Source organism: Mobula birostris, chromosome 3, assembly GCF_030028105.1.
Source record: "Mobula birostris isolate sMobBir1 chromosome 3, sMobBir1.hap1, whole genome shotgun sequence".
Lineage (NCBI taxonomy): Eukaryota > Metazoa > Chordata > Chondrichthyes > Myliobatiformes > Myliobatidae > Mobula > Mobula birostris.
Window position 1 is genome coordinate 94114364 of NC_092372.1, and position 65582 is coordinate 94179945.

At 44.5% G+C, this 65582-nt stretch overlaps 1 protein-coding gene across 2 annotated transcripts; it reads right to left on the reverse strand.

The window, feature by feature from the left end:
- Positions 1-35825: 35825 nt before the first annotated feature.
- On the reverse strand, positions 35826-45619 carry LOC140195170 (placenta-specific gene 8 protein-like). Of its 2 annotated transcripts, none has more exons than XM_072253054.1 (5): positions 45535-45619; positions 40515-40650; positions 39543-39667; positions 37808-37932; positions 35826-36614 (listed from the first exon to the last, which is right to left on the reverse strand). In XM_072253054.1, exons 2-4 carry the CDS (start codon positions 40627-40629, stop codon positions 37843-37845), a joined length of 330 nt encoding a protein of 109 aa, XP_072109155.1. In that variant the 5' UTR covers positions 40630-40650; positions 45535-45619; the 3' UTR covers positions 35826-36614; positions 37808-37842. The 2 variants fall into 2 exon arrangements, with proteins under 2 accessions (XP_072109155.1, XP_072109156.1); XM_072253055.1 differs by lacking the exon at positions 45535-45619 and adding an exon at positions 45406-45522.
- Positions 45620-65582: the final 19963 nt, after the last annotated feature.

Consider the following 65582-nt stretch of genomic DNA (forward strand, 5'->3'; position numbering starts at 1 on the left):
CCGGCCTATAATTTCCCGGATTACTTTTCGATCCTTTTTTAAACAACAGAACAACATGAGCCACTCTCCAATCCTCCGGCACTTCACCCGTAGACAGCGACATTTTAAATATTTCTGCCAGGGCCCCCGTAATTTCAACACTAGTCTCCTTCAAGGTCCGAGGGAACACTCTGTCAGGTCCCGGGGATTTATCCACTTTAATTTTCCTCAAGACAGCAAGCACCTCCTCCTTTTCAATCTGTACAGTTTCCATGGTCTCCCTACTTGATTCCCTCAATTCCATGGATTTCATGCCAGCTTCCTCAGTAAATACAGACGCAAAAAACCTATTTAAGATCTCCCCCATTTCCTTTGGTTCCGCACAAAGCCGACCACTCTGATCTTCAAGAGGACCAATTTTATCCCTTACAATCCTTTTGCTCTTAATATAACCAGATTTTTGGTTCTTTTTTCCCATTTTTCTAAAATTTCCGCGATCTTACCTTGACACACCGGGAATATTCTACTCAATATTTCTACTGCTGTTCCTTTCCCTGTCATGTTGTTCTTCCCCTTTTTAAGGTATTCTTGGCGTCTCACACCAAAGTAATGCTATTTTCTGTAACCTATTTTCTATCTAGCCTTATGGTTTCTTCTCACCCGCCTCTAAACTATCTACTTAAGCTATCCTTATCTTCTATTCTGTTCTGCCCGTGCAGACCCCTTTCTCGGGCGGTATCCACAGAACCTTCTTTTTTCACCTCACCTATTCAGACTCTTAACTTTTCTTAAGGCAGTATTCACGAGGATTTGCTCTTTTCTTTCTTTCCCTGTCCATTCAGACCTTCGTCTCATACAAAGCGGTATCCACAGGGACTTACCAACACCACGTGGAATTTTTCTCACTTAACTTCTTATTACTTTATTCGTACTTACCCCCCTCACTGCAGTGTTCTTGATTAATCCTCCGAGCCTCCTTTTTAACCCTCAATTCTGCCAGATTCTTTGAATCGGAGAGACCCTTCGGCAGTTGTTTCACACGTCTGAGTCCCCGGGATCTCCCCAAAAAGCAACAGAATTCTTAGTCCAAATTGTCACTAAAAAGTGCTTACTATTGTTCGGGTGGACCCTGAATTCTGTTAGCTCTGTGGAGGTCCCCCAGGGACCGGGAAGCACCCTCAATTTGCCGTTTCCTTCTTCCACGGGTCTCTTCCCAATCCTGCCGACTACGCCAGGTTTGTCATGGTTTCACAAATGACAAGGAAGCGCCGAAGATTCTTCAAGAGATGTTTAAACTTTAATTTGCAAAGTAAAGCTGAGACAGACAGTGGACCAGGCTGTGTAGTCTGTCACTGACTGCCCGTTTGTCGTTTTCACACAGCATTCTTTATAGCCCTTCTGGGTTAGCATACCTCTGTAAGTTTTTTACTCTCGCTAATAAATCAATTGCTCTTATCTCTCTTACTTGGCTACATTCGTTTTTCTCCAGGGGTTAAAAGTACACAGGTTTCATTCAATGGTTACATCCCAAATACCACAGTAATCCCACTCACTCAGTAACAGAGTAAAGGCATGGTCAACATCTGAATAAACATCTAATAAGCAATAAAAGCACACTTAAAATAAACACTTAGAAAACAGAGTTAAAATGTTTTCCAATATAATCCCTCCTTTGAGACTTACAAAGTCTCACATATACAGAGAGGAAACTCCGACTACACACACAAAAGCTCAAATAAACTCCAGAATTTACTCCCAAATCTGGGTCAAACTATAATTTCTTGTGCTTAGAACTCGAAGTGTTCTCTCCCTACCTTCCTAGGCCACTGACCCAAATACCTGTCCCTTCGTGTTTGAGACAGGAAAAAAGACTCAGGAGCCTTTACAGTCTACTGCCACATTATCATTTCCCTCCTGTACATCTTGCATGTTGTGTAAGCTGTAACAGTACATCATCGGTGTTTCTCTTTCCACTGGGCTTGATTCAGCAATTTCCAGGAGCATCGGAAAGCGTTTTGTTGCGACCTGCACTATAAGAGACTTGAGACAGGGAAGAAAACAGCACAAAACAATCGCACAGCTTACCAATACAATACCTACAGTTATCGCTATCTTGGTTAGCCATGCTCCCCATCCCCCTAGTTTACTATCTAACCAGTCAAATAACTGATGTCCGAACCCTGCATTCTGTCTAACTTCTCTTCTCAGACTTTTCAATTTGTTCATTGCTCTGGTAAATGATCCCTCCGGACTAGTGTTATTTGGTATAAAAGTACAGCACGGTTCTCCAAACATTACACAAACTCTTCCTTTTTCTGCCAACAGCCAGTCTGACACCTGTCTATTCTGCCACGCCACTCTACTAGTTGAATCCAGCTGTCGTCCTAGTGCCTCCAGCGCATCATTGGTGTAGTTAATGAATCTCTGTTGATAATAATATATATATAATTTATCCACTCAATGTTTTTGCTAACCCTTATTATAGGTATAATCGCTTCCCAGCCAGCAGCAATCTCGTTTCTTGCCTTAAACTGGTTAGGTATACCTCTCGGCTGTCCTATACTGTCGATTTGGATCAGGTTCATATTTTCGCCACTTCCGCCACAGTGTCTGCTGCTTCGGAGCGTCAAATTGTACTTCAGGGGATACTACAACTTCTTGCATCAGCATAACCCGTGTACATGTACCTGCCCAACTAAGGGGAATGTTCTGGACATCCAACACACCTTCGGGTGGAGGGGTACCTACTATGTATCTTCGGCCTGGGGTGACATCCCAAGTCTGCACGCAGTTACCCCTAAGATGGCCGACCGAAAAAGCACCTGTCCGTGTAAAGCATTCATAATTCAAATGATCCTGCATTATCAGTTTTCCCACTATGGGGGTCTGACTTCTTTTACTAATGGCCCAAGGTCTGCTGTAATTACATTTATGGGCGAGCACATTTCGATCGAATGCGAGGAGGCTTGGGATAGCATACACCAATAAGGGCAATATGGGGTGTTATCAATACATTTCTGATAACAAGGATCCGTCCCTCTACAAATTCCCATACTGCAAGTCTTGACCACACTTGGACACTGCCGCGCACACTGCCCCCTCCGCTCCTTTTGCCATTGCGTGTAGGTGGAGGAGTTATAAGGCATGGGGGCTACGTGTTGCACGGGCTTTGCCCTGGAGCACAGATAACAATTCTGTCTCTCCATCATTGCTGCTGTGTATTGTGCCCATTGGTACCACTGGCTAGTACATGTCCGTTGCCACGGTAAAGGGGTAACTGTTGCGCTCCGCTTACTCCTTTCTTTTAAGGTTTGCGGAGTCCTAACATTCCTATGCCATATCGGCCAAATTAATGGTTTCCAAGTCCGTACAGGGGTTTGTGGGTGTATCATACTAAGGGACAAAACTGGTCACTCCCAAGTCATCCTCACTGTCTGAAGGAGTACTACTATCCACAACCTCATCCTTTGGGTCATCAGACCAGTTCTCAAACCCAAAAACTTCCCTTACGGTCTGATCAAACTCCTGTGGTACAGTGACAACTTCTTGTTCCTCTTGTCGGTCCCCTGCTATCCGTTCCTCTTCACTACTTACCTCGGGCTCCACACCTGACTGTACCTGCGGGACTGCTCTGGTGCTGTGATTGAGATAGTACCAGGTGGAGCGTCCCTCTACTTGAACTGCGGTGGGTGACGCCTTGGTTACCGTAAAAGGCCCTTCCCTTCTTGGTCCGTTCCACTTTCTTCGAAAAGCTCACATATAGACCTGATCTCCTGGCGTGATTGGTCCTTCCCTTTGCACAATCTCTGGCTTTTTCCGTTTTTCCTGTGCATAGACAGACTAATGTATCATGGTTAGTTGCTGCATGTATTATTTTAGTTCTACTTCCAGTTGTTCCAATCTAGGTCCTCTATATGGTCCTCTCCACCGGGGCACTGGCATGGGCCTTCCGGTTAGCATTTCATGCAGTGTTAGACACGTCACTCGATTAGTTTGCATGCGGTAACTCATTAACGCTAACGGCAGCGCGTCAATCCAGTTGAGTTTAGTACCCGCGCAAATTTTATTCAGTTTGGTTTTTAGAGTCCCTTTTATTCTTTCCATCACGCCCTGTGACTGAGGATGATACACGCGTCCAAACCTCTGCTTTATTCTTAGTGCTTGCAATACTAATTTGACCACCTTTTGGATAAACGCTGAACCATTGTCTGAGCTGACTTCTGTAGGTATCCCGAATCTTGGGATCACTTCATTTGTCAGGAATTTTACCACTGTTCCTGCCCCTTGATCTTTCGAGGGTACCGCTTCTATCCATCTGCTGAATCTGTCAATTACCACTAACATGTATCTTTTCCCTCTTACCGTCCTTATCATATCTACATAGTCAATCACTAAATGTTTAAATGGCCCTTCGGGCATGGGTATATGACCTATTGGGGTTGTAATTCCTTTCCGAACGTTATTCTGTTCACATACCTCGCACTGCAACAGCACATGGTCTACTGAAGCCTGTAAATAAGGCGACCAAAACCTGTCCTGTTTTATTTTCCTTATCACTTGCCCCCTTGCACAATGATCCATCCCATGCGCTTCTGAGATCAAGATAGTCAACAACGGGGTGGGTGCTACCAACAGACCGTCCTCCGTGCTCCACAGGCCGTCTGGGCTCTGCTTGGCCCCCCTTCGTCTCCACATTGTCTGCTCTGCCAAAGTTGCCTTACCTTGTATTTCAATAAGGTCCTCTACCATAGGTTCCGGCTCCAAGCTTACCTGGGGCGCAGTGATAGCCGAGGTACACCCAGATGCTTTCCGGGCTGCTTCGTCTGCAGCTTGATTTCCCTTAGTTATTACATCGTTTCCTTTTTTATGTACCTGAAACTTCACTATAGCCAGCGCTTTGGGTTTCATCATCGCTGTTATTAAATCTAAAATTTGCTGACAGTGCTATATGGGATCTCCATTACTCTTCTTAAATTCTCTCTGTTTCCACACTGCCCCAAACAAATGACACACTCCATGCGCATATGCCGAATCAGTATAAATGTCTACTTTCTCACCTTCCATCATTTTGCATGCTGCTGTCAGGGCTTTGATTTCCGCTAATTGGGCAGAACACGATTGGGGGCAAGCTTCCATTCTAATAGTCTTAAAGCTTGTCCGATCCTGCTGCACTACTGAGAAACCTGCATGATTCCCATCATAATCCCTATAACAGGAGCCATCTACAAACAAAACTTCTTTATCTTCACCCTCTAGTGGTTCGGATCGTAAATGTGCTCCTAATTTGGCAAATGCCATTGTCTCCCTTACACAGTCATGGGGTTCTCCTTCATGACCCAAGGGGACATAATCAGCTATATTACTGGTAGCACATCTCTGTATAGTTATATCTGGAAATGTCAATAACATCTGATATGCTGTAATTCTGGCTGGTGTCAACACGAATTTACCTCTTTCCAGTAATTCTGGTACCTTGTGGCGTGTGTACAGGATCACAGGTTAGCCCATGGTCATGGATGATGCCTTTTCATAGGCATAGTATAATGCTGCTAATCCCTGATAACAGGGTGGGTACCCCTGAGGGACTTCATCCAGTTTCGCACTATAGTATGCTATTGGTTGTTTCGCTTTTCCTGTGCCTGTCTCTTGTGTTAGAACCGCTGCGAAATAGCCTTCCTGCTGGTTAGATACATACAAATGAAAGTCCTTTTCATAGTCAGGCAAAGCTAACGCTGGGGCTGACTGCAATTCCTGTTTAATAGTATTAAACGCTATTTCCGCCTCCTCGTTCCACTGTAAGCCACTCTTTAAAAATTGTATGTCCTGCCTCCTTCATTATTTTCCTTAATGGCATTACAATTTCAGCATATTCCCCAATCCAATCTGAACTGTATCCTGTTAATCCTAAAAACATCATCATCTGCTTTACTGTCTGGGGTTTAGGAGATTTAGCTATTGCCTCAATTTGACTTGGCGCTATCGCCTTCATTCCCTTGGAGATTACCTTACCTAGGTATTCTACCTGTTGCTTACAGAATTGCAACTTCTTTTTGGATACCTTATGTCCTCCATACGCCAATCTTTCTAAAAGGGTTACGGTATCCTGTTCACACTGCTCCTCACTTTCGGAGCAAATTAACAAATCATCCACATACTGTATTAATGTACTTTCCAATTGTATACCCTCTAAGTCTGCCTTTACTACTTGATTAAAAATGTGCGGTGAGTGCTTAAATCCTTGCGACATTCTTGTATAGGTATACTTGTTACCTCTGTATGTAAATGCAAATAAATACTGACACTGATCGGCCAGGGGAATGCTGAAGAAAGCTGAACACAAATCAATCACTGAAAAATAGCTTGAATCCGGCGGAACGTTAGTGAAAAGCGTGTGCGGGTTCGGGACTACGGCTGGCTGGTCCTCCACTACCTCATTTACTGCTCGTAAGTCGTGTACCAGTCTCCATTTGGATTTGTCCGCTTTTAAGGTGGGTAACAGCGGAGTATTACACGGACTATCTATCCTCTTAAGTACGCCTGCTTCGAGCAACCCCTGTATCGTGGGCGCTATTCCCTCCTCTGCTTCTGGTCTTAGAGGATATTGTGGTCTCCAAGGTGGAACTGCTCCCTTTTTCAGTTTTATTTCGACCGGACTTGCTGTTTTTATTCTCCCTACATCCGTGTCATGTTGCGATCACAGAATAGATGGTAACCTATCCAGCCTGTTATCTTTTCCCTGACCTTTCTCCTTTTCCAATAGTGACATGTGCAGCTGAGGAATTAGTTCGACCTCCTTTATAGTTCCTGTCATATCTATATCTACCATTATTTTAATGTAGTTGTTGTCTCCCGATGCCCATACCTCCGGCATGATTTTCCTCCAAACCATTACAGTTCCAGTGCGTTTTACTAAGGGTCCTAGGTCTTTAGACTGGTATCCTTCATTCACCAGCAACATTATGTGGGGCACAGCCTCCGGTATTCTATACCATTTCTCCAAGAAGGTATTCCACCTGACTTGTAGGGCTGCCCCTTGCTTTCCAATTATTATAGCCTCTCCTCTTAGGTGCTGCCGAGTACATGACCCCTCGTGCCATCTCTGCTCTAACTCCTTACTCTGAGTCTCGTCAAAAATTACTGTGCAACATAACTCAGACGTAGGTGCTTCCGCCTTGGGCAATATGGCCTGCACGCCCCTTTTCCATTTTTCCCAGGTTTCCCAGATCTGATCTTCTATGTCTCCTATCCAGAAAACATTAGCTTTCTTGATTTCCCACACTAGTAACTGAGTATTCGCTCCTTCCACACTCAACCCATTTCCAGTGCATTCTAATTTTAATTCTAGTTTTAATAGGGCATCTCTGCCTAGCAAATTAATCGGGGTTCCTTTGGACACTAATACTGGCAGAACTATTCTTTTACTGCCCATCCCCAACCGTACTGGAGCTGTATATTGTGTTAACTGTGTTTCTCTGAGAACCCTACAGTCTTAATAAATTTTCCTGACATGGGAAGGTGGAGGGCGTACTGTGGCTGTACACAGGTATACGTGGCTCCAGTGTCTATCATCATGGGTGTCAATTGCCCTTCTAACATAACCTGAGCAATGGGTTCGTCTTCCGCCTCCCTTGTTATCACTGGGTAATGTCCCTTCCCACCTGGGTTCTCTGGGCACCCCTAGCATCTTGCACAGGGGTTCTCGGGTCCGCTTGAGCCTGTGGGGGCTGGTCTTTGGCTAACCTGCGGTTCCCTTCTCATCGGCCCCTGTTGGTATGCGACGGGCCATAACCTGAGTGGACAGTCTCTTCTCATATGTCCTGGCTGGTTACACCCCCAGCACAGTCTCTCTATCTCTCTCTCCCCTTGTCTCCTCACTGGCCCTCTTTGTCCATAACCTCTCTGTCCCCCATCTTGGGGTTTCCAGTCCTGTCTGGGCTGCTGTTTAAATTTACTCTGTTCCTGATAGGGCATTCGTGGGAATGCTCCTCCAAAGACGTTTATTATTGGCATGGGGTTTTCTGGCCCCTGTCTGACAGCGCGACCGGTTCCTCCATACAGTGGTGTTTCATTCATTTCAGCGGTTGCACTCAAATCCGGTGCTACTACCAGCATCTTTTTTCCATTCTCTATTTCCTTCTTTTTGAGTTCTTCAAGCTGCATTTGCATGAGCTTTCTTTGCACCTCTTCCTGTTGCTCAATCAGCTTCTGTTTGTCTTTCCGATATTTCTCAACCGCATGAACTACGTGGTCTCTAAATTCTTGTGAGTTCTTTGACATCAGTCCAACCACTTCCTCCAATTTAGGTTTAACTTGCAGAGGCATTGCTTCCAAAATGGTGGTTCAGAACAGTATGGTCATAAACGAGTTGTCTTCCACTTCTTGCTCAGTCTCCAGCCTCCACCTTTTCAACTGATTTTCTACATGGGCTGCTGGATTCTCAGTGTCCCCCAGCGGATCCCCTTTCAAAGCTTTGGGGTCCACTTTGGGTGGGTAAAGCTTCCTGAGGGCTTGCCATACCCTCTGCCTCACTTGGTCAAAGCTGGTCCCGTCAGTCATGGGGCTGAACGCATTTAGTAGTCCAGCCGTTTCCATCAACTCTTAATTTGGAGGTTCCCATCAACCTTATCAGCAGTGTCTTCAAATCTCCCATAGCCAATAACCATCCCATAGTTTCTTCTTCAAAGGCTCTAATCCACTTCCCTGCTCCTTCATGTAAGCTAGGCAGGGTGTTTTTCAGCCCTTCCAGGTCCTGGGAGCCCCAAGGAACATACTGTACTTGTCCTGACCCTTTTACTAACAACGGCATCACTTTTTTTCCTTCTCTCCCCATATTCTGATTTTCCTCCTCGTCCCCTTCTGACCTCACTCTTACTGGCTGCCACACAAACCTCTCTGAGGTTTGCTCTCTCCCTTGTTTCCCTATTTTCTCTTGACTTCTCCTTAGAGTCCTCCCTTTCTGATTCAGGCTAGCATTGGCTCGGATCCTCGCGAATTCCTCGAACTGTTGTTGGAAACCCAATTTCTGCTGTAATCTCCTATACTCTTTCTCCGCTTCTCTTATCTCCCTTTCCACTCTCTCTTTTTCCCCTTCAAGGAACTCCTCTTCTATCCCGTCTACACTCTCTTATACCCTCATACTCATCTTTGACTCTTGCTCTTCTGATAAATCATCTTCTTTTTCAGCCTATTCAGTGTCCTGTTCCTGTAACAGGAATTCCTCCTGATTTTTCCTCAGCCTCAATTCCTGCAACTCTTTGATACGTTCTCTTATTATCTTACTTTCTTGTTCTACTTTTTTCTTATCTTCCTGCATCTCCTTCCACAGTGCCCCTCTCTCCTCCTCATATTTCCTTCTTTCCTCCTCGGTCTCCCAGACTTTAAATTTTCCCTCCAGTTCTAGTACTCCTGTTAATACAGGGCACTGTTTAAGAGTCTCCTTCTCATAATAAGGGAGAGGGGTTTCTACATTTCTCAGGTCTGGGTATAGAGTCGGCTCTTTATTCGGTTTCTCCTGTGATTTACCAAACTGCTTTTCTTGTTTCTCAGTGTCTTCTTTACTTGCTACTGATATTCGTCCTTTCTTTCTCAATCTTTCTCCCTCCATCCGAAAGAGTTTTAACACTTCTATCTCCTATTTTTTTTTCTCCCTTTTTTTAGATTTATCTCTTGGTTTATAATTTTTAATCAGCGCCCCCATTTCCTCACATAAGCTTACATCAAATGTTCCTTCTTTCAGCCACTTCGGGTCCAGATTTTTGGTTCTTTTTTCCCATTTTTCTGAAATTTCCGCGATCTTACCTTGACACACCGGGAATATTCTACTCAATATTTCTACTGCTGTTCCTTTCCCTGTCATGTTGTTCTTCCCCTTTTTAAGGTATTCTGGCATCTCACACCAAAGTAATACTATTTTCTGTAACCTATTTTCTATCTAGCCTTATGGTTTCTTCTCACCCGCGTCTAAACTATCTACTTAAGCTATCCTTATCTTCTATTCTGTTCTGCCCGTGCAGACCCCTTTCTCGGGCGGTATCCACAGAACCTTCTTTTTGCACCTCGCCTATTCAGACCCTTAACTTTTCTTAAGGCGGTATTCACGAGGATTTGCTCTTTTCTTTCTTTCCCTGTCCATTCAGACCTTCGTCTCGTAAAAAGCGGTATCCATAGGGACTTACCTTACCTTTCTTTCCCTGTCCGTTCAGCCCTTCGTTTCGTACGAAGCGGTATCCACAGGGACTTACCAACACCACGTGGAATTTTTCTCACTTAACTTCTTATTACTTTATTCATACTTACCCCCCTCACTGCAGTGTTCTTGATTAATCCTCCGAGCCTCCTTTTAACCCTCAATTCTGCCAGATTCTTTGAATCGGAGAGACCCTTCAGCAGTTGTTTCACACTTCTGAGTCCCTGGGATCTCCCCAAAAACCAACAGAATTCTTAGTCCAAATTGTCACTAAAAAGTGCTTACCTTTGTCTGGGTGGACCCTGAATTCTGTTAGCTCTGTGGAGGTCCCCCAGGGACCGGGAAGCACCCTCAATTTGCCGTTTCCTTCTTCCATGGGTCTCTTCCCGATCCTGCTGACTACGCCAGGTTTGTCATGGTTTCACAAATGACAAGGAAGCGCCGAAGATTCTTCAAGAGATGTTTAAACTTTAATTTGCAAAGTAAAACTGAGACAGACAGTGGACCAGGCTGTGTAGTCTGTCACTGACTGCCCATTTGTCATTTTCACACAGCATTCTTTATAGCCCTTCTGGGTTAGCATACCTCTGTAAGTTTTTTACTCTCACTAATAAATCAATTGCTCTTATCTCTCTTACTTGGCTACATTCGTTTTTCTCCAGGGGTTAAAAGTACACAGGTTTCATTCAATGGTTACATCCCAAATACCACAGTAATCCCACGCACTCAGTAACAGACACTTAATGCCTAGTAAAGGAATGGTCAACATCTGAATAAACACCTAATACGCAATAAAAGCACACTTAAAATAAACACTTAGAAAACAGAGTTAAAATGTTTTCCAATAACCTTTGCATCTGGAGTAAAGGGAATTATGGGCGAGACCTTTCCATTATAAAATTAGGAGGATCACGACAGGCTTGATAAAGGTAATTCCAAATAATTTTCAGCATGAGTTGTATACACAAGCATCTGGACATAAGCATGAGTAATATTTATAGTTACTGCATGGGAATTGTGGATAGAATTGCTTGCTCAGAGAGCACACAATGGGTGGATGTCATAGTTACAGTTAAACATTAATGCAGTCCATGTTACACAGTACAGAGGTCACATTAGCATTTATTTAGTATTCATTTGAAGAGGACTGGAATATAATAGCAAGGATATAATGTTGAGGCTTTATAAAGCACTGCTGAGGCCTGACTTGAAGTGTTGTGTGTGGGTTTGGGCCCCTTAGATGGGAGTGCTGGCACTGGAAAGGGTTAAAAGAAGGTTCACAAAAATGATTCCAGGATTGAATGGCTTTTCATATGAAGAATGTTTGATGGCTCTGGGCCTGTACACATTGGAATTCACAGGAATGAGGGGTGACCTCATTGAAACCTATTGAATGGTGAAAGGCCTCGATAGAGTGGATGTGGAGAGGATGTTTCTTATGGTGGGAGAGTCTAAAACCAGAGGACACAGCGTCAGAATAGAGGGGCTGTGGCGGTGTTCTACACACAGTGCTAAAATAACCACACGTAGTCGGTGAGTTAGAGTTGCGATGAAAGAGGTTTATTCAAACTTTGCAGCCTGCTTTAAAGCCTTCCCGTTCCCGCCCTCCCTGGGCGGGATTGCTGTGGGGAATGCATATTCCCAGACCCTTTTGCCCCCCTGCTGGTGAAGATGGCCTGACACCCTTTTTGGGGCCGGCCTCTCTGCCTGCGCGCGCTGTTTTGTGAGCCGGTTCGTGTGTGCTAGAAAGTGGGTTGCCCCATAACCTCCCCCCAGAACTGGCGATACCTCCCCCAATGTCCACAGTCTGGATCGGCCTCTGTTTGGGAGGTCTGCCCCGGCGCCGCGGTTCCTGAGCCTGGACTGGCTGCGCCAAGTCCACATGGGCCGGTTTGAGTCGGTCCACCATGAAAACCTCCTCTCTCCCCCCAATGTCCAGCACGAACGTGGACCCGTTGTTCCTGATCACCTTAAACGGCCCCTCGTAGGGCCGCTGTAGCGGTGCCCGGCGTCCGCCCCGTCGTACAAAAAGAAACTTACAGTTCTGCAGGTCTTTGGGTACGCAGGTCGGGCTCTGTCCGTGCTGTGAAGTGGGGATGGGGGCCAGGTTACCGAGCCTCTCACGTAGTCTGTCCAGGACTGCTGTGGGTTCTTCCTCTTGCCCCCTTGGGGCTGGTATGAACTCTCCTGGGACGACCAGGGGTGCGCCGTACACCAACTCGGCCGACGAGGTGTGCAGATCTTCCTTGGGCGCCGTGCGGATTCCGAGCAGGACCCAGGGAAGTTCGTCCACCCAGTTAGGCCCCTCCAGGCGGGCCATGAGAGCCGACTTCAGGTGATGGTGGAAATGCTCCACTAGTCTGTTTGACTGTGGGTGGTAGGCAGTTGTGTGGTGTAGCTGTGTTCCTAAAAGGTTGGCCATACCTGACCACAGGCTGGAGGTGAACTGGGCGCCCCTGTCGGAGGTAATGTGGGCCGGTACCCCGAAGTGGGCTACCCAGGTTGCGATCAGTGCTCGGGCGCAGGATTCGGAGGTGGTGTCGGTGAGCGGGACTGCCTCTGGCCATCTGGTGAACTGGACTATCATAGTTAGGAGGTACCGCGCTCCTCGTGACACTGGCAGGGGCCCCACGATATCCACATGGATGTGGTCGAACCTCCGGCGGGTGGGTTCGAACTGCTGCATTGGAGCCTTGGTGTGCCGCTGCACCTTGGCCGTTTGGCACTGCATGCACGTTTTGGCCCATTCACTGACCTGTTTACGCAGTCCATGCCACACGAACCTGTTGAAGACCAGCTGAACGGTTGTCCTGATGGAGGGGTGCGCTAAGTTGTGAATGGATTCGAAAACCCACCGGCGCCAGGCTGCTGGGACGACGGGGCGGGGTTGGCCGGTAGTTACGTCACATAGTAGGGTCCTCTCACCTGGGCCTACGGGGAGGTTTTGGAGCTGCAAACCGGAGACTGCAGTCCTGTAACTGGGGATCTCAGCGTCTGCCTGCTGTGCCTCTGCCAGTGCTGCATAGTCCACCCCCGGGACAGGGCCTGTATGGTCGGTCTGGATAGTGCGTCCGCCACGACGTTGTCCTTTCCCAAGACATGCCGGATGTCCGTCGTGTACTCGGAGATGTAGGACAGATGTCGCTGCTGGCGGAACGACCAGGGGTCGGACACCTTCGTGAACGCAAGGGTAAGCAGTTTGTGGTCTGTGAACGCGATGAAGGGCCTACCTTCTAAGAAGTACCTGAAATGCCGGATTGCCAGGTATAGTGCCAATAGCTCCTGGTCGAAAGCACTGTATTTGAGTTCGGGTGGTCGTAGGTGTTTGCTGAAGAACGCCAGGGGTCGCCAGCGACCCTCGATGAGTTGTTCCAGCACTCCACCGACCGCTGTGCTGGATGCATCCACCGTGAGGGCAGTAGGAACGTCCTTTCTGGGGTGCACTAGCATCGCGGCGTTTGCCAAGGCTTCTTTGGCTTTAACGAAAGCGGCTGCGGCCTCTTCGTCCCAGGTAATGTCCTTGCCCTTACCCGACTTCAGAGTGAACAGGGGGCGCATGGTTCGGGCTGCTGAGGGGAGGAAACGGTGGTAGAAATTCACCATACCCACGAATTCCTGCAGGCCTTTGATTGTGTTGGGTCGGGGGAAGTTGTGGACCGTGTCTACCTTGGCGGGCAGCGGGGTTGCCCTGTCTTTAGTAATTCTGTGGCCCAGGAAGTCGATGGTGTCGAGTCTGAACTGGCATTTGGCTGGATTGATTGTAAAGCCGAATTCACTCAGGCGGGTGTAGAGCTGGCGGAGGTGGGACAGATGCTCCTGCCGACTACTGCTGGCTATGAGGATGTCGTCCAAATAGATGAATGCAAAGTCCAGGTCGCGTCCCACCGCATCCATTAGCCGCTGGAACGTCTGTGCGGCATTCTTTAGACCAAACGGCATTCGGAGGAATTCAAAAAGTCCGAACGGGGTGATGAGTGCTGTTTTGAGGATGTCGTCCGGGTGTACCGGGATTTGATGGTATCCCCGGACGAGGTCTACCTTGGAAAAGATCCTTGCGCCGTGTAGGTTTGCTGCGAAGTCTTGAATGTGCGGCACAGGGTAGCGGTCTGGCGTTGTAGCCTCGTTCAGTCTGCGGTAGTCACCGCATGGTCTCCAGCCCCCCGTTGCCTTGGGCACCATTTGCAGGGGGGAGGCCCATGGGCTGCCAGACTGTCGTATGATCCCCAATTCCTCCATCTTCTTGAACTCCTCCTTCGCCAGTCGGAGCTTGTCCAGGGGAAGCCTTCGAGCACGGGCGAGGAGGGGTGGTCCCTGGGTCGGGATGTGGTGCTGTACTCCGTGTCTGGGCATGGCTGCCGTGAACTGCGGTGTCAGTACTGATGGGATATCTGCCAGGACCCAGGTGAATTCGTCGTCGGACAGCGTGATGGAGTCCAGGTGTGGGGCTGGCAACTGTGCTTCACCCAGGGGGAACGTTTGAAAAGTCTTGGTGTGGACTAATCGCTTCCCTTGCAGGTCGACCAGCAGGCTGTGGACTCGTAGAAAATCCGCCCCCAGCAGTGGTTGGGCCACAGTGGCCAGTGTGAATTCCCACGTGAACCGGCTGGAGCTGAACTGTAGCCGCACCGTGCGGGTGCCATAGGTTCATATTGTGCTGCCATTTGCGGCCCTCAGGGTGAGTCCCGGTTCTCTGTTGTGGGTGTCGTAACTCGTTGGAGGTAAGACGCTGATCTCCGCTCTGGTGTCGACCAAAAAGCGGCGTCCTGACTGCTTGTCCCAGACATACAGGAGGCTGTCCTGATGGCCAGCCGCCGTAGCCATCAGCAGTGGCTGGCCCTGGCGTTTCCCGGGAATTTGCAGGGTGGTCTGCAGCGGCGGGCCTCTGTGCCCCACCGCTGGTGGTAGAAGCACCATTGTTCGTTGGGCTCCTCACTCCCGTCGCCGGGTTTTGTATGCTCTGCTGCCGGGCCTGGTCTGGTCTGTCGTTGGGCACGTGGCTTGGTGATCTGTGCGACGGATGCCCCTCTCTCTTTCCTGGCATTCCACAGCACATCTGCTCGGGCCGCCACCTCCTGGGGCTTGCTGAAATCTGCGTCGGACAGCAGCAGGCATATGTCCTCGGGCAGTTGCTCCAGGAAAGCCTGCTCAAACATGAGGCAGGGTTTGTGTCCTTCAGCCAGGGCCAGCATTTCGTTCATTAATGCCGACAGCGGCCTGTCTCCCAAACCATCCAGGTGCATTAAGCGGCGTGCTCATTTGCGCCGTGAGAGTCCTTATGAGTAGGGCTTTGAATGCTGTGTATTTGCCGTCCTCCGGGGGCGACTGTATGAACTCCTCAACTTGTGCAGCTGTCTCCTGGTCGAGTGAGCTCAGCACGTAGTAGTAACAAGTGGACTCCGAGGTTATCTGCCGAATGTGGAATTGAGCTTCTGCTTGTTCAAACCACAGAGAGGGTCCCAGCGGCCAAAAGCTTGGCAGTTGTAACGAAACTGCATGAACAGATGCAGCGTCGGTCATCTCTGGTCCAAATACCTTTTAGGCCATCGGGGTCACCAATTGTGGCGGTGTGCTACACACAGCGCTAAAATAACCACACGTAGTCAGTGAGTTAGAGTTGCAATGAAAGAGATTTATCAAACTTCGCGGCCCGCTTTAAAGCCTTCCCGTTCCCGCCCTCCCTGGGCGGGACTGCTGTGGGAAATGCATATTCCCAGACCCTTTCTGCACGCGGGATTTTCCTCCTGCTGGTGAAGATGGCCTGGCGCCCTTTTTGGGGCCGACCTCTCTGCCTGTGCGCGCTGTTTCGTGAGCCGGTTCGTGTGTGCTAGAAAGTGGGTCGCCACAGGACGTCCTTTTAGAACCGAAATGAGAAGGAATTTCTTTGGCCAAAAATTTGCTGAATCTGTGGAATGCATGGCCACAGGCAGTTTTGGAGGCCAAATTATTGGGTATACTTAAGGCAGAGGTTGACAGATTTTTGATTGGTCAGGGCATGAAGGGATATTGGGAGAAGCCAAGAGATTGGGGCTGAGAGGAAAACTAGATCAGGCATGATGAAATGGTGGAGCAGACTTGATGGCCATATGACCTAATTCTGCTCATATACCTTATGGTCTTACTACATTTAATCTTTAGCAATTGAACCTAATACCATATTTTTCTAGGTATTTATACTATTTTGTGGTACTTAATGAAGTTTAAACAGAATTCTGGGTTGTGCTGCTCGGTGAGCCTTGTCTTCTATTATGCTCCTCCCACCACCACCCTGCCCCTGCTCCCCAGCCCTCCTCCACAGTTCCTGTGGGTTCAATCTAAAGTTAGAGGACAGGTGATAGAGAAAACACCCACACCTGTCTATTGGAAACAAAGATCTGTCCTTTACACATGAAGAGCCAAGTGGAAGAGACCAGAAAATTGAGTTTTGGTCAAAGTGACCTATCACGATTGAACAACTGTGTTCCCTAGAAGTTGGTGCCAGGCCCATTGCTATTTATCATCGATGTCAGTCATTTGGATGAGAATGTACTAGGCAGGGTTGGTAAGTCTGCAAATGTCACTGAAATAGGTGGTATTGTAGATAGTGAAGATATTTATCGGGATTTACGGAGGGGGCTTGATGAACTGAGTATGTGGGACAAAGAAAGGTAAGTGTGAGGTGTTGTACGTACTTGGGAAGACAAGTAAGGGAAGGAGTTTTGCAGTAAACAGTATGGCCCCGGGGGGTGTGGTAGAACAGAGAGATGTAGGAGTACAAGTACCTGGTTTCCTGAAAGTAGTGTCACAGGTAGACAGGATGGTGAAGAAGGAGTTCAGCAAGCTGCCCTTCATAAGTCAGTACATCCAGTATAGAAATGTGGATGTTATGTTGCAGTTCTATAAGGTGTTGGTGAGACACATATGGATATTGTGTTCCTTTTTGGTCACCTGCTTTAAGAAGTCAAATTCCATGAGTGCTTAAATGTTGTAATGCCCTGGTTATGCAGTAGGAATTGCACTTTAGCAGTTCTAGAGACAGTGGGGTGGAGAGAGATTTGTGACAGACAGTAGTCTGGTTTGGGTTTTTTTGGTGGGAGGTGCAGAGTGGGAAAGAAGGGAAGATGCTGCAGAATGCCGTGGGAAGGAGAATCTCTTTTGCAAGGCGTGTTTTGGGCAGATGAATGGCTCCAAGGAAGAGGGCCATTACTGCTGAGAGAGAGCCGGTTGGTTTGAGATGGACTTTGAGGGAAGTTTGGATTGTGGCAAGTGGTTTTACACAGACCATGGGTTCAGCGCCATGAGTGATGGTTATACTCAGCTTTGGAAGAGACGAGCTCCAACGTTATGTGCGCATTTAGACTGGTCTAACTGTAATGGGCCCTTTTATATTTTTTCTTTCTTTTCTTTCTCTTAATAACTGTTTGATAAAACTGAAATTGGTAAATATACTTCCTTTATAAGTTTATATGGTGTATAATCTGTTATTTCTTGCTGACTGACAATGGTATATGGGCAGAATTTGCTCAAATTGAGGTTTCTTTAATCGGAACATCATGATGTTCCTGTCTGGTTGATCACACTGACCCTAGACATGTATTATTTACAACAGGAGGCCTTGTCACCGCTGAGTCACGTGACGCAGAGTTAGCTAACGAGCCGAGTCTGTATACGAGCCTGGTGAGAGGGTTACATTTGTGGGGGCTTGCCCAGGAGTTTTCAGATGCTGTGTGATTGCTGTTTTAATGTTGATTAAGTGGTTTGTGTGCTTAAGCCCGTGTTTAATCTTGCATTGGGGAAAGTGACTAAGGTATTTTATTATGGATGCCATAGGGATTAAGGGTTGGGCAGGGTAGATACTTTAATTCCCGATGAACTGCTATTGAGAGTGCTGAGTTCTTAAAGGTGTTGGGGAAAGTTACGCTGATTAAATAGTGCTTTGGTCAGTCAGCTGGTAAGGATGTGGAGTTAGTCCAGACTAGCAGTGACATTACCGAAGTTGCGCTGTCTGATAGGTTGGAATGACCCTGGAGAGGTGGGGCCATGGGCAGTCCATATTTTTAGAGAGGGGGGGATGTAGCTGAGAGTGAAGACATTAAAGACAAGATGTTCTCGTTTCTGCGAAGTGAGGGAAAGGAGCTGTCTGATGTGAAAGATCTAAGGGGTCCTTCAGTGGTTGATTTAAATTCTGACCTGGCTTCAGTTACTAGATCACTGGTTGATAAATGCAGAAATGTACCTGCGGAGAGCCAAAGTTATTGTAGGCTGGGTGTGTTCTCTGGGATCAAGCCCACACCTAATGGGGAAGAAGAATATGAGGTCTGGGCAGAGCAGACATCTCAGTCACTGGATGAATGGTAATTCTCAGAAAATATGAAAAAACTGAGACTGGTAAAGAGTTTAAAGGGTCCAGCAGCTGATATAGAGAGGTTCCTAAAGGCAGAAAACCCATTAGCCACATCAGCTAATTACTTGCAAACTCTGGAAGATGCTTTTGGCTTTGCTGGAAGTGTAGCCGATTTTAGGATGAAGTTTAGGCACACATTCCAGGAGGAAGAAGAGAAGTTGTCTTCCCACATTTTCGTATTGGAGTAGCTGCTGCACTGTTTGTGCCACGACGGGGGCAATCAACCATCTGGAGGAGTAGCTAGAGTGACAGGAAGCCCCAGATTTGCTGAAGTGCCCAATGACCTGGCCATCCAGGTGGACGGCCCTGAAGATCAGGAAGAAGAGTCACGCTTACCTGTAGGAGTGCTGGTGAGACCTGAACTGCAGAAATCTTTGGGTGTCTATGCAAACAGGGTAACAGTGATCGTCAGGAAAGCCTCAGAAAGAGATGTTACCCTCAGATGTGGCGTGCCGATTGCCCCTTTTTTTCCTGTGATGGTAGTGTCTAGCTTTCTGGGGAAACGGATGAGAAACCATCTCCTGGCTCAGGGAAGTTGATGTTGAAGTCATGCAATTTTGTTGACTTACCAATACCCAAGGAAAGGAAAAGGAGATTAACTGAGAAGATGTTGGAATGCAGAGATGCCTTTCTACTGACAAGTCTGATGTTGGTTGCTCCAAGAGTACTTGCCACACTATTAAAGTGACTGAGGACACCAAGAGAGGTCTTGTCGGCTGGCACCAACAGAGGTTGAAGATGTTTGGCAACAACTACTTGGGCTGAAGGAGGCTGAGTTCAGTCATGGAGCAGGGGGACCTGAGCTGTCGGAAGGTATGAGTGGTAGACAGGAGAGGCATCCTCTAGTGGATAGGAAAGGTCACAAGGAGTGGCTGAAGCTGGAGAAACTGAAGAGGAGATAAGGAAGTCTCAGGGAGTCAGGAAACCCCTAGCTGGCTGGCAGAGGATGCACCTGGGAAACAGTGTTCTGTCCATTCCCACGGTGAGATATGCCACTTCCATTTACAAATGGACTGGGGGGTCCTGAAATCACAAACTTCATTTGAATGCTGTTATTAATAATGGTTTAATAAGTTCCACAGTTATGAGGACATGAATACTTTTGGTGGAGGGGGGAGGAGTGTAATGTCTTGGTTAGGATTTCTACTGCTATGCTTTAGGTTTTTCATTTTAGCAATTTTCTGCAAAATCAGTGTGTCCTGCTGGTAGAATATTTTTGTTTCGGCTAAAGATAAGTAGCCCTGCTGTTCAAATTAGGAATGTTGTGTTAGCCAATCAGGATGGTGGGATCTGGAGAAAGTTCTAGAGAGAGCAGGGCGGAAAGAGATTTGTGATGGACAGTAGTCTGGTGTGGGGGCTTTTTGGCGGGAGCTGTGGAGCAGGACAGAAGGGAAGATGCCACAGAATGCCATGGGAAGGAGATTCCTTGTTGAAAGAAGTGCTTTGTGGCAGGTCACTGGCTCCAAGGAGGAGAGCTATTACTCCTGAGAGAGAGAGCGAATTTGTTCAAGATGGACTTTGAGAGGAGTTTGGATGGTAGCTGGTGCTTCCATGCAGACTGTGCGTTGGACTCCGCGAGTAATGGTTATATGTGGCTTTGGAAGAGATGAGCTCCAACGTTTATGTGCAGATTTAGATGGGTTTAACTGTAATGGCCCTTTTATACATTTTTCTTTCTTTTAATAACTGTCTGATAAAGCTGAAATTTGTAAATATACTTTCTTTATCATTTTATGTGGTGTACAATCTGTTATTTCTTGACGACCGATAACTGTGTATGGACAGTATTTACATACTATTCGCTCAAATCGAGGTTTCTTTAATCGGAACATCACGACATTCCTGTTTGGTTGAACCCCAAGTTATACCGACCCTAGACATACATTGTTTATGAAAGGTGGCCTTCTCACTGCCAAGTTACGTGGCTGTTAGCCAAGTTAGCTATCAAGCCATGTCTATATTCTAGCCTGGTGAAAGGGTTACAATGTCATTTCCTCTACACAAGTGTAAAGAGAATGAAAGAATTGTTACTCCAGATCCAGAGCAGCTAAAAAAACCCACAAAAGATAAAGAACACAATAATAATAACAATACACAATAAATATACAGTAAACACATAAAATACATAAATCAATTGTATGTCCATAAAGTGATACTAGTCTGTACATCAGGTGTCTGATGAGAAATAATAAAGTAGTGGTGGAGTTAACGGGTGGAGATGTTGATCAGCCTTACAGCTAATTGTTAAGCTGGAAAGTGTGCCAAGGATGTTATAATCGTTAAGCTGGAAAATGTGCCAAGGACGTTATGAGGATGTTGTTGGGACACAAGGAACTGAGTTATGAAGAGAGGTTGAGCAGGCTGAGATCTTACTCATTGAAGCTCAGAAGAATGAGGGGGATGGGGATGAGGTCTATAAAATCATGAGGGACATGGATAGGCTGAATGCAAACAGTCACTTTCCTAAGCAACACACTCATAATGCCAGAGGAACTCAGCAAGTCAGATAGCACCTAGGGAGAGGAATAAACAGTCAACATTTTGGGCCAAGACCCTTCATCAGGATCAAGATTAGGACACTCATCCATAGATGCTGCCTGACCTGCTGAGATCCTCTAGCATTTTGTGTGTTTTGCTCGAGCTTTCCAGCATCTGCAGAATCTCTGTGGTCAGTCTTTTTCCTAGTATTGGGGAATCAAGGACTAGAGGGCACAAGTTTAAGGTGAGAGGGGAGAGATTTAATAGGAACCTGAGAGACACTTTTTTCACCCAGAGGGTGGTCTGTTTATGGAACATTTGCACAGGTACATAGATAGGAAATGTCTTGAGGGATATGAGCCACATGGGAACCTCATTCAACAAGGATAGGCGGGACCAAAAGCGACTGTTTCTGTGCTATATGACCCTGACAGCTGATAAGTAACAATATTTACCAATTTCCTAAGGAAAACACACATAGCAAGTCCTTTATGACATTTGATTGTTGCGTGTATATGAATAGCTGGACTTGGATGAAGACAGCCAGAATTAATCAACAACTTTTTCTTAGCCAGCCTCTGATGAATGACAATGACTCCTTTCTAGTCTGGTGTTGTGGGTTCAGAACTATGGCCAAGCAACTCCTCAGAACAGTGAACTGGGAAGAAAGGGAAGACTGGTCAAGCTGACCTTGGACTAGTGGAAGATCCAAATCCATATTACTGTACTAGCTGGGCCATACATCCAGTCTGAGCTCCCAGTTCATGATACTATGGCAAGAATAGGTGCTACCTATGACATGCAAACCCATTGGCTGGTGACTGAATATTTAACAGTAGGTGTCAGTCCAGAAAAAGAGAAACAACAGGCAAAGAGATTCAATGGATCCAAATTTCATGTCTTTACTTTATTTGGTGGTTGCATTTCCCCAAACTCTTCATCATTTGAAGTGACTTGCAGTGGTCCTATCTTTCTATCCATTTGGTCAAGCAGGGAGAAGTTTCTAGTAGACCACAAGCGATGCAGGTGGATGCTTTCCTGGTGTCATGGATTCTTGATTACCTGACTGGCAGAACACAGTATGTGTGCTTGCAACGCTGTGTGTCCAACAGAGTGATCAGCAGCACTGGGGCTCCACAGGGGACTGTCTCGTCTCCCTTTCTCTTCACCATTTACACCTCGGACTTCAACTACTGCACAGAGTCTTGTCATCTTCAGAAGTTTTCTGATGACTTTGCCATAGTTGGATGCATCAGCAAGGGAAATGAGGCTGAGTACAGGGCTATGGTAGGAAACTTTGTCACATGGTGTGAGCAGAATTATCTGCAGCTTAATGTGAAAAAGACTAAGGAGCTGGTGGTAGACCTGAGGAGAGCTAAGGTACCGGTGACCCCTGTTTCCATTCAGGGGGTCAGTGAGGACATGGTGGAGGATTACAAATACCTGGGGATACGAATTGACAATAAACTGGACTAGTCAAAGAACACTGAGTCTGTCTACAAGAAGGGTCAGAGCCGTCTCTATTTCCTGAGGAGACTGAGGTCCGTTAACATCTGCCGAACGATGCTGAGGATGTTCTACGAGTCTGTGGTGGCCAGTGCGATCATGTTTGCTGTTGTGTGCTTGGGCAGCAGGCTGCGGGTAGCAGACACCAACAGAATCAACAAACTCATTCGTAAGGCCAGTAATGTTGTGGGGATGGAACTGGACTCTCTCACAGTGGTGTCTGAAAAGAGGATGCTGTCTAAGTTGCATGCCATCTTGGACAATGACTCCCATCCACTACATAATGTACTGGTTGGGCACAGGAGTACATTCAGCCAGAGACTCATTCCACCGAGATGCAACACAGAGCGTCATAGGAAGTCATTCCTGCCTGTGGCCATCAAACTTTACAACTCCTCCCTTGGAGGGTCAGACACCCTGAGACAATAGGTTGGTCCTGGACTTATTTCCTGGGATAATTTACATATTACTATTAAATTATTTATGGTTTTATTACTATTTAATTATTTATGGTGCAACTGTAATGAAAACCAATTTCCCCCAGGATCAATAAAGTATGACTATGACTAACAGGGGTAAAATCAACACTCTTGTTAACAACCAAGTCAGGGAAGTGATAACTCTGCCCTGGCGGTCAGCAGTAAAGAACTTGACAGCAGTCAGTGAAGCCAGAGTGGCCCACGGCCAGCGAAGGACAACTTCGAGGGCTCCAGCTAAGGGAGAGAAGACAGCACCAGTGTCACCTGAGGCAGAAGATCAACGTTCTTGAAAATCAGAGAACCACGGACTCCGAGAGCTCAGAAAAGCAGAGAACCGTGGACTCCGAGAGCTCAGAAAAGACACCCGTGGACTCCGAGAGCTCAGAAAAGCAGAGAACCATGGACTCCGAGAGCTCAGAAAAGCAGAGAACCGTGGACTCCGAGAGCTCAGAAAAGCAGAGAACCGTGGACTCCGAGAGCTCAGAAAAGCAGAGAACCGTGGACTCCGAGAGCTCAGGAAAGCAGAGAACCGTGGACTCCGAGAGCTCAGAAAAGACACCCGTGGACGTTCTCAGTGTTACCAATGGAGTCGGGTCTCGAAGCAGATAGTTATGCACTGCATGATTAACTGTGTGTGAATAAAACTGCATTTACACCAGAATCCACATACATGCTTGTTTGCCTCAAAACTATGAAAGGACTGTGGAAATTACAAGGGATATTGGTCAAGGTGCTCAGAGAGAGAATTAGGAACAGAGGTGACTGATGAGGCCAATGTGGGAACCACAGATGGTTCCAGAAATGGCATGTAGATGATTAAATTGAGGAATAGTCCACTCCTTATACCACTAACGCCAAGGTCTTATGCTCCCAGTACATGAGCATTTGGGTCTCAGTGCCATTTTAGATTAGATTAGATTATGAGGACATGCAGTCCTCTTTTATTGTCATTTAGTAACGCGTGTGTTAAGAAATGATACAATGTTCCTCCAGAATGATATCACAGAAACACAAGACAAACCAAGACTAAAAAAACTGACAAAAACCACAGAATTATAACATATAGTTACAACAGTGCAAAGCAATACCGTAATTTGATAAAGAACAGACCATGGCCACGGTAAAAAAAAAAGTCTCAAAGTCTCTCGAAAGTCCCATCATCTCACGCAGACGGTAGAAGGAAGAAAAACTCTCCCTGTGCTGAGCTTCCAGCGCCGCAAACTTGCCGATGCAGCACCCTGGAAGCACCCGACCACAGCCAACTCGAGTCCGTCTGAAGACTTCGAGCCTCCGACCAGCCCTCTGACACCGAGCACCATCTGTCGAGCGCTTCGACCCTGGCCCCAGCAACAGGCAATAGGCAAAGCCAAGGATTTGGGACCTTCCCCTCTGGAGATTCTGGATCGCACAGTAGCAGCGGCAGCAAAGTGGGCATTTCAGAAGTGTCTCCAGATGTTCCTCTGTGCTTCTCACGTCCGTCTCCATCAAATCAGGATTGTGCACGGCATCCTACCTACAAATGTGATATCATTTCGGAGCGGCCGCACATGCTGCATCGCGCCGCCATCTTCTCCTCCTCTCCTTTGAATGTTCTTTCTCCACTTTCAGCAACCATGGACCAGAGATTCCTGGGACCTAGTTGGAACTTTGAAGTTTCTCAAGGAGGCTCTGAGTACGTCCCCTGTGCACCTGATAATCTCCTCCCTGAGAGGGCTCGGTGACAAGGACTACACAGTCAATGGACAGAAAAGGTTGTGTTTCTGCAGAAACTCAAATCCTCAACAGAGGTAACCCAGCTCCCACTAGTAATTTTCTGTCTGACAAGAGTGATCGTGTAATCAGCACATCTGATGCCGAGGATAATTTATGTGTTTTAGGGAAAGTTCTGAGACACCCCCAACATCATAGTGTAATTAAAGCAGTATGAATTCATCTTTGTTCAGTCAAAGGTGGTATATTCGAGTCATACGATAAATACAAATGAATGAAACCCACTGAAAACAAGGCTAATGCTATCATGAAAGTGTCAAGTTAAGGTTAAGTTCGTGGCAGGCATACATACATAGAGCACAGTGTATAGCAGCTGCAGTGTACATTACAAACATGACATCTGCAAACAATGCCACCAAAGACAATGCCCTTCAGACAGTTCACAGAACTACATCTTTTACTACTACTCTCAGATAGGATTCTGCTACTATTCGAATCTGTGATTTACGTTTTGACAGTGTGTTTTTGGGCCAATTTAGCGAGCTGGCGCTTTGCTGTCTCTGAGGGAGTTCAGTGAGTTTGAGTGGAGTATGTCGCCAAGATGCAGAAAGCTCATGATCAACTCCGTTTCTCGCCGATCTTGCTGATTAGGGTGTTGAGCAAGATTGAAATCGATGAGGACGAGAGCAGAAGGCAAGTGGGTGGTGAGTGCTGTCTACCTGCATTCCATTGGTCTCCCTCTTGTTCTCTCTAGATGCTGCCAGAGTATTGTAGCAGAATCTTGGGTCTGGGCAATATTTAATGGATGTGGTTTGGGGACTACTGTTCATGTTATGATGTGCTTCTTTCTGGTTACTCCTTTTTTATTGCTATTTTGTGCATTTTTGATTGGAGCAGACTGGCTCTGTAATCAACAAACTACACAGCACTAAACTAAACTGAACTGAACTGAATGTTCTCGGACTGTTTCAATGACTCTGTGGTTCGATGTTTTATATTTTGTGTTTTTCACTTGTTTCTTGCCATTTGCACAATTTGTGTTTTTTTTTGCACATCAGGTGTTTGATATTTTTCTTTGAACATGGTGGATCTTTGTTTCGTGGCTGTCTGTGGGAAGATGAATTTCAGGGTTGTATACTACATTCATAATTTGATAATAAATGTAATTTGAATCATAAGCTAATAGACTTAAATTAATATAAATTACATATAAATTATTAACTAAATTAACCTTGAGCAGCAGCAGAATTTTTCTCCTTTCTGAAAATAGAACACAGACAGGAACAGGCCCTGCAGCCCACAATGTTGTGCTGAACCACCTCAAAAGTAAATCAAATCCTTCCTACCAACACAATGTACCTATCCTTTCATTTTCCTCAAATTCATGTGCCTATCTAAATGTCTGTTAAAAGCCTCTAATGTGTTTGCCTCTACCACCATACCAGGCATCCACCAATCTGAATAAAAAACTTACCCCTCACATCCTTTTTGAACCTACCCCCTCTCACCTTCAATACATGCCCTCTGGTATTAGACATTTTTCTTTAAAATGTTATTTTTATTGAAGGAATGACACAATACAGAATACGTAGTGCATTACATTTTCCTCCATTTTACTTTTATATCTTACACTTAAACAAAACTCCCCTCACCCACTCTCCCTGAACATACCATGGCAGCTAATATATTTACAATACAACAATTCACAAATACAAGTACAGACATTTCACAGCCATGCCCCACATTCCTTCAAGACAAAGGCCCACACACATCCACAACACCTCAGATGATCCAGAATATACTCATATTACAACGAACAACCACCCTATGAGGTAAACCATATGCGCGTTAAAAGGGGGAAAATCCCCAAGTACAATCAAATGCCCTCAACTGGTAGGTAATTCCATAAGACTCCCAAAATATGACAAGAAAGGTCCGCATTTTGAATAGAACATTTTCACAGACCCCCTCAGAGTAAATTTAATCTTTTCTAGTTTCAGACAAAATATTACGTACTCTAACCAAGCAGCAACAGATGGGGGAGCGGCAGATTTCCAGACCAGCAAGATTCTGCTACAGGCCAAATGTAAATGCAATGCTATCCGACTGGTTTGCATTTAAACCCAAAGCATCATCTGCCACACCAAATACAGCTATAAGCCGGCAAGGTCTCAGTGTCACCCCCAAAACCTCACTGATAATTTTAAAAACCAGTGCCCAATAGCCATCAAGCCAAGGGCAAGACCAAAATGCATGCACCAAACCAGCCGGAGAGAAGGAACACTTGACACAGCCAGCCTCTGTCCTGGGATATATGTCAGCAAGCCTGGCTTTACTTAAATGTACTCTGTGTAAAACTTTAAATTGTATGAGCCCCAGTCTAGCACATGATGATGAGGAATGGATTCAATGCTTTTGCCCAATATTCCTCAGCCAGATCCATACCGAGGTCATCCTCCCACCTACTCTTAGTTTTGTTTAGATCTTGAACTCCCAAAGACATCAGCTGAGAGTATAGTTCAGAGATCAGCCCTTTATCATTAAAGCCAAGAGTGAGTTTTTCCCCACACCATAGCAGGTGGTAGATCAGGAAAAGAGGGAAATGTTTCCTTGACAAAATGGCAAATCTGCAGGCATTTAAAAAAGTGATTGTGCAGAAGACCATATTTACTGCACAGGTTATCAAAACTATCAAATATATTATCAGTGTACAAATCCTTAATGCACATAAGACCATTCAAACCCCATTGTCTAAAAACTGAATCGAGTGTAGAGGGAGGAAATAGATGGTTTCTATGAATGGAACCTAAAACTGAAGCTGATGTGAACTTATAGTGGCAGCGAAATTGATTGAAGATTTTGAGGGTGGAGAGCACGACGGGGTTAGATGTGAATTGAGAGAATTTCAAAGGCAAGAAAGAATACACTAAAGCTGGGAGAGACGAGGAGTGGCAAGACCGTGACTCAAGCAGACACCAGATTATATCTGGCCGGTGGAGCCAAAATAATACTTTTTGAATGTTCGATGCCCAGTAATAATGAATAAAGCTAGGAAGGCCCATTCCACCTACATCACGACCTCTTTGGAGAATGCACTTATTAACTCTTGGGACCTTATTTTCCCAAATAAAGGAGGTTATAGTTTGGTTGACTGACTTGAAAAATAACTTAGATAAGAAAACTGGCAAGCACTGGAACAAATAAAGAAATCCGGGAAGTATAGTTATTTTCACTGATTGAATTCTCCCAACTACAGCAAGAGGTAAACTGCACCATCTCTCAAAATCAGCCTTCATTTGGCTAACCTGAGGCTTGTAGTTAGCTTCAAACAGAGTTGTAAAAGAGCGAGTAACGTGTATTCCTAGGTATACAGATCCATCTTGAGATAAAGGAAAAGGCAAAGATTCCTGTTGGATCTGTAGGGCCAAGTTATTAATGAGAAAGCATTTGCTTAGTCCTGATGAAGGGTCTCGGCCTGAAACGTCGACTGTACCTCTTCCTAGAGATACTGCCTGGCGTGCTGTGTTCACCAGCAACTTTGATGTGTGTTGCTTGAACTTCCAGCATCTGTAGAATTCCTGTTGTTTGCTTTTTTGAAGGTTCAGTTTATAGCCAGAGAAGGCTCCAAATTGACCTAATAATTACACAATAGCAGAACTGCTACCTACAGGGTCGCTAACAGTTCAAATCTTCTGAAAAGATTAGCTGGTGTGTATTCAGGTCAGATATTAATGATAAAACCTTATTCACAAAGTGGACATTGTCCCAATTAGGGGCATAAACATTTACCAAAATGACAGGTATCTGAAAGAGAGAGCCAGAGACTATAATAAAGTGACCATTAGGGTCACTGATTACATCAGATGGTGTAAACTGCATTCTTTTGGTGATTAATATTGCCACCCCCCACCCACTATTAAATCTGGAATGAAAATCCTGACTTTACAGAGTCTATTATGGTCTTCCATTCTTATATGTGTCTCTTGTAGAAATAGTATATCTGCTTTTAATTGTTTCAGGTGAGAGAAAACTTTAGATCTTTTAACAGGACCATTGAGCCCCTTTACAGTCCAAGAAATAAACCTCACAGTGTGGCCTCCATCAGCAGCACCCACGTTAACCATATCGAAAGACACACAGGGCCTACAATCCAAAACAGTGCCAGGGCACAAACTGCACACAATAACGCACAATGAAAAGAAAGTCTGGCTCATCCGTAACACACAAAAGAATAAGCTGCCATGGTGATCCCCCAAAACACTCCCCCCATCCCTTTACACAAATAAAAGACAATTAACCCCCAAAACCTAGATCTACCTCCCCAACTGAGGATGATCACAGGCATTACCAAACAAAAAACTTCCAAAGCGTTCCCCATACAACCAAAACTTGCAATCTAATCTAGGATGGCTCCCCTCCTTAAAATTTGTACACTCATTTATTCTACCTTTAATATAGATAGGCTAAAGATAACACAGGCCAAGCAAAACATTAAAAACAAAAACTAGGAAACTAAATGCCAGAGATGCAAATCCCAAATATTTACATTTTGCTGGTTGAAAGTTCCTGTTAATCAGATTCCGCAGCATAACAGTTCAACCCGATCGCTTTCCATAAATTAAACTGGAAAAAATGAACAAAGAAGTGGATTGTGAAAATTAAAGTTTGCCTCGGCGGGAGGCCCCTTCAATGCTGCATGAATAACCTGAAAAAAAGTCATTGCTCTTCTCGTTCTTCTTCTCCCCAGCGCGAACGGTAAAACTCTTTGGCTGCCTCTGGTGTATTGAAATTATACTTTTTACCCCATCATGGGTGACCTGGAGCCTGGCAGGATAAAGAAGCCGAACCTGATCCCTTTCCCGTAAAACAGGGATTTCACCTCCTTAAATGCTGCTCGTTTTCTCCCCAGCTCAGCACTAAAATCCTCAAAAAAACTCCCGGTGCCCGCGGAAATACAGCCCGTTTTTGTCTACTGATGATGCGTTGCTTATCTTGAAAGTAGTGAAAGAGAACCAGGAACATTCTTGGTCTCGTTTGCTTGGCTTCAGGGATGCCGAATGCTTTAGGCCCGACTCGGTGAGCACGTGAAAGCACGAGAGGCCTTGGGAATAAATTTGTCCCCAGCACCTTGTCAAAAAACTGGGTCATAAATTTAACAGGGTCCGAACTTTCCAAATTTTCAGGAATGCTGACCACTCTCAAATAGACTTGGGAGGAGAAGATGGCAGCGCGACGCAGGGCGCGGCCATTCCAAATGAATATCAATATGTGTAACTAGGGGTGCCGTGCACAATCGGATTTGATAGGGACAGTCGTGAAAATGCAGAGGAACATCTAGAGTAACTTCTGAAATGCCTGCTTTGCTGCCGCTGCTACTGTGCAATTGAGAATCTCCGGAGACGAAGGCCCCAAATCCTCAGCTTTGCATATGGCCTGTTGCCGGGGACGGGGTCGAAATGCGCGGCAGAGATGGTGCTCGATGCTGAATAGGTGGTCGGAGGCTCGGAGTTTTTCGGACGGACTCAGAGTCGGACTGTGGTCAGATGCTTCCGGGATGCTGCAACGGCAAGTTGGCAGCACTGGACGTTTACCGTCTGCATGAGATGATGGGACTTCCGAGAGACTCTGAGACTTTTACTGTGCCATGGTCTGTTCTTATCAAATTACATTACTGCTTTGCACTATTGTAACTATATGTTATAATTATGTGGTTTTTGTCAGTTTTTAAGTTGGTTTGTCATGTGTTTTCACGATATCATTCTGGAAAAACATTTTTATCATTTCTTAATACATGCATTACTAAATGAGAATAAAAGGGGACTGCATGTCCTCATAATCATAATAATAATAATTCAATCTCCAGGACCAATTTTCGAGGTCATCTAGCTTCCCCTTCAGAAATGTGTTTTCACTCTGCAACACTGCAATGGCGACTTCAGCGCTCACCAGTCGGTTACTGTAATCACTTAGGCCGTCTTCAACCTCACAAATATGTTCATTGTATGACTCATAGTAAGACATAATTTGTTTCATGGTGGCATTCACTGGTGACAACGCTTCTTCAAGTTCTCTTTTCAGGGCAGAATGCACCGCTTGCGTCATGTCAGTAAGAAGTACTAAACAAAACCTCTCAAGGTCATCAGGTAGCGCAGGTGCAGGCCCAGCACCGTGCAACAGCGCCATAACCGTAACATCAGCTTTCTTGCTTGAGGCTTCGCTGTCTTTTTCCTCAATTTTACTTCAGAGGTGTATTTTATTTGCCATTTGAGTGTCCAGCAACATTCGGGTTAAATATGTTAAATATTCAGTTATCTCGATCGTACGGCAAAGATAAACAGGTAGATTTTCAATAAACATCAGGAGCCACACTCACACACACCTACTCACTCCATGCTCAACCCGGAAGTCCCAGTATTAGACATTTTTACCCTGGGAGAAAGATTTCCCCCCCTCCTTTTTTTACTCTATCACTGCCTCCCATAATCTTACAACCCTCTATCAGATCTCCCCTTAGCCTCCATCTTTCCAGAGAGAACAACTCAAGTTTATCCAGCCTCTCACGATAGCCTATGCCCTCTAAAACAAACAGCAGCCTGGTAAACCTCTTCTGTGTTCTCTCCAAAGGCTCAACATCCTTCCTATAGAGGTGACAAGAAAAGTATGCAGAGTCCTGTAACTTGGCTGATAAAAGCATTCCATAAGTCTTCTTAACCACAGTATCAACCTGTGTATCCACTTTTAGGGAGCTATGAATTTGGACCCCAAGATCTCGCTGCTCAGCAAAACTGTTAAGGATCTTGTCCTTAACACTGTACTGTTTCCATGCTTTTGCCCTACCAAGTGCAACTGCTCACATTTATCTGGGTTAAACTCCATCTGCCGTTTTTTTTTTTAATAAAAGATTATGAGAACACTCAGTCCTCTTTTATTGTCATTTAGAAATACATACATGCATTAAGAAATGATATGTTTCTCCAGAGTGATATCACAGAAAACAGGACAAACCAAAGACTGGCACTGACAAAACCACATAATTATAACATAGTTACAGCAGTGCAAAGCAATACCATAATTTGATGAAGAACAGTCCATAGACAGAGTAAAAAAAAAGTCTCAAAGTCCTGAGTCAATCGACTCTCGAGTCCCTGATAGCAGGCGGCAAAAGGGAGAAACTCCCTGCCATAAACCTCCAGGCACCATCAACTTGCCGATACCTTGGAAGCAGCCGACCCCGAGTCCATCCATCCGAAAACTCCGAGCTTCCGAGCAACCTCTCCGATACAGCCTCCCGTGCGCCTTGGACCTCTCCCCAGCCGCTGAAACACGCAAAGTCGAGGATTTCGAGGTCCTCAGCTCCGGAGATTCTGGTTACCACACAGTAGCAAAGCAGACATTTCAGAAGTTTTCCAGATGTTCCACTGTGCTCTCATGTCTGTCTCCATCAAATCAGGATTGTGCACAGTCTCCTACTTGACAGATAACAGATATTCATCACTGAAGTGGCCACGCTCACTGTCATCGCGTCACCATCTTCTCCCCCCATTTCTCTGCCCATATCTGCAGTATTATTCATACTTCACTATTATTTCAGATTTTTGCCTCATCTGGTGGTTGCAGCACCTTCCCATGAATTTTTAAACAGAATAAGAAATAAAATTGGACTGAGGCACAATAGAAAGTCAAAGGCTCTGCTCAGAAACAGACTTTGGCTAAATAGTCTGTGCTATTCTGCCTAGTTCCATCTAACTGCACTTGAAACATAGCCTTCCATCTCCTTCTCTCATCCATGTAAGCATCTAAACTTCTGTTAAACGTTACAATCTACTACTTCCACTGGTAGCTCGTTCCACATCTGCACCACCCTACGAGTGAAGGAGCTTCCCCTCCTGTCAAGGGCAATGAATGCTGAGTGGTGAATCTTTTCTGGCTCCCCCGTTATATGGGGACAACCGAAATCTGGTTTCAAGTTATGATCTCGATGCTGCCATTGGCCATCTTATGGATGATGGACAAGAATCACCTACATCATTTGCTTTGAATACAGCACACAAATTGAGAAAGCAGCACAAGCAAAATTCTTCAGTGTGAAGAGATTCCAGCAGTTCTGCTGATTTATCATAAAATCCCAAGTGAGAGCATAGGTGCAGGAAATTGTTAAAGTTTTTTTTGAAAAATAATGATAGAGGGGAAACAGTGGTCAGAAACACATTTCAGAGACATTTCTATTTGAACAGGAAGTCTCATTTGAGGAAATACAGACAGAGGAACTGGGAGAAGAGAAGAGTTCTTACAGGAGTCAGGGTGGTTTAAAATGTAATCAATAGGTTTGAAATGGCTTAGTGAGTAGCTAGCCTGTCTCCTCGTGAAGTTCCTACAGTACTGTAGATATCACTACAGTGGGAGCTTACCTCTCCCCTCCCCAATACTCAAACCCAGTCTGACACAAATTATGCGAGCCCACTTCTCAGGGGTGATGTGGTGAAGGGGGAATCGTTAGGGTGAATAAAGGGAGAGAACCTATCACCCACACACGTATCCATCAGTATTCTTCTCCCTTGGCCCATCCTTCCCATCTCCTCCCTTTTCTATTTCCACCCTCTCCATCCCTTCCACTTCACCTTTCAGCCTGTAATACTAACCCTCTCCGACAATCCTCTCATCCCAAACTTGGCTCCATCTGCCAATTTTTTCCTCCCTCTCCTTGTCTGTTCTCTCACCTCCAACCTCACCAATCGCCCCCCTCCCCCCCCCACCCAACCACCACCTGGCTCCATCTCAGTTCCAGTTACAGAGTCCAGCATCTACTGCCTCGTGTCTCAACTTTTGATTTGAAAATTATGGCTCCCTTCACCCCCACCCCATGCACGACAGATTGTGCATTACAGGGAGAAATGCAAATTTCACAGTGGTTTGACCAAGTTTGGACCAACTAGAAGGCACAACCATTCCAACGGCTTAGAAGGCACAATTAGCAACTGCCTGGTATAAATACCTGTTCATCACCACAGAAGTAAATTAAAACCAAGATACACAATAAATCTTTTCTATTGCAGAAAATTCAGTAAATTTCTTGCCACTTCATTGCTGATGGAGAATGTTTGAAAAACAAGTGGCAAAATGAACCAAAATGATATTCAATTCACCAAAAAGTTGAAGGTCAAAGTTCAGTGTAACACAAAATGCTGGAAGAACTCAGCATTGTGTGTTACTCTGGATGCGCCAGAATCTCATGTATAGGTCAATGTTCAGTGCCATTTTCAAACAACCCCCAGTCAAAATTCAAAAGCCCCAAAAAAAATCACTGCTATTATTATGAAAATGTTCCAAATTAACGTTTAACCAAAATATACAAAAATCACTTTTGAAGTAATTTCAATCTGCATTGGTTTCATTACTCAGCACAGCAAGATCTTAGATTGTTAAAACCAATAGACCCTTTCAGACATCTCAACCCTCCCGGAAGTTCCAGGAGTCTCCCGCATATCGACAGCAGCTCACTGACGCCCGCAAATTATATACAATATCCCAGAAATTGTGTTTTTTTTTTGAGAGGGAGAGGGGTAAGAGCGAGAGATCAAGAGAGCAACTGACATAGTGAGAGAGTGACAGAGAGAGCATCCTGATTGGTCTCTCTTTGTGCTAAGTAGACCTATCAGTTTTCTCTGTGGGCGGGCTTTACAGTCAACCTCTCTCTCTCTCTCACATTGTTTGTCAGTTCAGTTTAGTGTCCTGCAGCACCATGGCAGAGTGTTCCAAAAAGAAAATATAAAATGTATGTCACCCCAGACTACACTAAAGTTCACCCCTGCCAAAAAGGGGTCAAAAATAATGACAGTGTTGCTCGCTGCACTGTTTGCAACAGTGACTTTTCTATTGCCCATGGTGGGTTAAATGACTGTAAAAGACATGCTGAGGTGAGGTTAACAGGTGTCATTCATTCATTAGCATAGCAAACATTATTTAAACTAGCTGCCTATCTATTACATAGGACAATATAATAAGGATACACCTTATGCTTTCATTTCTTTTAGGGACCACAAGATATTAGTGAGGCTAAGCACAGGGAAGGCTGCTCAAGTATTTCAGTTCTTTTCAGCAGAAAACCAAAGTCTGACAGAGAAGGTCACTAGAGCTGAGGTGTACTTTACATCTTTCTTCGTTGAGCATAACCAGGTGTGTAAGCACACAGGCAAGCTATTCAGAAAAATGTTTCCTGATTCAGAAATAGCAAAAAACTATGCCTGCTCATCAACCAAGACAGCAGCTATTGTCACATCACAGTACAAGTCTACAAAAGAAATAGAAAAGCTATTTGCATTAGCATTTAGCTATTAGCATTGAGACTGCCAACAAAATGCTCAATATATATGAAATGTGCATGTGTATAAATAAATAGTTTCAATGTGATCAAATAAATTGTTGTGTTCTTTCATAATCAAATGTCCTGTATACATACACCCTTGGAGGTTACACTGGGGGGGGGAATATGGGGTTGTGGGGGGCAGGGGTGGTGATGCTACCTCCCTGAAATGAGTTTTTGCAGGGTGGGATGTCTGCCCTTTGTTTATGGAGCATTTGCCTCCCAAGGAATAAAAACCAAGGTAGTGCTTTCTACAGGGAAACAATTGAGAGCATCCTGCAGGCTGCATCACTGCCTGGTATGGGAACTGTACTTCCCTCAATTGCAGGACTCTGCAGAAAGTGGTGCAGACAGCCTAGCGCATCTGTAGATGTGAACTTCCCTCTATTCAGGACATTTACAAAAACTGGTGTGTAAAAAGGGCCCGGATGATTATTGGGGACGCAAATCACCCCAATCACAAACTGTTCCAGCTGCTACCATCCGGGAAATGGTACCACAGCATAAAAGCCAGGACCAACAGGCTCCAGGACAGCTTCTTCCACCAGGCCATCAGACTGATTAATTCATGCTGATACATTTCTCTGCTACACTGACTGTTCTGTTGTACATTTTTTTTTTTTTTTTTTTTTTTTTTTTTAAAATAAATGAATTGCACATTGAGAGATGTAACAAAGATTTTTACTCATGTATGTGAAGGGTGTAAGAAATGAATTCAATTCAGAGGAGATAGGTTCAATGGGAACATTTCTGATATGTAGTTAAACAACTAAATTCTTTTTTATTCAAATCAAAAATTACAGCAGATTAACCACAAGTATACAATACACTTTTTAATTTGTCATTATGTATAGTTGCCTGCTACTAAGACAATCACTTTTGTGCATAGGATGAAAGGGGGACGCAGTACATCACTAAAGATATTTCTCATCTGTGGAAGGAACTGAAACTCTGTCACTCAGCACGTCAGATCGTCTCAGTTTTTAAATAAGAAAGCCGCTGGCAGAACAACTGTTGATACAATTATGCAAAAACAAAAAGCAAAAACAACCATTTAAATTTGGGAAATGCTTCACATTATCTGTTTATAGGTGACCAATGGAAAATAAATTTAGAAAGTTGGTATTTCAAATCAAATGGAGAACTGAATTAGAATCAAGCTTAACTGGAGCTTTATGTGCTTTCACAAAGTTGGACTTTTGACCTATTTAGAATGGTCTGAAAGATGGCCATAATGGTCATAAACATGGAAGAATTCCAGTTCCCATATGGAGAGAATAATTATTCTGTACATCACCGATGACAGCTTCCCCAAAGGGTGTGAAAAATCACACGACTCTGGGGGAAGAAACTTCAGATGTGTGGGCAATAATTTACAAGGTTTAAGGAAAGAGTATAACATAGTGGTTGAGAGATTTTAATTTGTCATTGCTGAACGCAACTTTCCATTATTTACTTCTGTGACAATGAATGATTTTTGTCTTTCCAATAATCCAATCTTCTTTTTCCAGTTTGATGAACAGTACCTTGTTAGACCTATCAGGAAAGAAAACTTGTTAGTGGAAGAGGTCATAGTAAAGGATGGCATACTGCTGCTTCACATCTCCAGTGACCTGGCCCAACCCCGATCTCCAGCGCTGCTAATGTGAAGTTTGCATATTCTCCCTGTGAACTGGTTTTATCCTACATCCTGAACACTGGCTGGACAGTAAGTCCATACACTGATAATCACCCCTGGTAGAGATGGGTGGTCACAGAAGTGGGATTGAGTTGACGTGGGCGTGAAAATAGATGACAGAAAGGTAGATGGGGAAAATGTGATCGATCAGATTGTTTCAAGTGCTGGCATAGACTTGCTGGGCTAAGTGTTCATGATCTATTTCACAAGGACATACAAAACTTGATATCAAGGAAAATGCCACCAAATCAATTATCTTTGCATGCTCATTTATACATCTGTAAATGGTTATACAACTTAAAAAAACTAATCTCAAGTAATCCGTACCTTCTCAGAATTTATTTTTCCTCGCTGGTAACATGTTAAAGCTCAGTGTTATATTGGCTGGTCTAAGATTATCAATTAATCTTTTCCTCTCTGAGCAGAGGCACATAGGCAATCTTGTAGTTCCTGCTACAAAATTTCATAATCAAACAGTGCTTGAATGTGCTGGTCGAAGCCTCCCTTAGAAGTTTAGGATGCACGTTTACAGGGAAGCTTTCCACTAAATTCCTGCATTGTTTTTATACTGTACTTGTCCAATCTAATTGGATTACCCACATTTCACTCTAATTGACACCTCCCAAACCTGTAAACTCTACCACTGAAGACGAGGACAGCAGGCACCTTCTGAAGATTCCCCTCCAATTCTCACACTATCCCAGCCTGAAACAGTCCCTTCGTCATCACTGACTAAATCTTAGAGCTGCCCACCCAGCAGCACTTTTGCAATGCATTCATCAAGAGAACAGCAGTAGCTCAAGAGGGGGTGAACTGCCACCTCCCCCAGAGAAACCGGCAATAAATATCAGCCTCCAAAGCAATGCCCAGATCCCCAAAAATGAATTAAAAAATAATAACCTCCTTCAGCACAAAAAGAAACACGATTAAAACATTGCAAACTAATGCACGATTCAATTTGAAACTGGAGACAGCAGCAAATATTACCCACAAAACATGTACAATCAATCTGCTCAAAAAAATCCTCAAGGAGAACTTGGCCTCAGCTTACCATGTGAAGTGCAACAGAGGTGAACACCAATGGCATCACTGGTGGCAATTTATTTCTCTTTTAATTTGGCAGAGAGAACATGGGAGACAGCACATGGTTACTAAACAGTCGCCACAGAGAGATCCCTGAAAAAGAAACAGCAAAAACACAACATTAATAGGTCCCCTTCTGATACACTACATGCACAGCTATCCATTCTCAGTTTTACATGCATCTTGCCTTTAATCCCAATTTTACCACTGATCTGCTGTGCGCTATGCAGCTTTGGGCATGGATTATGTTGATCTGCCAATGCTAGTATTTCAGGCATGCAACCTTTCCCCAGTTCTTTTGGAGGACCCCAGACCCAAAATGTTAACTGTTTCGCCTTCTACAGATATTGCCTGACTTGCTGAGCAATTCCAGCACTTCCTATTAAATTAAAAAAAACATTCATTGAGGTTTCCTGCTTCATATGATTTCAGTGGAAGTGAAACTGGGAAGTGGTAACTGTAAGGAAAATATTGACTACTAAACTCATCACTCCTTAAAGCATTTCTATTACCACTAAACTTTCACAGTTCACACAATGAATGCTTTTGCAATCTGTTCAGAGGCCTTCTGTTGGCCGTTTCCTAGCTGTTATCACGAGCGAGGTTGGCATGATATGGAGAGCAAACTGTTGCCTTGGGGACACCAGCTCTGGATTCCCAGGGTTTACTCCCAAAGCCTTCCCCGTGAGTGGGGATAGCCACAAGGGAAAGATTTGAGATCAGAGTTTTCCTTCTTCTGGTTGATGAGCTCCTTCTGCCCCAAGCAACTGGTTTTAGGGCACCAGTAACCTGCCTTTGCTCCTGTCAGTAGGAACAGTTCCACTGGGCTCAGTAGCTAAGCCACACATGAAGGCCAGGAGCTAGACTTGGTTGTCAGAGGCTATTTAAGGCACATGCCATTGGGAGTATTTAATAGGTAGTGGGATTGTATCCCCACTACACCCACCCCTACCTATAACAACCTTAACAAAATGCTTTTCTGCCCATTATATATGCAAACATCTTGGATTTAATATAAAATTATGGAATAAGAGAAATCTCATGATTTTATGACTTGGAGAGGCAATTGATCAAAATCTCACTGAGCCTAATATGCAGGGGGCATCTGTGGTACAAAACTGATTCTAGATTAGAAGACAAATTACCATCAGGGCAAGATTCAAAGTGCTGGAAGATGGTCAAGCAGCCTTTGTGGAGGCAAAGGGATGGTTATGTTGAGGGTTAAGACTCTGCAACAGGACTGAGTGCTGAAGGAAGTAACAAGTATACAGAGTGAGCAGGATGTCTGAGGCAGGAGACAGGTGAACCAGGTGAGGTGGGGTGTGAACGATGGGTAGATGGAACCAGGTAGGAGGAATGCAAGAGAGATTTAGACAGAGACTCATGGACGACAAGTAGAAACAGACAAGACAGCAAAATGGGAACAAACTGGGGAGGATTGAGACAATTGTCAACATATTTTGAAACTTGTTCACTTAGAAGCTACATTTGATGATCTCAGCACTAGCACTACAGACTTATCAACTGAACATCATCTTCCTCTGCAAAGACTTGTTCCCCAGGATGGTTGTTCCTAGGTCCTTAGCTTCTAGATTAGCAACAACCCCATTCCCCCAAATTAGAGGCTCCCTGCTCAGTTATCAAGAGCCCATACCTGCTGTAGTAAAAGCACCCGGATCTCTGAAGGAATCAGATCTACTTACAGAGATGTTGTACTTGGTTCTGATGAGGGTTCTCATAGCCATGGTAGTACCACAGAGACAACATTCGCCCATGTTCCCTGCAATCTGACATCCGAGGCAAATTGTACAGAAAATCCCACACAAACCTGGAAACACCAAGAGGCAGCATGAAGTACAAATATAAACACCAGCTTCCACAGGGGAGAGCAGAGAATTTGAGTGCATTTCTTCAGATCTGTGTGAGGTCCTCGTTGAAAATAGCAGTCTGATTCCAACACGCACACTGCCCAATGTGCTGAATATTTCCAGCTTTCACCATTGCTGTTGCATTTTGACAATCTCTTTAGGCTCAGCTTTAGTTAGACTCAAGTACAGCAGTGGGTCTTAGCGAATTTGTTGATAAAGAGCTGACCCAGGCTGAGGATATATACTATAGCTAATAGCCGACCCAAACCAATGCAGTTCTTCTCTTTAGTTTGGATCAGGTGACCAATGTTGAAAACAGACATCAAAATATCTGTATCATTTTCTTCAGGCTAATATCGTCATTTAGCAGAAGACTGGAGGGTTGGATCATACCTGCCAAGATTCCCACGCTGAGCAGATGCTGCTCACCATGGGATGATGACGACAAGACCTGGGAGTGAGGACATTTAACAAAGGCCAGCATAGACAATAAACAGTGAATAGCTGGCATGATCAAATAGCAAACGTACAGCCACAGACTGGCTTGATATTGGGTAATGGACACAGCTTTAAGACTCTCATGTCCAGATTGGTCAATGTTACAAGAAGGGAAAACAGAAACTAAAGAGCATTTTTACAATTATGTGATGCATTTTATGATCTTGAGACTCCGCAAAAACATTTACAATGAATTACTTCTGAAGTTTCAGTGCTCTTGTCACCAAGAGAAAATTAAGGAACAGAAAGTTAACCAGAATATTAAGGCAACCAAGTCAGTCAGTCCAAAGCCGTATACAAACAACTTACACACTCCAATATCATCGCAAAAGCTGCACAGTCCGCTGTTCCAATCACTGTTCGCTGCAGGGGCAGCCTGCGGCTGCGTCATTATCACCATTTGGCCTGGTACAAACTGAGTCATTTTACTTCACTGGGGTAAAATCTAGAAATAACAGTGAGAAATGGTTGATGGCACTGGGATCTGTGTTGCAACAAAATAAGTGAGCTTCAGCACACTCTTCCAAGTAAAACATTTCTTTCATGACACATCTCTCCTGCTCAGCATAGCGGTCAGTAGAACAACTTACAGCACTAGTTGTAAGACCACAGTTCAATTCCCACCACCGTCAGTACGTTCCCCCCAATACCGTGTGGATAACCCCCAGGTGCTCCAGTTTCCTCCACACTCCAAAGCTATTCATGTACGGTTAGCAAGTTGTGATCATGCTACATTGGTGCCAGAAGTACAGCAACAACTGTGGGTTGCCCCAGCACACCTCGGACTGTATTGGTCATTGACGCAAACAGATTTCATCATTTCTTTCTATGTACAGGTGACAAATAAAGCTAATCTTCCATCTTAGACCATTGGCTCTTCCTGCATACTGCGCTCAGTCAGGAAGTGTGAAGATCCACACACAGGCTACCTGCTGGCCGGGATCAACCATGGATGTTGTATCCAGATGTCACACATAAGCCAGGGCAGTACAATGGAGCAGGCTCCTGCCTCCAGGCTACCAATGAATGGCAGAGACCAATATAGTTCGGCACCAGGAGCATCACTGGAGTTGCCAGTCAGCATTGAACTGCCTTAGGGACTCCAGCCCCAGAGTCTCCCCCCCCCCCCCCCACCCACTGAAGGGTTTACTCCCGAAGCCATCCTATCAGTGGTCATAGGTGCAAGGCAGTGGAAGTAGGTTTTCTCCCTTCGATGAGCTACCAACCACAGTTGATGAGCCCCCATTTGCCTGACTGGTTTTAAGGCACCAGTACCCGCCTTTGTCCCGTCTATCAGTAGAAACGGTTCAGACAGGCTTAGTAGCTAAGCTACATGCAAAGGTCAGGAGCTGGATCTAGTTGTCAGAGAATGTTTGACACACACACACCATTGGGAGCATTTAATTGCTAGTGGGAGTGCATCCCCACAACAAAGGCGTCTTCTGTTGGGCAGTGTTTTAATGTTTGGTATTTTGTGCCGCATGAAAATGTGTCTTCTCTTGGGCAATGTTTTAATGTTTGGTATTTTGTGTGGTGTGCAGAAATTTGAATGGCCAACCAGATTTATTTCATTTATTCCTTGAGCAATTCCTTGAGCAATTTTCAATTCCATGTGGGATTTTCTCTTAATCTACAAAATAACCATTGTTCAGCTAAAAATTGGTTATACAGTTCTCTGCTTTCCAACTTGTGTTATTGTACTCAATCTGCTATTGATCCAGTTTTCCTTCCTAGAAGGGATATGGTGAGATTTCACCCCCTCCATCCCCATAATTGGGGGGTCAGCTTGTTCAGAAATTCCCATGTCTGGCCACAGAGCTGGTTCCTGCACTTCGCCATACGTTCCAGCTGGCATTCCTGTCCATCTGTAAACATACTAGATAGCAGGGTTTCCACACTCCCTTGAAACTCACCAGGGTCCCATTTCCTGTGTTCCTTTGAACTTTACTTTAACATTTTAATATGTACATTGGTCACTGTTTCCAATCTTGTCAAGATGGAACAGGCTTGTGGATAAATAGCCATCTTCTATCACTATTCTTAAATTTGTTACAAATTACTTAAAGTAACTGGTGGAAAGCACAAACTGTTGAGGCTAGAAATAACCACGGCTGAATAGAAGAATATCATGTAAATGCATCACATTTCTCACCCTATAAATATTAACCAGTTTGTTTTGCTTTCTGGATTTTTTTTTTCCCCCAGTGACTAAGGAATAGTTGTCCACTGGTGGGATTTGCCAACTTTCCCCTTGCAAGTGAAAAGATTTGCCAGCCAGTGAGAGCAACCCAAACTCAGTTATAAAAGCTGTCACTTGAGTTCAGAGTCTGGTAGAATTGCAGAATGCTCTCACAGAGAGAAGGAAATATTTGGTTTAAGTTGCCTCAAAAGGAATTAGCACAAAAAGCAATAAACTACAAAATATGCACTTTGACAATGGAGAGTCTGCTTGATTCTCTTTACAAACTGTAGAGGATACAGTAGGACTATACAGGAAGCACACATGTAAGCAATTGCTTAATCTAATGCTGAATGCAGTTTCTTTAAAAACCATGAGCTTAGCCAAGTAGTTTTCAAATGCTGAAACTCAATGAATGAATAAATTGCCCCCAAGTCTAAAAAGATTGAAAAATATGACTAATAAAACTTGCATGGTAAAATCCAAATTTATAGCTAGACAGCAGTCCCTCCATTGCTTTCAGCTTATCACTAATATCCCCTTCAGATCTACTTTTTTAAAAAACATTAAAACAGCTTTCATCAGGCCACTTTGCTTGTTGATCACTTTGCCTAGAAGCCATTGCTTCAATGAATAGCTTTAAAACATAGCAAAGCATCAGTAAGGCAGGATAGGATATTAAAACAACAAGGAGAAAGGTTTAAAAAAAAACACAAGATACCCCTGGGAGACAGCACAAGATCAACAGGTGTGGGCTCCCTGCTCTACATATTCGATTGTGCGGCTAAGTGCAGTTCCTAAACCGTATTTAAGTTTGCTGATGACATCATGTGAAGGTGGAGCTGCTGAGTATAATTGAAGAGATCAACAAATCCCTGGATATTATTCAAAGTGCACGTTACCATATACTAACTTGAGATACATTTTCTTGCAGACATTTACAGGGAACAATGAAAAACAACTTATGAAAAGTCATACATAACCAGATAAAGACCAACGTGCAAATAAAAAGATTATACTGATAATACAAGTTGTAAAGAGTCCTTGACAGTGAGTCTATGGGTTTTGGAACAGAGGTGATTGAGGTTATACAGGACCCTGAGGGTTGTAATTGTTCCTGAACCTGGAGGTGTGGGACTCAAGGCTGGGATCCTCATGCCAGATGGTAGTATTGAGAAGACAGTACGCCCTGGATGGAGGATGGTGCTTTCTTGGGGCAAGGCTCCATGTAAATGCACCCCATGGTAGGGAAGGTCTGCCCCACATTCACCACTTTTCATAGACTTTCATTCCTGGGCATTGGCAGCAACTTAATTCCTCTGTGTTGTCATTTCAGTTGATCTGTCCTGGGCCCAACACACAGTGCAATTACGAAGAAAGCACAGCAGCACTTCTACTTCCTCAAAATTTCATGATGATTCAGTGTGACATTTAATACTTTGAAGAACTTCTGTAGATGTGTGAAGAGTATATTGACTGGTTGCATCACAGCCTGGTATGGAAACACCAATGCCCTTGAATGAAAATCCTACAAAAAGTAGTGGACACAGCCCAGTCTGTCATGGGTAAAGCCCTCCCCACCATTGAGCACATCTACATGGAGTGCTGTCGGAGGAAAGCAGCATCTGTCGCCAGAGACACCCACCACCGGGACCATGATCTCTTCTTACTGCTGCATGAATACTACTTCACTTATTATTCCTGTTTCTTTTCCTTTTTAAATCTTTTTATTAATTTTTCCAAAATTATAAACAAAATAACAATGTTGATACAAAGATTGGAATAATCTTACTGTTAATAAACATATACAAAAAAGATTTCAGATAACAGGTATAATAGGCTTCCAAACTCATGATGTAATTAATCATAAAGAAAAAAAAAGAAAAAACAAAGAAAAACCCCCAAAGAAAAAAAAGAACTAAATACTAAACCCAAAATAGCAAACAGAACAAACAGGGCTAGACCAATATCTTAAATCAAACACGTTCAGTAATAATGTCAACTCCGCTCCTCTATTCATATATTTTAAGCTAATAAGGAGGATTTGGAAAGATCAAATTACATCATATATTATTCCTGTTTCAGCACTATTTTAATTAAACTATTTAATATACATATACTTGCTGTAATTCATTTTTTTTCCTATATTCATCATGTATTGCATTGTACTGCTGCTGCAAAGTTAACAAATTTCATGACATTAAAGCAGATTCTGATTGGGAAGGTAGAGGATGTCAGGACCCAGACCACAAGGTTCAGGAACAGTTATTATCCCTCCACCATTAGGCTCTAGAACCAGTGAGAACAACTTCACTCGTCCCATCACTGAACTGTTCCCACGATCTAGTGCCTCACTTGTAAGGGCCCTTCATCTCATTCTTGACATTTATTCATTATTAAATGTTTCTGCATTCGCAGAGTTTGTCATCTTTTGCACATTGGTTATTTGTTCATCCTGTTAGGCATGGTCTTTCACAAGTTCTATTGTGTTTCTTGGATTTACTGTGCATGCCCAGAAGAAAATGAATCTCAGGGCTGTATATGGTGACATGCATGTAGTTTGAACTTTAAAGGCTCAGCCTCCTCATCTGACAATGTACAACTATTCCTCCAACACCCCCCCCAACCAACCACTAAATTAAACTCTTGAACCTTTGTTGCATTTCCTCTTATCACTGCCTAAAGTACATGACCAGACCTGTAGGCAATATTCCAGCCACAGTTCCATCCATACAATTGCAGTATTACTTTCTTTTATCGGCTTGCTAATTTCAACCACCACGATGCTCGAGAGTAAACAATTTCTCCGAATACCCAAAGCTTAGATTGCCCAGTCACAAGGGCTTTAAAATTTACTCTTAAAACAAACACTAATTTGAATTCTGTGTTTTGAACATCAAAAGCCCAAAATTTCAGATCTTGGGCTTCTCCGTTAACTTTCTGTAATGCCAGGCTGTAGAGATTTCAAGACAGCATATACGCACAAAAAAAAATCTATAGAAAATGCTGAAATAAACGTACCTCCGAGGCAGAGTCATGTTCCACTTACTTGAACTAATATGTTGCACTGAACGATTAAAGGTTAATATATTCACATTGTACTGACTGCTTCGCTTTTATTCTTTTTACTTGACACTAAAAATAACTCACCACTTCTATTAAAGCAGAGTGTCGATATTTCCTTCCTCTCCACAGCAATGAAAAGTCACCTGCTACAACTTACCGCTTTATAAAGGTTGAGTAAAACAAGGGGAGGGCCTTCTGTCAATCAGTTACTGTCGGTAGGTTATTTAACTTTTTTTGTTTGCTCATTGGGCAAACAGAAAACGTGCCTTTTCATTGGACATTTATTTTAATTCTGACAATCTGTTAAAAGAAAATTCTCACTGATAAGACCTACAACCACTTTCTGTGTGGCCTGGACTTTATCTCCAGCAACACCCATTCCCCTGTGGATCCTACCCATTCTCTTGCCATCTATTCCCATTATGCCACAAGAAAGGGAGGAGCCGCAGTTGGCCTGATAATGAAGTTTCTATATGTTATCAGACTCAAAACTGGGAGGAGACCAGGCATTACTTCTGTTGGTGGACTCTCACCAGTACCCAGTCTCCTGGCTGGTAGCAGTGGCAGTTTGCAGCCAGCATGATCTTCTAGACTTTGAGTACCCATTGAAGGGAACCCTTAAGAGCTTGTGTTAGTGCCATAAAATGCCACAACTGCTTTTGCTCATCGTATGGATGTCCATCAATGTAATAAAGAGGGAGCAGCGACTGGCAGGCACATAGGATGTCCCAAAACCCTGATTGCAAGATCAGCCTGTTACGAGTTTAGAGCACAGCACACGGTCATGAGGGCCAGTGGAAACACCTCGGTCTACTGCAGCTCAGTCTCGTCACACTATTTAGCTAATCTGCATTTCAGCTGCCTAAGGTTGAAAGTGGTAAGGACATGTGAAATAATGCCTATGCTGCAAGGCTTTTATCAACTCCTATAAAACTTCTGCTGATAAAGGGAGAACTACTATCACTTGAAGTTTTCTCAGGCATTCAAAATTTAGGACTAAATTCTGATAATCAGAGATTAAGTTACAGCATCATTTCTACAAGTTTGATAAGCTTCTACCCCTGGAGATAAACAGCAAGTGCAAATCCTAACCCATACAGTTGAGGCAAATGTATAAAAACTGCTTGGAGATACACCAATAACCACCTGGGGGAGGGCCAGGCAGCAGCAGATAGCAGCAGTGTTCTTTGGGATTATGCCTCTGGCAAATCAAGCATCACAACCAACTACATAACTTCCTCAATCTCAGTTTCCCTCACGCTGAATAGGGGTGAGCCCAATGTCACGTAAAACTGGAGAGAAAAATATCCAACAAGCTTTTACTGGACTTCAAGCAGTAGTAAATCAAGGAAACTGGACTTGCTGTGTTGTCTAGAATACATTTCATGGCTCATCCGAGAGGCTTTTTCAGTTCTGATCCATGGTGGGTAGTTTTCCAGTTTATAAACTGTTGTCTAAAGATATAGTAATCGCATGAGGGTTGTTAAGAGTCCGAAGTAATAAGAGGGTCAGAGGCTTATCTTTGCCTGAATGGAGGTGTGAACTGTTGTGGAGATGCTGGGGTAGAGGTGTCTGCATTGTAAATAGCTGATAGGTCAAAGTCTTCAAGACAACACAGCAAGTCCAGTTGCCTTGATTTACTACAGCCTAATACACAATGACCTGATATACAAAGACTGAGAATCTTCATAGACACGTTTTACTGAATTCCTTAGCAAGGTACAAGCAGAGGGTCCAAAAACACTCACAGGAAAAGTCAAAATTCCCTCCCCACACAAAAAAAAAACTAGCAATCCTACAAACAAAGCAGAGACTTCACTTACCAAAGATAATTCCAAGACTGAGCAAAGAAACAAAGTTGAGGGGGGCGGGGTAGAGGTGGAAGAGAGAGGGAACTTATATTGGGCTACAAACAGGGCACAGGTGATAACAATGAACTCATAATTAGCCTAATAGACAGGTGAGCAGGGAGTGGTTGGCCTTGTCAGCGCTGCCTCCCTCTGGTGACCAGTTTGAGGTGTGACGTCATGTAGTTGCTGTTATTTTGTTGCTCTGGTCAAGATTCTTTCAGTTCCGATTATACCTGCCGCCATTGTTTATAACATTGCATACACTATGCTTTAATCCATAAAGTAATTTCAGTTTCTGACACATCACACTGTTTCAACAAAGAACCTGGAAAGTATTGGCAGCCTGATCATACTGGGGTGCTCCATGGCCATAAAGATCTGCTCTTGCTGCCTTAGCAAAGGAGTCAGCTTGTTTGTTTGTTCTAGTTATTTTATCCTTCCTGTTAGTATGGGCCACATATTCTATAATGACAATTGTAGTAAGTAATTGAAAAGGTTCAGAGTTAATTCACCATGTTTTATTGGAGTTCCAAAGAGAAGAGAAACTCATGTAGTAGTTGCTACAGTAGTCCATTGCCTATTCTCAAGTGCTACTCCAAAGGCATCATAGAACCAGTGTAAATGTTGACAGCAACGCCAGCTGCGAGGATGCAGGCTTTTGTTCAGGTAACAGCGTTCCGCTGCTTGAGCAGCACAGGAGGGAAGGTGACTGTCCTGTCCCAGCTGCTATATGAGGTGGTGGAGGAAAAGTCACAGAAAATAATATACTGGCTTACATCAAGTGGCATTTTACAATGGGCAGAATTAGAACTGTACATTCTTAGGTGCAGTTCAGGAACGGATTGTTTAAAGTAAACTACATAGTCTATGGTACTGGTGACATGGAGACTGAAACCTATGAAAGTTGCCTTGACCAGAGGGCATCTTCGAGCCCGGTGGCCAGACTGTCCTCAAACAAAAACATATTCCTCGTGGACATCCTATCATGTTTACCATCCCATTTTCATGTTTGTTGGATCAAAGAACTGTAGAATCAATATTTAGAATAGTATTATCTAAAATACGTCTACACTGTTCAAAACAAAAATTACCAGTCTCAAGTGCATCACATGAGCCATACATGTATAAAGCAGGTAACCTTAAAACCAAAGTTGAACAGTGAAGTTTTAAGCAGAAGTTAATCTGGTAATGATTAGCCAAAATTTGGTTACTGCCAATTTGGTTAAATACAAAACAAAGCTTTAACATTCAAATTGTATGGAAGTTATTGTAATACTTGTGAAGCAATGGACAATATTGCCCAACGGCTATAGTAGAGCAATCCAGAAGTCTCACACAAATGTTGTCTCCATTACGGCTTTTATCCTTTGATGTTGTAGTTGCTTTTGACAATATTGGAAGACGCTCACAATTTTACTTAACTCTTCTCATCTCACACAAGCAACAGTATATTTATTTATGTTTACTTACTTAGAGATACTGCACAAAGCAGACCCTTCTGGCTCTTCAAGCCATGCTGTCCCAACAACCCCCGACAATCCCAATTTAACTCTAACCATAAGACATAGGAGCAGAATTAGACCATTCAGACCATCGGGACCGCCCCATCATTACTTCATGCCCGACTTTTAAACTCTCTCAACCCCATTGTCCTGCCTTCTCCCCGTAACTTTTGACACCCTGACTAACCAAGAACCTGTTATACTCAACAACTTGGCCCCACAGCCATTCGTGGCAATGAATTCAAATCAAACCATTCAGACCATACACGGATATAGTCAAACAATACAGTGTTCCTCTGGGCCCAGCTGCATAACATACATTCAAAACAGCAAGAGAGAAAAAAATCACACTCGTTGTTATGCAAAAAAACACATAAGATCATAAGACATAGGAGCAGAATTAGGCCATTCAGCCCATCAGGTCTGCTCCGCCATTCCATCATGGCTGATCCTGGAATCCACTCAACCCCAGACACCTGCCTTCTCGCCATATCCTTTGATGCCCTGACCGATCAGGAAATGACCAACTTCTGTCTTAAGTATACACACGGACTTGGCCTCCACTGCTGTCTGTGGCAGAGCATTCCATAGATTCACTACTCTCAGGCTAAAAAAAATTCCTCCTTACCTCTGTTATAAAGGGTTGACCCTATATTTTGACGCTGTCCCTCCTAGTTATGGATACCCACACCATAGAAACATCCTCTCCACATCCACCTTATCTAGTCTTTTTAACATTCGGTAGGCTTCAATGAGATCCTTCCCTGCCCCCCTCCCCCCCCCCCGCATTCTTCTCAATTCCAGTGAGTACAAACCCAAAGCTGCCAAACACTCCTCATATGTTAACACCTTAATTCCTGGAATCATCCTCATGAACCTCCTCTGGACTCTCTCCAATGACAACACATCCTTTCTGAGATATGGGGCCCAAAACTGTTGACAATACTCCAAGTGCAGCCTGACTAGAGTCTTATAAAGGCTCAGCATTATCTCCTTGCTTTTATATTCTATTCCCCTTGAAATAATTTTGCCACAGACTCAACCTGTAAATTAACCTTCTGGGAGTCTTGCATAAGGACTCCCAAGTCTCTCTATACCTCTGATGTTTGAACCTTCTCCCTATTTAGATAATAGTCTGCACTATTGTTCCTTTTACCAAAATATATTAGCATACATCTGCCACTTTTTTGTCCATTCTTCCAATTTGTTTAAGTCCTGCTGCAATCACATTGCTTCTTCAGCACTACCTACCCCTCCACCTATCTTTATATCAGAAAAGTTTTCCACAAAGCCATCAATTCCATTATCTAAATCACTGACAAACAATGTGAAAAGTAGCAGTCCCAATACTGACCCCTGAGGAACACCACTAGTCACCAGCAGTCAACTAGAAAATGCCCCTTTAATTCTCACTCACTGCCTCCTGCCTGTCAGCCATTCCACTATCCATGCCAGTATCTTTCCTGTAATGCCATATAGGATTTTATCTTGTTCAGCAGCCTCATGTGTGGCACCTTATCAAATGCCTTCTGAAAATCCAAGTAAATGACATCAACTGTCTCTCCTTCGTCCACCCTGCTTGTTACTTCCTCGAAGAACACTAACAGATTTGTCAGGCAAGATTTCCCTTTACAGAAACCATGCTGACTTTGACTTATTTTTATCATTAGTCTCTAAGTACCTCGAAACCTCATCCTTAATAATAGACTCCAACACTTTCCCAATCACCGAGGTTAGGCTAACTGGCCTAACCTTTCCTCCCTTTTTTTAAAGAGTGGAGTGACATTTGCAATTTTCCAGTCCTCTGGGACCATGCCAGAATCAAGTGATTTTTGAAAGATCATGACCAATGCATACGTTATCTCTTCAGCAACCTCTTTCAGGACTCTGGGACGTAGTCCATCTGGCCCAGCTGACTTTTCTACCTTAAGACCTTTGAGGTTGCCTAGCACTTTTCCCTTTGTAATAGCAATGGCACTCACTCCTGCTCCCTGACACTCACGGACCTCCTAGTGGCTTCCACAGTGAAGACAGATGGAAAGTACTCATTAAGTTCCTCTGCCATTTCTTTGTCCCCCATTACTACCTCACCAGCATCATTTTCCAGTGGTCCAATATCAACTCTCACCTCCCTTTTACTCTTTATATACTGAAAAACTTATGGTAACATGCTTTATATTATTGGGTAGTTTGCCCTCAAATTTCATCTTTTCCCTCCTTATAGCTTTTTTAGTTGCCTTTGGCTGGATTTTAAAAGTTTCCCCATCATCCAACTTCTCACTCACTTTTGCTACCTTATATGCCCTTTCCTTGGCTTTTTGCAGTTCTTAACTTCCCTCGTCAGCCACGGTTGCCTACCCCTGCCATTTGAGAACTTCTTCCTCTGTGGATCATACCTACCCTGTGCCTTGTGAACTATTTCCAGAAACTTCAGCCATCTCTGCTCTGCCATCATCCCTGCCAGTGTCCTCCTCCAATCCACCTGGGCAAGCTTCTCTCTCATGCCTCTGTAATTCCCTTCATTCCATTGTGATACTGATACATGTGATTTGTGCTTCTCCCTCTCAAATTGCAGTATGAATTCAATGATATCAGGATCACTGCCTCCTACGGGTTCCTTTATGTTAAACTCCTAATAAGATCTGAGTTATTACACAACACCCATAAAGCTTCAACGTTCTCTGACCCTATGGCACCTCTTTCTACAGATGTAAACTTTTACCAACAGAGCCACACCCCCACCTGTGCCTTCCTGCCTGTCCTTTCGATACAAAGTATATCCTTTGATGTTAAGCTCCCAATTATGCCCTTCTTTCAGCCATGATTCATACCAACCAAATTCTAATTGGGCCACGAGTTCGTCCACCTTATTCCGGATGCTGTGCCTATTTAAATACAACACCTTCAGTCCTACATTCTTTGCCTTTTTGAATTTTGCCTTTGTGGTACAATTTAACTCTTTGCTCTGTCTGTATTTGTCCCCAGTCATTGGCTTGTCCTTCCTTACATTCATGTTACACCCCTCATCTACTTGTAAACCTGCTGGTTCATCCTCAGCTCTATCATACTGGTTCCCATCCTCCTGGCACATTAGTTTAAACCACCCACAACAACTCTAGTAAACCTGCCCACAAGAATATTGGTCCCCCTCAGATTCAAGTGCAACCCATCCCTTTTGTACAGGTCACACTTGCCCCAGAAGAAGTCCCAGTGATCCAGAAATCTGAATCCCTACCCTGTTCTCCAATTCTTCAGCCACACATTTATCTGCCACCTCATTCTATTCCTATACTCACTGTCGCGTGGCACAGGCTGGATTTTCGATATTACTACCCTTGAGGTCCTGCTTCTCAGCTTCCTTCCTAACTCTCTGTATTCTGTTTTCAGGATCTCCTCCCTTTTTCTTCTTATGCCGTTGGTACCAATATGTACCACGACTTCTGGCTACCCACCCTTCCTTTTCATGATATTGTGGTCACGTTCAGAAACATCGCGGACCCTAGCACCTGGGAGGCAAACAACCATCCATGTTTCCTTTTCCTGTCCACAGAATCACCTGTCTGTCCCCCTGACTATAGAGTCCCCTATTACTGCTACCATCCTCTTCCTTTCCCTACCCATCTGAGCCACAGGGCCAGAATCAGTGCCAGAGGCATGGCCACTGTCGCTTCCCCCAGGTATGTCGTCCCCCACAACAGTACCCAAAATGGAGTATCTATTGTTGAGAGGTACAGCCACAGGGCTGCTCTCCGCTATCTGATGTTCTCCCTTTGCTCTCCTGACAGTCACCCATTTACCTGTCTCGTGTAGCCTTGAGGTGACTACCTCCCTGTAGCTCCTGCTTATCACTGCTTCACTTACCCTAAGAAGCCGAAGGTCATCGAGCTGCAGCTCCAGTTTCTTAACACGCTCTCTGAGGAGCTGCATCTCGATGCACCTGGTGCAGATGTGGTCACTGGGGAGGCTTAAAGTCTCCTGGAAATCCCATATCTGACACCCAGAACAGGACACTGTAGACATACCCTCTATTCTCTCTAGAGTTAAATGAGAAAAAAGAAATAAGAAATAAGGAATGAACTCACCTACTTACCTTACCTCCACCTGCTCTTGCTGAAGCCTTGTTGAGCCAAAGCCCTACTATTCTGACTCAAGATTACTCCGATGATGACCGCTCCCATGATGACCGCTCTGCTAGGCGGTACCTCTCTTTTATAGAGGCTGGGTTTTTTAAAGCTCTTTGGTGGACCTGCATGGGAATGCTCCTATCAATGACATGTATCGTCCAAGTCCTTGGGCGACATGCAAATTGATGGTACAGCTTCCAGCAATCCATCCTGTCCTTCCGCTGGTCAAACACTGGAGGGCAGCACTGATGGGAGAGGTCAGCTCCCAACTGAGCACAGATATCATGCTACACAGCCTCCAGCATCTTCTCACCTGGACTACAGCAGCAGGCAAGCCCACAGCTTGAGGCCCTGTCCTTGCTACACCCGCGGCCACGCTGCTGCCTCGTTGCCGGTCTCGCTTCAAAACAAGGGAAACAGGCCTGCAGTATTTTAAGGTGTCCAACAGGATCTTGCGAATGCAAGAGAAATGTCCAGGACAGTCACTCATGGTTACACTGCACACTGCATCCAGGTCAGATCTTCCGAAGCCTCTCCAACTGTTCCACTGGATTCTCCTTCTCCAGGCCCGTCAGACGGCTTCTCCTTCCCCGACTCATCCACCGGCTCTTTCAACACCCTGGCCGGTGGCTCCGAACAACAAGTAGATCATTATGTGGGAGGCCTGCTGTACCCATTGTTCTTGGAGTACAGTATGGTCGTACGATCATATAAAACACATTTTAGAAAGAAAAGTGCACCTTTGGTTGGCCCTGAGAGGCTGCTGCATTCAAACGTGCCACCGTCTTATTGGAAGTAGAATCACCACCCTCTGGCTAAAGAAATTCCTTCTCATTTCTGTTCTTAATGAACATCCCTCTATTCTGAGGCTGTACCTTCTGGTCCTAGACTCCCCCATCATTGAAAACATCCTCTCCACATTGACTCTGTCTAGGCCTCTCAATATTCAATAGATTTCAATGAGATTCCCCCCTCATTTTCCTCAACTCCAGTGAGTACAGGCCTAGATCCATCAAACGCTCCTCATACTTTAACCCTTTCATTCCTGCAATCATACTCATGAACCTCCTTTGAATCACCTCCAATGCCAGCACACTTTTTTTCTTAGATAAAGGGTCCAAAATTGCTCACAATACTCCAAATGTGGTTCGACCAATGCCTTATTAAGCCTCTGCATCACATCGTTTCTCTTATATAATAGTCCTCTCAAAATGAATGCTAATGTTGCCTTTGCCTTCCTTACCACCAACAAAACCTGCAAATTAACCTTCAGGGAATCCCGTACAAGGACTCCCAAGTCCCGTTGCACCTCTGATTTTTGAGTTTTCTCCCCACTTAGAAAATAGTCTACATCTTTATTCCTTCTACCAAAGTGCATGACCATACACTTCCCGACACTGTATTCCATCTGCCACTTCTTTGCCCACTCTCCCAATCTGTCCAAGTCCTTCTGCAGACTCCCTGCTTCCTCAACACTACCTGCCCCTCTACCTGTCTTTGTATTGTCTGAGAACTTTACAATTCCATCACCCAAATCATTGACATATAACATGAAAAGAAGTGGTCCCAACACTGACCCCTGTGGAACACCACTTGTCCTTGGCAGCCAACCAGAATATTCCCACCCTTTGCATCCTGCCAATCAGCCAATCTTCTATCCAGGCTAGTATATTTCCTGTAACACCATGGGCTCTTATCTTATTAAGCCGTCTTAAGTGCTGCACTTTATCAAAGGTCGTCTAAAATCCAAGTAAGCAACATCCTCTGACTCTCCTTTGTCTATCCTGCCTGTTATTTCCTCAAACAATTCCAACAGATTTGTCAGGCAAGGTTTCCCCTTAAGGAAATCATGCTGACTTTGGCCTACTTCATATTCCTCCTCCAAGTCCCCTGAAACTTCATTCTTAATAATGGACTCCAACATCTTCCCAACCACTGAGGTCAGGCTAACTGGCTTATAATTTCCTTTCTTCTGCCTCCCTCCCTGCTTAAAGAGTGGCATGACCTTTGCAATTTTCCAGTCCTCCAGAACCATTCAGAATTTAGTGATTCTTTAAAGATCATTACTAATGCCTTCATAATCTCTTCAGCTAAGTCTTTCAGAACACTGGGGTGTTCACCATCTGGTCCAAGTGACTTATCTGGTACCTACAGACTTTCCAGTTTCCCAAGCACCTTCTCCTTAGTAAAGGCTACCATGCTCGCTTCTGGCCCCTGACACTCTCCAATGTCTGGCATGCTGCCAGTGTCTTCCACAGTGAAGACTGATGCAAAATACTTGTTAAGTTCGTCTGCCATCAAATCTAGCCACAGAATAATTTGCAACGACCGTTTCACCTACCCGGCAGGTCTGTGGACTGTGGGAGGAAAACGGAGCACCCGGCAGAAATCTATGCACTCCACGGGGAGGATGTTCAGAGACTTCTCACAGAAGACTCCAGAGTTGAATCTGAACTCCGCTACCCTGGGCTGCAGCAGTGTTGCCTTAACCGCTGCGCTGTTTTCCTTTAACCGAGGTTGCAACTTATTTGCTATATCATTTATTAAGACGGGCATCCCCCTTCTAGTATTAATCCGGAATATTTTTGAAAACATTTACAATACCTGGGGAAGGCAGGGGTGCAGCGTCTAGTTCATCCTCAGACTCTGGTGGTTATTGTTTCTTTTTAAACACTGCGGTAATCATTATTGCCTGTTCTTTGCATCTTTTCCTTCTTTAACTTTTGCTCATTTTGCTCATAACCAGGTTGAGTGAACTTGGCCTTTTCTCCTTGGAGTGATGGAGGATCAGCGGTGACCTGATAGAGGTGTACAAGATAATGAGAGGCATTGTTTGTGTGGATGGTCAGAGGCTTTTTCCCAGGGCTGAAATGGCTAGCACGAGAGAGCACAGTTTTAAGATTCTTGGAAGTAGGTACAGAGGAGATGTCAAGGGTATGTTTTTAATGCAGAGAGTGGTGAGTGTTTGGAATGGGCTGCTGGTGGCGGTGGTGGAGATGGAAATAATAGGGTCTTTTAAGACTCCTGGATGGATACATGGAGCTTAGAAAAATAGAGGGCTATGGGTAAGCCTAGGTAGTTCTAAAGTCAGGACATATTTGGCACAGCTTTGTGGGCCGAAGGGCCTGTATTGTGCTGTAGGTTTTCTTTGTTTCTATTTGCTCTGCTTTTTTTACAGGATTGTTCTAACAGTTTTTACATTTCACTTTTACGTTGAACTATCAGTCAGGGGCCAGCCTACAGTCTTACATTTTCTCTTCTCACCTGCAGTCACTCACTTAGTCCAACCCAGCTGTACAATATACTTCCCAGCATACTTAATGCTTTCTGGTCCGTAATGTACAAACATGCACGCCACCAGAGTCCTTTAGAGATCCGGGGGCCGGGGACTCTCACAGTACTATTCACAATTGGGGAGACGGGGCGCGCACACACACACACACTTTGGAATTCCTTTTCTTTAAAAAAACAACACACTTAGCTAATTTTTCCTATGTCAACTTTGTGCGGACCCAACCTGGACCACGGCAACTCTTTCCTGAGCTTCCTGCGGGACCGGACCCAGACCAGGGCACCCTTTTTTTTAACACTGCAGCTTTCCTACGTCAGTGGCTAAGGTGTTGGTGCATCTTGACTACTCCATACAGGAGATTTACATTCCAGCAGCTGACTCGATCTCTTGCTCAAATATGAGCAGACTAGGATTTAGGACTGATCAGCTACGGGGGCTTAATCCCCTTCTCCAGTATTATGAAACCAAGAGTTAGCCACCTTGGTGGAACCTGTTGTCACTGATAATAAAATAAAATAACTGGACCCAGAGCAGACACACTCTTACGACCCAACCACACACTAATTTAGTTGTGCACAAGGAGAACAACACGGCCCCTGTCACCCACACTGTTTTGAATTTCGAGCAGAGAAATGCCATTTTTACACAGAGCTGACTAGCAATTATGGATATTGACCACTTGCTAAACTGTATGTTCAAATTCCTTACTTGCAAGGACAATCACTATTTGCAATACAGGTTTTTAAAGTCAATAGAAACTACAAGCTGATAGCTGATGATACTTTGATGTTAGTAAAGCAGTTGTCCCTTAGTTGGTGCTTATCTTGTTTCCAAACTCCTGGTGTACAAAGGGAAGCTATGCTCTTCAAAGGTCTTTCTGGCCTGGGCTGTCTGCACTCTATTTGCCACCTATCCCTGCCTGGACATTATGTTAACCCTTGCCTGACCACAACTTCCACACATTCAGGGCAGCTTTCAGAAACAAAGAATCATTCTGAACATTTGTAAAACAGGTTAATTTTAGACGCCTCTTGCGTAAAGAGGCAAAGTTTATGAGCAATCCTACAGCAGGCAAAGGTGGTGACAGAATACTTCCTCTTGCATAGGGAGCAAAGTCTGTAAGCAATCCTAAAGCAGGTTAGGCAACATCTGTGGAGGGAAACGAACGCTCAACATTTTGGGTCAAGGCCCTTCACCTGGCCTGAGAGATGGACAGTATAACGAGGTGGAAGGCGGTGGGGGGGGGAGTAAGAGCTGGAAAGCAATACAAGGGTCCAGGTGAGGAGCAGATGGAGGAGTGGAAGTGCAAATAGAAAAGGGAGCAGGGAGGCATTAGATGGAGGCAACGAATGGCTGTAGATGATGGATTCTGGAATCTGTTAGGAAAGAGGAAAGTAGTGTCAAGTATGGGAGGTGGGCACAATATGGGGAGGGGACCCTGTGTGGGTGAGAGGGAGGTGGAATGGGTGGAGGAGGCAAAAGACAGAGAGGAATTGGCTGCGTGTGTGGGAGAAACAGAGTCCATTGAGAAGAGAGAGTAAAAGGACAGAGGGAGAGCAGGTTACTTAAAATTGGACAATTCAGTCTTCGTGCCATCAGCTTGTAGACTAGACAGGTGCGTTATCAGGTGTTGTTTCTCTAAATTGTACTTAGCCGCCCTGGGCAGTGGAGGAGCCTAGGAACAGACATATCAATATGGGAGTTAACGTGGCTAGCACCCAGGAGTTCCAGATGATGCAAGGCAGCCACCAAGTCTGTGCTTGTCTCACTCCAAAAACTGTGGGAACAAACCTACCCAAGTTTCTGACATCAAACTCAGCTGCAAATGCCAGCAGAAGATACAAAACACCACCCACCTAATGGCAACCAGGATTCACTGGACACCATGGAGAGGGCTCTGGAGGGACAAGCTACTCACAGTAATTCACAACTAACCTTCTGAGCTTGAGACAGTACGTCAGCGATAACAAGGACTTAGCGTTATTGAAGTTAACTTCCCCAAACACCATGGTGGAAATTCTCCTCAAGTGTCTGAAATAATTTCCAGATTTTAGTCTAATAACCAGCAGGCCACTCCCCACCATAACCTGGAATTAATCATACATAAAGGAGTGTTTCCTTTATCCTTGCCCTTTCTGTGTTCTTCATAAATAATTTATTTTAGTTAGTAAGGTAATTTGATCTCACCATTTATTTCTTCTAAGCCAAGTTTATTATATTTAAATATTTTATGTTTTTATACAGTGTTTTTAAATTTTTAAAAAAAATTTCCTGTTAGTTGATTAGTTGCACGTGGCCAAGTGATTAAGGCATTGGACTAGCAACCTGAAGGCAGTGAGTTCGAGCCCCAGCCGAGGCAACGTGTTGTGTCCTTGAGCAAGGCACTTAATCACACATTGCTCTGCAACGACACTGGTGCCAAGCTGTATGGGTCCTAATGCCTTTCCCTTGGACAACATCAGTGTCGTGAAGAGGGGAGACTTGCACCATGGGCAACTGCTGGTCTTCCATACAACCTTGCCCAGGCCTGCGCCCTGGAGAGTGAAGACTTTCCAGGCGCAGGTCCATGGTCTCGCAAGACTAACGGATGCCTTCTTTTTCTTGAATAGTTGCTTACCACAGTAGCTGGTAGAGATAGCTAAGGAGAGTGGAGAAAGGGGCGGGTGGAGCCAGTGAAGAAAGAATGGTGAAGGTAGAGATGGAGGCTGGAAAGTGGTAAGTGGAGACGGGAGAAGGAGCTGCAGGTGCTGGAATTGAATGAAGGCCACGTGAAACCAGGTAAGGTGATAATACGGAGCTGATGAAGCAAATGCACAAGGGGGTAGGAGCCCCAATAGGTAACGTGGGCATTAGGCAGATGGAAAATACATGTGGGGAGGGAAGGACCTGGGTGGATCAGAGGAAAGTGAAAGCAGCTCAGGAAGGGTGGGCTGCCTTAAGTTGATTCATATGTTCACCTGTGTATCCAGGAATATACAACCCACTGGAACTTTTTAAACAGATGTAAGGAAGGAGTTAAATTTGATTTCTCTTTGTTAAATGCTAAAATGTGCAACACAATATGGGAGTTTGTAAGACAAAATGGTGTTAGTCTGGGATGTGGGAATATTTTGAGAAAGCACAAGCAATGATTTGAGAACTTAATGTGAGCACTACTCTACAGCCTGGAGATGTGCATGGAGGCACATCCTTGAAATTAGATGCCAGTGGAGAACGTTTTTCTCCTTACAGACCTGTTGTCTCAGTTTCTAAGTTATGTGTCTAGCCTGAGACCAAAGGTCACAAGAAATGAGAAGGTACAGGCTGTTGACACGAGTGGATGGAAAAGCACTGTGTTAAAGTTATGTTAGATGTTTGAAGGGGTCAAGTGGGAATCTTCTCTTAGGTTGTGACTAGTACTAAGAGCTGGAGATAGAGATGAAGAGAGAAAGATAATGACGGAGAGAGAGGGAGGGAGGAGGGAGAGAGAGAGAAGAGGGAAGAGAAAAGAAGGGAGGGAGGGAGGGGGGATAAGGGGAGAGAGCAGGAGAGAGGGGGAGAGGGGAGGAGGGGGAGAGGGGGAAGGAGAGGGGAGAGGGGGGAAGGAGAGAGAGAGGGGAGGAGGGAGAAAGGGAGGAGAGAGGGGGAGAGAGGAGGAGATGTCTATGAGGAGTAAGGATTTCAGGTTGTACACTGTATACATTCTCTGATATTAAGTAGAACCAGTGAACCATTAACAGGGAGCCTACAGAGTTGTTTCCCTGAGTCTGACATGCAGTATTGAGGGTTTATCCCTCTGTGTTAGACTGGGGCCACAGGACACACATTGGCATACCGTAGGCGAGGGAATCTGGCACTTCAATCTGTAGTTATCCATACAGGGATTTACAGTAGATTGGAATCAGATTGTCCGGATGTTGAGATATTGGATCGGGGACATGTTCAAACAACACCTGCAAAATTAAAGGGGGTCCTGTTGGCTCTTTTAGCACAGAAACTGGGACAGTTCGTGAGGGAGGCACTTGAAAACATAGAGGGACTATGGCACATTGATGATGGAAAAGGGAAGGTCAGGCCTCTGCAGCCTCAAGATAGTACAGGGGGGTGGTAAGGGTAATGTAGAAAGTACTCCCGGCTGACCCACAGAGAAATGTTTCAGGTCCTGTTGAAGGGCAGAGGGGGAAATGCAAAGACTAATGACCTGGGAACCATGTATCACTTACGTAAACATCATTGTGATAATAAGAAAGTTGAGCCTGGTGCCCCTCCCACGACCTAGGCTGTGGTGGAACAAATGGCTGACAGCAGGGGCACAGGGGATCGGTCCAGAGCGGTGCAGTGCTGCCGGCCCTATTGCCTAGCAAAGGTGAAGCTTCTCCACTGGGGAACCTGAGACCTTACTGTATACACTTTTGTGGAAAGATGGGAATGAGCAAAGGGTTAATGCTCTGTTAGATCGATGGGTTGTTGGGGACAGCCCGTATACTGATAGCTGTGTTACTGGAAAACATAACTGGAATGAATATGCTGTAGGGACAGAGAGCACAGACTACACTGGGAAAATTCACATTTTGCATCTTTAAGATGACTCTTAGTGAGGTTAGTGAAGTGGGAGCTCTTATGATACTGTCACCCAATGCGGATATGGGGAGGACACTCGGAGGTCTCCAACACAATAGTGCGATTATTAAAACATGGAGAAACTTTCAACTGCAAAATCCTGATTGGCCAATGAAGAGATCAAACAGCAACTGGAGCATGAGAGTTATTATCACCAACTACATTAACACAGCCCTCCGTTGGCATGTCCTGGATTTGTGGGGTGGAGCGGGGGGGGGGTAATCTCATTGAAACCTATTGAATATTAAAGGGCCTATATAGAGTGGATGCTTCCTATGGTGGAGGGGTCTAGGATCAGAGGACGCAGCCTCACAATAGAGGGACATCCATTTAAAGCAGAGATGAGGAGGGTGGTGAATCTGTGAAATTCATTGCCACAGACAGCTGTGGAGGCCAAGTCATTGGGTATATTTTAAGCGGAGGTTGATATGTCTTTGATTTATCAAGGTGTCAAAGGTTATGGGGAGAGATATGAGGATAGGTTGAGAGGGATAATAAATCAGTCATGAAGAAACGGAAGAGCAGGCTTGATGGGCCGAATGGCCTATTTCTACTCCCATGTATTATAATCTACTACTGATTTTAGTGGCGATAGAAGCTGTTAGAGGGAAGCTAGGTTATTACTAAATCCGATCTTCCAATTATAACATGGGTGCTCTTGTGGGACTTGTGATTAGTCATTACTAAGCTCCAAGACCTGGGCCACAGGGTACTTCCCTGTGCATCTGGATCTTCGATTTCCTCACTGGCAAATCCCAGTTACCATGGATTGGCAACACCTCTTCTGCACTCACCATTAGCACAGGTGCATCATAGGCTGTGTGCTCCCCCCAACTTTACTCACTGTTTATCCAAGTACACACCAGTTCCGTTTTTAAGTTTGCTGATGATTCCACTGTTGCTGGCCAAATCAAATATGATGGAGGGAGATTGAATATTAAGCTGAGTGGTGCCACAACAACCACCTCTCACCGAACATCAGCGCAACCAAAGAGCTGATCAGGAGGAAGAAGCCAGAGGTCAGTGAGCGGAATGCACATCAGTAGCCCGGCATCAGCATATACAGTAAGTGTCATCACAAAGAATCAGTGAGGGGAATACACATGGAGAGCATTGGTAGCCCGGCACCAACACATAAGTGGCATCACAAAGGCGGCAATGCGGTACCTCTACTTTCTTAGAAGTCTGTGCAGATTTGGCATGTCACCAAATATTTGACAAACTTCTATAGATGCATAGCAGAGAGTCTCCTAATTGGTTGCATCATGGCCTGGTATGGAAACACCAATGTCTGGGAATGGTAAAGAATACAGAAAGTGATGGATACTGCCCAGTCCATCACAGAGTCCTTCCCACCATCATCATCAGGTGCCATGCCCAGTGTGAGCTTTGACTGCCATGGCCCACACACTCCTGTTTCGGGTCAAGTGAATCAATTCATTGGTATTCATTTCCAGTTCTCTGGCTGCTGTTTCCATCATCATTTGTCTTTGTCTTCCCTTCAATCTTTCCCATAATTACCATGCATTCTAACTCCTCTTTCCTAATCACATGTCCAATGAAGTTACGTTGCCTTTTCATGATCTCATACATTATCTCTCTTTTTGTGTTTGCTCTGTTCATGACATCCTCGTTAGATATTCATTTCATCCATAATATTCTTTGCATCCCCCTCAAAAACCACATCTCTGCTGCTACAATTCATTTCCTCATGTTACTAGACATTGTCCAACATTCTGATCCATATAACATAACTGGATAAATGTAAAATTTCAGTATTCTGAGGCGGGTTGTCATGCCTAGTTTAGTATTGGTCAGTATACTCTTCATTCTTGTAAAGGTGTCTTTTGCCATCCCTATTCTTCTTTTGATGTCACCCAATAAGTAGCAAAAGTTCTGAACTTGTTTTATGTCTTCCCCATTTATTCTCAGCCTGCAGATAGGATTCTCCTTCTTTTTGGATATCACCACACAATGTCTTTTTGCAATTGATAGATAGACCCATTTTTGCACTTTCTTCAACAATTATATCAGTTAAGTCTTGTAGTTCTTCCTCTGTACTTGCGATTAACACATAGTCATCTGCATATCTGAAATTATTGATGTTTTCACCGCCAACTTTGACTCCCAAGATGTCTCTTATTCTTTGTAATATTGTTTCACTGTACACATTAAATAAATCAGGGGAGAAAACACACCCTTGTCTAACGCCTCTCTTGATTTTTGTAAACTGACTCACTTCTCTATCTATTCTAACAGCGGCAGTTTGTTCCCAGTACAAATTGCTGATTTTTCTAGTTTTCTGTAATATTTCAAATAACTTACCGTGCTTCACTTTATCAAATGCTTTTGTGTAGTCGATAAAACAAACAAATCTTTTTGCACTTGAATAGCTCGTTCTGACAGTATCCTTAACATCAATATTGTGTTTCTTGTACCTTTGTCTTTCACAAAACCACATTGCTCTTTGCCTGTTTCAGCTTGTATCTTACTTTTAGCTCTCGTCATCAAAATTCTTAGAAGTATCTTGGTGATATGACTCATTAAACTTATGGTTCTATGTAATTCACATTCTATTGCTCCAGCTTTCTTAGGAAGAGTGATAAATACTTATTTTTTTCTTCCTTCCCACCACTGAGTGCATTTAAATGGAGCAGTGCATCCATCTAACTCATGCCCTCCTCACTACTAACATCAGACAGGAGGAACACAAGTCCTAGGTCCTACACCAGGCTCAGGAACAGTTATTACCCTACAAACATCAGGCTACTGAATTGGTGTTGATAACTTTAATTGTCGTTACTCTGAACTGATTGTACGACCTATGGACTCACTTTCAAGGACTCTTTACAACTCTTTGTTTTCAGTATTTTTTTTATTTGCCCAGTTTATCTTCTCCTTGCATATTAGCTGTTTGTCAGGATTTGGCACAGACAAACACACACACATACAACAGGAATTCTGCAGATGCTGGAAATTCAAGCAACACACATCAAAGTTGCTGGTGAACGCAGCAGGCCAGGCAGCATCTCTAGGAAGAGGTGCAGTCGACGTTTCAGGCCAAGACCCTTCGTCAGGACTAACTGAAGGAAGAGTGAGTAAGGGATTTGAAAGTTGGAGGGGGAGGGGGAGATCCAAACTGATAGGAGAAGACAGGAGGGGGAGGGATGGAGCCAAGAGCTGGACAGGTGATTGGCAAAGGGGATACGAGAGGATCATGGGACAGGAGGTCCGGGAAGAAAGACGGGGGGGGGGACCCAGAGGATGGGCAAGGGGTATATTCAGAGGGACAGAGGGAGAAAAAGGAGAGTGAGAGAAAGAATGTGTGTATAAAAATAAGTAACAGATGGGGTACGAGGGGGAGGTGGGGCATTAGCGGAAGTTAGAGAAGTCAATGTTCATGCCATCAGGTTGGAGGCTACCCAGACGGAATATAAGGTGTTGTTCCTCCAACCTGAGTGTGGCTTCATCTTTACAGTAGAGGAGGCCGTGGATAGACATGTCAGAATGGGAATGGGATGTGGAATTAAAATGTGTGGCCACTGGGAGATCCTGCTTTCTCTGGTGGACAGAGCGTAGGTGTTCAGCAAAGCAGTCTCCCAGTCTGCGTCGGGTCTCGCCAATATATAAAAGGCCACATCGGGAGCACCGGACGCAATATATCACCCCAGCCGACTCACAGGTGAAGTGTTGCCTCACCTGGAAGGACTGTTTGGGGCCCTGAATGGTGGTAAGGGAGGAAGTGTAAGGGCATGTGTAGCATTTGTTCCGCTTACACGGATAAGTGCCAGGAGGGAGATCAGTGGGGAGGGATGGGGGGGACGAATGGACAAGGGAGTCGCGTAGGGAGCGATCCCTGCAGAATGCAAGGGGGGGGAGGGGGGGAGGGAAAGATGTGCTTAGTGGTGGGATCCCGTTGGAGGTGGCGGAAGTAACACACACATATTATGTTTATGTGTGTGTGTGTGTGTATATATATATATATATATATATATATAGAGAGAGAGAGAGAGAGAGAGAGAGAGAGAGAGAGAGAGAGAGAGATATGAATGGCAGGAAGAGGGAAATCATGGTTGGGAAAAGAGGAAGGGAGAGGGGAGGGAGCGGGAGGCACCAGAGTGACATTCTGTAATGATCAATAATCCAATTATTTGGAACCTAATATCTTTACCTTGGTGGGTGTGTCTGCACCCACACCTCCTCCCCCCACCCCTGTTCCTGGCACTCCTTCTCTGCCACCGGTTTCACACCCCTCCGGTGACGCTCCACCCTCACCATTCCCTACATCCCTTGGTCCTACCAGATTTACAAGCTGCTCTCTGCTCCACGTTGACAAATACAGTACTAAGCAAGTCTTCGGCACCCTAGCTATATATACTGTATGTTCCTAAGACTTTTGCACAGTACTATATATGTCTGCTTGTTATAGTTTTTCATAGATCCTATTTTATTTCTGTTTTTCCTGTAAATGTTTGTAAGAAAGTGAATCTCAAGGTAGTACGTGGTAACATACTGAGTATATGCACTTTGATAAAATACAAATATTTGGAAATCTGTAGAACTGGCCAAGATTACAAAGATAGGGAGGAGCGTGACTCGTGTGGAATTTGAAGACAACAATAAACATTTTAACATTTCTGACATTTAAATGAAAATCACTGTAACTTGCAATGATTGCTTTGATGGAGGTTGGTGTGTTAGGATAAGACCAGGAGAATTGAAAGTTTATGGAGGATAGAAATGGGAGAGTCAAAACAACATCGGA

Bases quoted from the DNA above. Each gene is read 5' to 3' on its own strand.
- LOC140195170 (XM_072253054.1), bottom strand. From the start codon at position 40,629: ATGACTCAGTTTGTACCAGGCCAAATGGTGATAATGACGCAGCCGCAG. The intron at 39,668-40,514 runs GTAAGTTGTTTG...TGGTGTTTCCAG, and splicing joins TTGCGATGATATTGGAGTGT to GTTTGTGTGGGATTTTCTGT. The intron at 37,933-39,542 runs GTAAGTAGATCT...TTTCTTTTTCAG, and splicing joins GAACCAAGTACAACATCTCT to GGATCTCTCTGTGGCGACTG.